The sequence below is a fragment of the Centropristis striata genome, chromosome 17 (assembly GCF_030273125.1).
Source record: "Centropristis striata isolate RG_2023a ecotype Rhode Island chromosome 17, C.striata_1.0, whole genome shotgun sequence".
NCBI lineage: Eukaryota > Metazoa > Chordata > Actinopteri > Perciformes > Serranidae > Centropristis > Centropristis striata.
In genome coordinates this window covers 6,015,810-6,076,757 of record NC_081533.1, presented here as the reverse complement: position 1 = coordinate 6,076,757, position 60,948 = coordinate 6,015,810, and the positions used below count along the sequence as shown (strand labels likewise).

Here is a 60,948-nt window from a genome sequence, read left to right as displayed (position 1 = left end):
CCGGACGGTTTAAAATCTATGTTTTAGATCTCTAAAGATACACTGTTTATTGCAGAAAGAAAAAAAATAACTTTATTCTACAGGAGAGGTTGTAAAAATGTAAATAGTTCAATATGTATTGCGTGTTGGGACACAACACAATATTCATGACACTTGGGGCTACTTGGAAAAGTGTTGTATCTATAAATTATATTATATTATATATATATATATATATATATATATATATATATATATATATATATATATATATATATATTGAAGAGAAATACAAGACCACAGTGAGTAAAATGTATTTTCTTTAAATAAAAAGCCCTCTGCTTCAGAGGGTTACCCCTCAAAAATAAAATGCTGTGAAATACGTCAGTATGTTTAGGACATTTATTCAGGCATATGATAAAGTACACAGAGTGCATCCACAAGGACATCATTTAAATGCAATGTTTTTTTTGGTCGGATCGTCGTTTAGAGTCTCTGGTGTTTGGAGTTTTTTCTGCTCCTTCATCTCATCAGACTCTTCCGGGCAGCTTTATAACGACGTGGATGGTGGAAAGGTGTTGGATCCCGTAGAAGATCAGCAGGTCTGACTCCTCCAGCTGCTTGGTCCCGTAGACCAGTCGGATTGCAGCAGCTGTACAAAAAAAAAGAGACTTAACTCAATACCACAGCTAAGGGAGTCCTTTATCACCTCTGTGCTCAAATCAGGGCCGGTTATTCCTACAGGCCACCAAGGCGGCTGCCTAGGGCGCCAAATTGGTAGGGGGCGCCCCCTTGTGGCGCCTTTAAGCATACATCTTTGTTTTAACAACATTGATTAACGAAACATTTTTTAAAAAGCATGGGCAATAAAACCCTCATTGAATTAAATGAACATGCCCCAACCCACAACTTTTATTTTACTTTCAGTCATTATGGTTTTCAGAATTGTCTTTGGGCTTCCAATAACAATCAAAATTTTAATACCATATAATAAATGCAAATTTCATGTAGCTTATTTAAATGACTGCTTCAGTTTACAACACAATATTGTTAAAGTGCCCTGATATAACACAAAGCAAATGGTGAGTGTGCGCATTTTTTTTATATTTGTAAAATTACCTGATTAATTTTCCCGTAATTGTTTCAGGGAGTTTCTCAATTTCCATGTGCACCCAGACAATATTTGTCTCGCAGAAAGGTGTGTGTGTGTGTGTGTGTGTGTGTGTGTGTGTGTGTGTGTGTGTGTGTGTGTGTGTGAAGAAATGAAAATAAGAAAATGAAAGAAAACACAGGGAGACAATCAGCACTGATGTTCTGAGACCATTACCTTGCTTGTAGTTCATGTATCAAATATTAGTGTACAGCATAATACATATAACATAGTGTACCTATATCAGAATGAATACATGGAATGGATGTGGAAATTGAAGAGCTGATGAACGTTTTGGCACTTGAAGCTTTGATACGCCTACGTATACATAGGACCAGAGCTTTAATTGAACAGATGAGGACCAGAGCTTTAATTGAACAGATGAGGAGGGATTCTCAACAGCAGCGCAACAATGTGACACCTGAGCAGAGGGTTAGTGATGCTGGACAACAGAGCAACAATGCAGCAACTGGACCGGAGAAGCTTTATGACCCCGAAGACACCACACTGGTTTTTGTTGATGGAGATGATGACATGGATTGTAAGTACCCAACAAATCTGAATAAGTATTTCAAATTTATCAAGATTATCTTAAAGAATATTATTACCTCATCCTGTGATTTGACTTTGAGCAACTGACGATACACTGATGATATGATAATTTCCGGTAAATTTCGAGAAACTTTACGTTGGGAAATGTTGGAAATATAAAAATAAAAAACAACAACATGATATTTCAACTGATCTATTTGTGAGTAGAACAAATCAATCAAATAAAACAATCAATTCTTTCATTGAACAACAAAAACATGAATGTTGAGTTGAATATTACTCATCCCCATAACCCCACCCATTCAAAAAAGTCCACCTTCATTTTGTAAATTCACCGTTATTTACATAAATTACCATTAATTCCCATGGAAAGTTTCCAACTTTGAATATTCCTGGAATTTTGCAACCCTAATCCAGTAACACTCGTTTGTGTGTGTCTCATAGTTGAGTGCAATGAATTTAAGTCTCTCAGAGCCAAGATGTCCTGCGGTCACACTGTCACTCCAATGTCTCTCACCATCTGGTGTCGCAAACAGCTGGACCAGGTAAGGTATCAGTGAATTTTCATAACTAAATTCAAATACTTGGCAAAAACAAGATCTAAAAAGTAACTATGTTCTTTTTTTTTTATTAAAATGAAAGTTCAACTTATTTTCTTTTCTATCCCAAAGGGTGAGGGCAGATTTGTGTGTGGTGTCTGTAAAGCTGAGTGGCCGCATGAGGAGGTCCGTAAAATGGCTCTTCTGACCCCTGAAGAAATAAAGTACTTTGAAAAGAAAATGTATGATTACGCTGCCAAGAATTACTTGGATGTCAAATCAGTAAGTATTACACTATTGATAAACTGTTCTCTTTATATTGTTGTAAATCAAATAGAATAAAATCTTTTTTTCAACCAACCCTTCCCAGTGTCCTGGCTGCAGGTCTGCTGTGATGAGAACTGACCAGAATGATCTACAGGTCTTCTGCATGTCGTGCACGGCCAAAAAACGTACGATCTTTACATTCTGCTGGCAGTGTTTGAAGGAATGGAAAGGTCCAGCGCCACGTTCTGACCGCTGTGGAAACGAGGGGTGCCAAAACCCGCTGGAAATACTGAGAACCTGCCCTGAAATCAGATTTGATGATGTGACTGGGGTCACTGGCTGTCCCTCCACCCGAGCCTGTCCCACCTGTGGTTTGCTGGTGGAGCATGACGGAACTAGATGTAAAAATGTCACGTCCTCGATGTAAAGTGGAGTTCTGTTTAGTGTGTCTGAAGCGCACTACAGTTTGCCAGATGCTAGAATCAGGCTCACATTTCAGACCTTGCGCCACTAGTCTAGCACCAAGACAGACCTCCATACCTGTATGGAACAGGAAGTAGGCGGTGTGCAATAACTTCTGTTGATTTAACACTCTGCTCTCAGAAAAAGAAAAACCCACACCTTTACTGCATTTCTTTATATTTACTTTATTTTACTTTTCTGTTTTTTGGAGATATTTAACAGACCCTTTTATAGTGACTGTTTAGTTGTGAGTTTAATCAAATGTATAGCTCTTATAAGCACATTAGGCCATATTTTTCCAATCTTTTTATAAAACATAAACTACTGCAGTTACTGATCCTTCAATAATGATTAAACAATACACAGGGTAGCAGATATACTTTCTTTCTTTCTTTGTCTTGTAACATTAAATCATTATACAACAGTGATACTCAGCTATATACCAACTTAAACTTAATTATCTTAAAAGATAATTTCTCTGTACAAATGTTAAAATGTGCACAAAAATGCATTAATTTCACTACCTAGTTTCCAGAGCAATTGTTAACAGATCTTTTAACATCTATAATGTAAATGTATATAATGTTTTCTTTGTCACAGTCATTATTTACTATCATATTTAATCATGTTAATGTTTTATTTACTGTTTATTTTGCCATGTTTTTCCTCATTATGCTATTGTATCATCATTTGTTATCATTATGTGTTTGGCAGGAAACAAGTCATTCAATAAAAAATGAAGTTATTGGAATTCATTATTTTTCTTTCATTAAATGATCACAGAGACAGAAAATAATGCAAGTAATCAAAGCCAATGTTGTTTTAGACTTGTGGAAAGAAAAACTTCCAAATACTCATTTTGGTGTTAATTTGACTAAACTTTGTCTATTTGTGTCAGAAGATTTCTCCTAAATTTACCAAAATAAAAATTAACATTCAAACAAACCTCAGAAAACGTGTCTTAATGTTAATAATCAACTGGGGAATTTTCATGGCAATAACTATTAGTTATAAATTGTTCCCTATTTATCTGTAATATATGAAAACCTGAAAATGTATGAGGTTTACAATATATATCTTATAAAGACCAGAAATCTCCACCTTTCAAACTTTCAAGTTTAATTCTTTTTTTTAAAATAAATTATACCACATAACAGTATATAAAGTAGTTAAAATGATCCCTACATTGTAGGTAAAACACTACTTACATAAATGCATTAAAAATAATAATCCAATAATATATTTTTTAATATATAAAACAATCTAAGTGGGCCCATTCTGCATAACAAGTACTTTAACTTTTGATACTTTAAGTTCATTTTCTGATACTTTTGTACTTTAACTTCAGTAAGTTTTGAAAGCAGGACTTTTACTGTAGTGGAGTCATTTCACAGTGTGGTATTAGTACTTTTACTGAAGTAAAGGATCTGAATACTTCTTCCATCACTGATTAAAAATTGCACATGACAAATTGATCTGATATTTTATTAGACTGTAAACAGAAATTACTGTATTGAGCTACTGATGTTACTAATCATGAATTATATATCTACAAAGTGAGACTCCTGATACAATTTTACTTTCATATCAGAATTTCTCAAGAAACCTCTTTCAATAAAATCAGTAAAATGTTTAAATTGATGCTTTTTTATTATTCTTATTTTATTTTCTTCATTTATGTTTATACAGTCTGATTATTACACCCAAACAAGCTTGAAGTTTCAGTTTGCAGCAACATTTAGCTGATAAAATGACAGAATGATGGAACATACAGGTTTCTATTATCAAAATAAAAACAACGATGTCATGTGTATTCATGTATTTAAAATGAGAATCAGTCAAACAAAATGACTAATCATTTCTGATTAATGTTAGCATGCTTTAAATATAGCTTTTTTAATTAGCTTTTAAATATGAGATTGATACTATATGGATTTCTGAGTTAAAGTGTTTCATTTGTTTTAAATGTGATACTATGAAAATCATACAACTATAAAGGCAGTCTATTGTCAAACACATTGAAATGGGCCACAATAATTATAAAGCAAAGTCGATTCATAATTAAAATAATTTTACTCCTGATTACTATGATTTCAGGTTGTTGATTAGATTAGTTGTTTGTATTTCTGAACTCACAACAGAAACCTCTCCTCCTCTTTAGAGGCAGAACAAGCAGGATTTTCGTAAAAACAGGGCCTCACACAAAAATAATCCCTCAATCCTCTCAACTTTGAAAGATATTTACAAACCACAGATCATTTTGCTCTTAGATCCATTCATTTAGGATATAATATAAGTTAAGCATAAGTTTAGGTATAACAAGATTGTAACAACAAAGCAACAACCAAGCAACAACAAAAAAACATTATGTATTATGTATTTGATCCAGAATTCTCTGAATCTGGTGGAAAAAAATATTCAAAAATGAGTTTCTCTTGGCAAACATGTATAATAACAGCAACGGAAAAATACAAACAAAGTGGAATAAGGGAGTTAAAGTCTCATATTTAACAATGTTGAATAAAACCTATGCATATAATTCAATCATTACTAATATAATCATAACATCATGAGAATAATAAGCAGAACTTTAAAAAAAAAGATTTATTAAAAGGATAGTACATCTTTTTTGAGGTGGGGTCGTATGACGTATTGATCCACAGTCAATAAGATTATGTAGTTTGCAATGCTACATTAACATAAATTATATATTTATATGTATTTATATATTTATATACGTTTGTAACCTCTGTAGATGAGAATATATGCAGGCTGGGAGCTGGTGAAGAATAATTTTGAAGGTATTGCTGATATAGAACAAAAATCAGGAATATCTCAGAATATTATTGATACATTTCCGCCAAAAAATGAACCTCCTATTTCTTTTCCCACGCTCTTTTCCTTGACCTTGATGAAAAGCGTTAAACATGCTAATGGACTCCGACTGCACTCACACTGGCTACGACATAATTATGCACCAGAGTTGGTCGTTGGTGGTTTGGTTTGAGATGTGGACGTAAAGATTCATAATTAATGTTGTTACTACTGTACATTCTTTCTGAGACCAAGAAAATTGTTGGATGGAAAGTTGGATGGAAATGCGTAAATGGAACAAAAAAACATTTTTCCCCCTGCTTTTTCTTTATGTAGATAAGGTAAATTTTATTAGTTATAGTTACATACATTTCTTATAATCTAAAAATCTTATTTTTATTTGATTTAATAACATAAATGGTTCTTTTTGGTTAATGTTAGAACTTCTTGACTCAATTGGATGAGAGTTTTATATGTATTTGACATGAGTAACTGCCAAAAATGTATTTGATTGTAATATTTAATAAGAAACTGCAACCCATCTTTTAATTATTAACTGTATAAATACTTAATTGTGTCCCTTGATCATCCACATGGTTTTCATACTGTTTAATAAATGTTATACAGGAAGATTAAAAAGCACAGCTAATAACATTATCCATTACTGCCTCTGAAGAGTAAATATTTCATTTTTATCTTGCTACAAAGTTGTTGGGTGACATTTCTGAACCCATGTTGAGACTGACATAAACCCTCCCCTAGTTAGTTGTTAATATAACAGGAATAATCACCAACAGCACAAGAACGATGAGAGAAACCATAACACCAATAGCAATTTTTTTGTTGCGAGATGACCTCCAGCAGGTCTTGGGACACTGTGCACCTGGTGGTAAAGTAACAAAGAAGTTGATTTACTTCCACAAAAACCTGAACTAAAGTGCATGTTTGAAAAAGCAGGAAACGTTTGTACCCTTTGTAACCTCACAGGTCTGGATGTCCTGGCCTTCTGTGACTGGTTGTTTTTGTTTCAGGTGCATGTTTTCTTGATCCTCATAAGCATCCTCTCTCTTTCTTTTGAGTTGCTTTTCTCGTTCTCCTTTTTTATCCACAGAATGTTGTTCTTTCACCTTATGTTTCAGACAACCTGAGGCTTTAAAGGAGAGAAGAGTAATATGTTAACTAGAAAATCAAGCAGGAATTTTGATGGTGTGCAGACAGTTTTATAACACAGTCACATCCTTTACTTCCTATTAAGATTTAATTACTTTACTTTGCAACAAGTACTCATACCCTTGGATTTCCTGTTAAGAGACAGTTACCCCTCAGGCTTTAATTCTACTAAAATATAAAGATACAGTTATTTTGTGGGGGGTTTATTTTGAAAAACAGTCTTTTCCTGGGTTTCCTGTTGAAACAGTTACCTCTGACTTTTATTCTCCTCAAATACAAAGATAAAGTTACTTTGCAAGGTTTTTATTTTGAAAAAACATCATTTTCCTGGGTTTCCTATTGGAACAATTACCTCTGACTTTTATTCTTGTGAAATACAAAGATTTATAGTTACTTTGTGATGCTTTTATTTTTGAAAAAACAGCCTTGTCCTGGGTTTCCTGTTGGAACAGTTACCTCTGACTTTTATTCTCCTAAAATACAAACATATAGTTACTTTGTTGGGCTTTTATTTTGAAAAACAACCTTGTCCTGGGGTTCCTGTTCAACTGGAATATAACTCTAACTGCACAACAAGATCCAAGTTCTTCATTAAAAAAATAGTCCCAAGTTGAGAAATAAAGTGTAAGAGTAGACAGAATAGACAGTGCAAACCGAATTATTTGTCTTTTTAATAATACAGGCTTAAATTATTTATCTTGTGCTTTAGGGATCTTACCTCTGTACACGAGCAGATATGCAGAGCGGGAACTAGTTGTTTAAACAGAAAAACAAAAAATGAAGTATACAGTAAATGAGATATTAGATATAAGCTTGAATGTTCATAGTTGACCAAACAATCCCATCATAAGGTCAGTTCAGCAATCTGTTCTGAGGCTTTTGATTGTCGAAGCAACTTTACAGTAGTTCTTAAACTGCTCCAAAAAAGGGAAATTTGACCTTTTGTGTGATACCATTGAAAGCTCACCTAAATTGACCTTGTGGTATCACTGTTTTGTCAACTATGTCAGATATGATGGAGTAGAATTAATGAAACATACTAGTAAGTGCTGCCTTTTGCAAATGGTTCAACCTGCACCATTAAACAAAAATAAGAACATTAGAATTCAGTATTCAAATATTATAATAGACATTTAAAGTTTCAATGTTAATTGTCAATTTAATTTGATCACCTTGCTGACCCGATTGTCATTAAACTCATACCAGGCTTGGTCCTCATCAGACAGGATGGTGGCTGTGTAATGTCCACCACTGAGACTGCCCATGTGATTCACCATCCCATACAGACTGTACCCCTTTTTCTGGAAGGAAGACAATAAACCACAGTTAGGTGCATACTTTAAAAGTGAACATAAATAGAATGCCTTTATTGTCACTATACAATGAGATTTGAGAGCTGACTCCAAAAAGCAGTGCGACTATAAATAAAATATATATAAAATATAAAAATATACAATATAAATATAAACATACATAGGCAAGTAAATGTAAAGAAAAATGTATACGATATAATGTAAACAAGAAAGTATTATAAAATCACATCCTCTTGCCTTTGTCTGTATTGTGAGTGGTACATTCACACCACAGTCTGATTTGACATATGACATAGTGTTGTAGTCAATCTCAATTCTGTTGAGGAGCAGAGCCAAAATCTGAGGATATTTCACCATCTCACATTCCTAAACAGAACAAGAAAGAGTATTAAGCCTCTACAAGTGTTGTTCAACAGACATTTGTCAACAAATTATTAATGTTATCGAATGTGATATTTGTTAAACAGCAGCTGATCTTTGAAAACTCACACTGGATGCGTCTGTATCCGTTTTGCATGTGTTGCAGTACACCATGTTGTCTCCACTGAAAGATTTTGTCTGGAAAATCCTTTCAAAGCTTCTTTCCTTTAAAAAACATACAATGCAATAAACTCCACTGTCCTAAAAACCCACTGCATGTCTGTTTATTTATTCATCGACAAATAAGTGAGTTCCATAACACCATGCATCATACAACTTTCTGCAGCCTCTCTGTTATCGTATGATCAATACTTGATGCAGACTATCTGATAAATATTATCTGCCCCCTGGTGGATTATCCATGCACTCCACACAGTAGAGGCCCACTGAAGGGACCATTTAATTTAGCGCAATAGTGTGTCATAAGTATATCTGTTTACAAATGACAAGTCAGTATAATTCCTGTCCAGTATACAGTAAATACTTTTTCACAGTTAGCTTTACACAAATTGTGTTTGACGTTAATAAAATATATTTTTAGCACTTCTGATCATTTTTGTGAGCTAATGTTCTAGCATGCTGGCTAACTATTGCTTCAGTTGGACGGATCACCGCACAAAATCATTTTTTATTGTAGTGTTTCCCAAAACAGACACCGTTGGGCTAACATTCTATCAAATTTCACATAAAATACTAACAAAATAATCATGTTATGCTTTCAATTAATTAAATGGTGTGAATCTAAAGTCTAACTTCTTATCTTTTGAACTGTATATGGTCTTATCTGTGTACGTTAGCCTCGGGTTTACCAGGGTCAGCTAAAGGACGCTAATGCTGGTGAATTAGCCGTGTGCTAACTGTATCCCACTTCGAACACTTGGATCTCCTCACTGTGAAACAATAAAACAATGGTGGCTGCTGAGTTTTTCGGGGGAAATTGGATGTTTCTGGGTAAGCCAAATAAATATCATCGTTATCAATACACCCAGACCGTACTTCTGTCCTTCACAATAAAATACAGTACAGTAAAAATACAGATGACTTGTATAAATGTATACATTTATAATGTTATTAATATTATTTAATGTATTTAGCAAACTTACGCTTACTTTATATTTTGTACCTTTTTATTGACAACCTACTGCAGGTGTAAATGGCAACTTGTCTGGGAATGCATTGCATTTTATGATGCAATATGCATTATTTCCTTGTGCCTACCATAATTCAAAATGGCATTGGGGAAATTTAGATATTTGAATGTTTATGGTTCATCATTATCTTATAACTGATCCTTTATACACCAGCGGCTGCTTACCACGCTGTAGGTTTTGCCTCTGGTGTCTTTCAGTGACAGTGGAAGAGTCCAGAATGGATTCGTCTCTTCAATGATGATGTGGCCTTGGGAGCATTTTGTTGTGTATCTCAGCCTTCCTTCAAAAACCTTCAAATGGAAATATAATTTACAACACAGCTTTCTGATTCATTCATCTGTAAATAACATTATATAATTCATAAGTTCTCACCTCAGAGGCCTTTGGGCTGATTTTACGTAAAATCATCTCCAGGCATTCTGGTGCGTCACGCTGCTGATAAACTGAAAATGACAAGAATATTTTAACCCAGGAGGCTTCATTCACTCCACCAAAGCATTTCAGCTAACTCACAGCTGCTATATCACTTTCTGTCCTGCTGCTCTTAAATGTCTTTTCTTTTGTTCACAGTTTACCATTAGTTATCTCCAAACTCCTTGTGATGTTTTCTGTTCCACATGTTCTGTCTTCCAGTTTTTCAAAGAATTCTTTCAGCTCTTGATCCTTTTGTTCCAACCTGTAGAAAGAGGATATTTTATTGGTAACTATTTATTGTCTGTGTTAACAATATGATATTAAAACTGATACTAAATTCAGTCACAAGCCAAAAAGGACAACTTTTGAACACATTATATCCAAACCAAAGAGCACCATCTATGGGATAGACTCTGCTGTATCTATAAAGTTTTTCCTGTAAATATTTGACATATTTGCCTTGCTACTTATGTGTTACAGATAAAAAACATTTGTCTCAAACCTCTCATGGATCTCTGATGTCTGGTAAAGGATTTGGAGGACACTGTTAAGGTAACATGTAGCTCCTTGATTTTTTAAACCATATTGAAGTCTCCGTGGCTGAGGAACTTCTTGAAAAAAGAAACACAGTCCATTAACTTGTAGATGTCAGATTTGACAGGAATATGCAGAATGGGGAAAATATCCCAAAACTTATAGAGCAATAGAAAACCACAGTCAACAATATTAGAGATATTCCGAAAACCTAAATAAATAATACAAAGATCGAGTTCACCATAATACAAACTTTCCTCAAGCCCAATACTTCTTCACAGTTAGTCACTGTGTACCCTCTTTTACTTTTATTTTTTTTTGCCTATCCACCAAGTGGCCTGCAATAATCTGTTGTAATACATCTTCATATTTCTTACTTTTTGGTTTCTTGTTCTTTGCTGCTTCTTGTAGCTCTTCCGGAGATGTTTTTTTGTAGTCCACCTCATTCTGAGATCGTTTTCTGGAACTGCTCATCTGTCCTCTAGAATCTCCTTCTGGACATAAGAAAGGGGTTTTTTTTTCTCACTTTATTTTATTTATGCAAACAACTCAGCTCCATTTCAGTCTTTCAACTTGGAAACTGTCAATACTACAGTTCTCAGCCTGGTGGCCCTCAGCTGGTCCAGTAGGTGGCGCTATATACCTTCACTTGACTCAAACAACAAAGGAAGTCAGTCACAGTCGACAATATTCTTCTAGACCATTCAAAACCCATATAAATAATATAATAAACTATTTAACTAAAATACAACCCTGATTATAAAAAGCTGCTTGAAATGTGATAATTTGCAAATCATCTGTGACATATTTCAGCTGAAATTTGTACAAAGGGGGTATATTTAATTTCCAAACTGATTAACTTTTATTTTTGTAAATATACACGCTGAATTCTGAAGTTGATGCATTATGTTTTTAATTACATTTTACAGTGTCCCAACTTTTTTGGAACCATAGTTGTATAACAATAACCAGTTAAAAGCACATACTACAGGAGAAGCCAATAAAAATCCTAATTTTAGAATGCTTTTTCATGAAATTAGCCTATAGTTTCTTCCCTGTTTAGTGCTGACAACAAGGTATACATTTTTTTAGAATAATAAATACTTTGCTCAAGACCAGTAGCTCTTCACAGTTAGTCACTGTGGAGCACTCTTTTATTTTTATTTTTGTTGCCTATCCACTTAGTGGCCTGCAATAATATGTTGTACTACATCTACATGTTTCTTACCTTTTGGTTTCTTGTTCATTGCTGCTTTGAGTAGTTCTTCCAGAGAAGGTTTTCTTTGGTCCACCTCATTCAGAGATCGTTTTCTGGATCTGCTTATCTTTGCTCTTGAATCTCCTCCTAAACATAAGAAAGGGTTATTTTTTATTTCTCATTTTTTTCTAAATGTATACTTTAATATACATATATATATATATATATATATATTGTTGTATATGTGATACTCACAAAATAATTACATTTTATTTTTAATTATATTGAAATAGTATAGTGCAATTGTATTATTTGATTTTATTCTGCCTAATTAAGAATAATAAAAGACAGAGAAGCTGACAGTGACATGTTGTTGCGTAAATCGGACGCTGGGTGGCAGCACTGACCAGCAGCGTCAGGTGCTGCCACCCAGCGACAGACACCAGAGCAACAGGTGTCCTGCTCCGCTGATTTATCTGATATTTACAGGTTAGTTACTCACTTTTTATGTGACTACAGATGTTAATAGACTAATATGAATCCCCGGTGATATGTGGTTCGGAAGCTAAAAGTGCGTTAACTGTATATATTTAAGTGTCATCATGGCAGGTAGCCTACCTGACTATTTTTGAGAAAACTTGTTCAATGTCAACCATTACTGTGTTAGCCTACTTAGCCCTTACTTTCTGTCAAAGACTTTATTATAAAGTTTTTGACAGAAACAAAGAAAAGTCTTTATAAAATAGGTTTATTTCGGCTCCTGGACATTCGTGTGTTATGGCTGAATGTATGAAAATCAGTTGTTGTGGTAAAATGTTTGAAATGTTAAAAGCTAATGCTAATGTGCAGTTAAAATCAGTTAACATCAGTTAAAATCAGCTAACACCCGTTAAAAACAGTTAACATCAGTTAAAAACAGTTAACATCAGTTAAAAACAGTTAAAATCAATTAACATCAGTTAACACCAGTTAAAATCAGCTAACATCAGTTAAAATCAGTTAACACCCGTTAAATACAGTTAAAATCAGTTAACATCAGTTAAAATCAATTAACATCAGTTAACATCAGTTAAAAACAATTAACATCAGTTAACATCAGTTAAAATCAGTAAACATCCGTTAAAAACAGTTAAAGTCAGTTAACATCAGTTAAAAACAGTTAAAATCAGTTAAAAAACCGTTACAAAGTCAGCGTCAGTTAAGGGCGCGCGCGTTAACCGTTATATGGCTCCATGGATTATAACGGCTGTTCTGAGTCAGCCATGTTTATTACTTCAATTTGTGTTGTCATAGTGTAAATGTGAAATAGCTTCACTGCGAGAGAGACTTAATCTGTTATATTTAATGAACACAGTTATCACAAAGAAAATACTCTTTCTATGAGAGGATAAAGATGACGTGTGTTTGAGGGAGAAGTGCATGTAAATGCAGTGCTAAAATCACTATTGGGGATAACAATGTTACCCAGGTGTCCTCTACCAAATTTTTAGGGGTATTATTGATGAGAGGTTGTCATGGTCGGAGCATATTAAACTTGTCAGTAACAAAGTATTGACATCTATTGGTATCATCAGAAAAATGTGTGGTTTCATATCTCAGAATGCTTTAAGTATACTGTATTTAATTCATCCACATCTCAGTTATTGTAATATTGTTTGGCCACATCTTATACATGTTCATACACTCATACACTCAAATACAATTATTTTACGTTCATACACACCCATGTTTTATTTCTGACTTTTTGTATGTGTGCTATAAAATGGCACTTGTATTGCTTTCTTTTTTGTTGTTCTTTGTTGTTGCTTTCTCTCATTTTTGTTGTTGATTTATTTTTTAATTTTTGTATATTTCTTGGGGAGGTGCTTTTTATAAGCCGGGTTTTTTAACCTCTCCCGCACTTACTATTCTTGTTTCATTTCTGTTTTTTGTAATTGTCTTTTCTTATGGTGCAAATAAATAAATACAAATACAAATTACATGACTGATGATAGACAGATGACATGATTAAAAGGGAAAATGTTTATTTTTGGTCTGATAGAAATTCTGATAAAGTTTGTTTTCTTCCTATTTTCGAAATATGTAAAAATAGACTTGTGAATGTTATCCAAATGTGGTTATAACCAATGCTTCAATGCAGACAAAATAACAGAAATAATTAATGATTGCAGTGAAAAAGTTCAAATGAATATGAAAATAAATATAATCCAGATAAATGGAGAATTAGCAACAGTTGTCCTGCTTTTCTGATTTCTGTGTTATATTTCCAGAGCACTGCTATCTGATGATTATATATATATATATATATATATCTGTCAGCTGAGACATATATCCGGGACCCGCTGTAGGCGACATCTTACCTTTTACTATCTTGTTCTTTGTAGCTTCTAGTAGCTCTTCCAGATATCGGTTTCTGGATCTGCTCATCTGTGCTCTAGCATCTCCTCCTGAACATAAGACAGTGTTACTTTTTTCTCATTTTATTTTATTTATCAGCTTCATTTTAGTCTTTAAACTTGGAGAATGTCAATACACAATTATCAGCCTAGTGGCACTCAGTCAGGTGAGTGGGTGGCGCTATACCTCTCCACTTCCTTAGCTCTGAATAAACTATATTAAATCCACGTGCGTCGGGGACACATTTTTATCATTTCTTCATCACAAACAACAAAATTATATTTCCCATTAAGAAGTTAGGAAGCCACCCCAAAGAAAAATGTTTGCAGATCATTTTGGTTTATTGATTTTTGATTTTATCTTTTACTTTAAGCTCATTAATGATGTGCATGGCCGTGCTCCTTTTGACTACATCTCCGACTAGTTGAGGTCATCAGGTAAAAGTAGTTTAGTGGCATTTTAGCACTGAAGCTTTCCCTGTTCATGCTGTGAATCTGTAGTATGCAGTACTACCGTGATTCTCTGTCTAAAGCATAAGTCTAATAGAGTGGTACCTTATCAGACCACTGTCCGGGACTCGCAGTGAACCAATAAATAATAATAAATAATATTCCAGTCCCATTCAAAACCTCCAAATTAGTGTGTTTTCGAAATTCGTAGTCGGAAAAGAAAATTTTAATGCGAAAAAAATAATCTACAATAGCCGATTGCACATCACAAAGTTTGAGGGTGTGTTGCGTTAAGGTGTTGTGAGATTGTTGTGTACATCGGTGAGAAAAACTACAGCGAAAACTACAATGTGATGATATCTACGGTAAAGTCCGAATTTAAAACGATATAACCCTCTTTGTGGGCTTCATCAGTGGTGATGTATGACCTGTTGTCTATATTTTATGAAAATTTAGACTCATCAGTGTTTTATTAGATTCCTATCCCAGATCTATTTGAAGCAACCTTACTGAGTGTTAAGAGGTAAATGCAAACGCTACCCAGCCTCATGCATCCCCCCTAATATCACTTTACCTTGTTATTATACGTATGTAACTCACACTGTCAATCGAAAATGGCCCAATATATGGGCTGAAAAAAAAGTTATGTGGATGAAATATGCGGAGGTGGGGCTATATTCTATTACCTGTCGAGATCTGCATCGTTCCTTTCTCAAACCAGGTAAGTATTAATGTATGAACTGTCCACTCAAAACAGTCTAAAATATGAGCATTTGACTACCAGATATCCAGAGACACAGTAAGGGGTGCATGCATATCTCGGCTGGAAAATATGAGCATTGCACATTGTAATTTTTTTCAGGACATAATTTGACCGTTTTCGATTGACAGTGCATTACATACATATAATAACAAGGTAAAATGAAATGGGGAGGGGGGGGGGGGGGGGGGTGCATTAGGCTGGGTAGCTGATCACTTTTGGATTTACCTCTTAATTCTCAGTACCGTAGAAATAATAACAATGTAGTTTTCGTTGTGCGCGCTCCCGTGAGGTGCTTGCAGATCTTGGCGGGCAGGCACAACTCGGCACAACACCTGATCAGTGAATTATTTAACAGAAAACAAAGCTCCATGCTTCGGAGCGACACATGCATTGTTTGTTTCGACGCTTGGTATAATATTCAGCACTTTAATCCAAGCTGTGACTGACAGTTCACACCGATGAGGGAATAAGAAAAACATAATAAATGTCTGCACGGATTCAAAGCAAATCGCAGTTTGGAGTCATTTTAAAATAATAAGATGATGTTACTTTAGTTGTGATGAACGAAAAGATCTAGTAATAGCCTACTTACTGACAGCTGTCTTCACATAATGACATCAGCAGGTTTAGTGGAGGATGTCTTATCACTCTGCCTTACCCAGTGGCCCGACCTCCTACCTGTTAAATATTAGGCAACGTTAAGGTAGCACAGTTTGATCTTCATCAGACATCTTGTCATTTTATTTATTTAAATAGTTTTACGTTGTTATAAAATGATCTTTCCATTTTCATCAGTTCATTGGCGTTGTTGATTCAAGTTAAAAATTGTATTGTTTTTCTTTCTTTAAATAGGCTAAAGGACAAATAATAACAGAGAAGAATCAGATGGTATAATTTTACACTTATTTATTGTGTGTATGTGTGTGTGTGTGTGTGTGTGTGTGTATATATATATATATATATATATATATGTATGCATATATATATATGTATGAATGTATACAATACAAATATTTACTGTATATTATCCACAATTTTGAATAAATTATCTGTAAAAAAGAAATAACTCGAGTGTTTGGCAAATTTTGCTGCCAGCCTTTGGGGTGTTTTTTTTTTTTTTTAAACAACGTGTTTTTTTATTATTTTAATTACAGTGTAGTGACAACTGTAATTAAATGGGGTGAACTGCAAAAAGAAAAGAGAAATAGGTGTTATCGTGAACATTTCTTTAAAAATATGCATTTGACATGGTAAAGGAAGCATTTTATAACTTATGCCAATGTTTGGAGAGAAAACAACGAGCCAATGTGAGACAGTCAGAAACAGAGAGCTAGTCTGAAAACATTAACAGAATGTTGGTTTGGAAAAGGACAAGAAAAGGAATCAGGTCATACTACATATTAGTACCATCACAATACAGTGCAATTATTTTGTACTTGGTTTTATTCCAACCATTTACTGAACATATTAACCACTTCCTTGTTTTTTCTACCTGACAGAATGTAGTATAACAGCATTCAGGTAATCATAGGTTCTCCTGCTGATCAAAACACCCTTTTAACATCCAAGGAAACATTATTATTCTTTTGTTTAACTCTTTGTTGATTCTTCCAAAAAGAGAATTTTAGAGTTGTCTGCAATAACTTGTAAATTTAAAAGGATCGACTTCAGAAATAGTGCTATTTTGTTGTGCTCATTAATAATTTGCTTTATGGTAATTGTAGGCTTATTTGATTGCTTAAAGGTACCCTGTTTTCTGGTAGAAAATACACACACACACACACACACACACACACACACACCACCACCACCACCACCACACCACACACCTATGCCAGTTTCACTCAGAGTTTAACTGGCATAGGTACAGGGTAAAACCAAATTCAAGATGCTTCTCTGTCGTCTTAATACAAGTAGCTAATAAACATTGGTGATTGACACACCCAGCAATAAAAGCACCTATACTTGGTATTATGGGAACGAACACAGAGCCTTTGATTTTTCTCACGGAAGAATAGATTAAAAATGTTACCTGCTTGACAGTAATAACGAAGCATGTTCCTGGTATTAAGTCCAACTAATTAACTGGTAAAATAGCAAAACTTTCCTTCAGTCCAAACCGGTTTTTAGTTGTTTTGTTTTGAGAGACTTGCCGAATCTTATTCAGCAAGCTCAAGGAAAAGAAAGAAATTGTAAAATCTGTATGTTTTCAGCCAGCAGTAGTTGAGTGGGCTGATAACGACCTGCTGATAATCATCCATAGTTACGCTCATCTTAATTTAATATTGTCTTTCTGCCATTTGTCCCACCAACTTTATTATCATATTGTGATAATCATATTCTAACTGAGCCTTGCTTCACCATGATTAAGAAAAAAATCTGTGTTCAGCCTGATTAGGTGCTAATAACGTTTAATAAATTCACTGATCAGATAAAGAGGATCTTGGTTTTAGAATATGTCCCAACATATTTTATATGTTTACTCATGTCTTTTTCTAAATGTTTCTGCCACTGAAGTTTTGTGATTTATCGTTGTGTTACTTGTGCAAATAAATGAAGCAAATTAAAAAAAGTAAACACATCTTTGTTCTCATAGTCTTCATCCACCCCCTGACGGCTACAGTATAACTACATTCATGCCATTTCTCTTCCACTGAAATCTTTCCACCTTTATATCACGATATGTGCAAAGCTTTAAAAGTGAATTAACAAATAAACTGCTCATCAAACAAATAAAAGCTCTCTCGTAAAATACAACTAAATTATTTCTCATATAAATAAAATAAAAGGGTATAAAGGACTACCCCTCAAAAATAAAATTCTGTGAAATACGTCAGTATGTTTAGGACATTTATTCAGGCATATGATAAAGTGCATCTACAAGGACAGCATTAAAATGCAATGTTTTATGATTTTTGGTTGGATCGTGGCAGAGTAGTTCAGAATCTCAGATGTTTGGTTTTTTTCTGCTTCTTCATCGCGTCAGACGCCTCCGGGCAGCTTCACCACGGTGTGGATGGTGGAAAGGTGTTGGATCCCGTAGGAGATCAGCAGGGATGACTCCTCCAGCTGCTTGTTTCCGTAGACCATTCGGATGTCCTCATCTGTGCAGAAAAAGACTTAACTCATCAACACAGTTAAGGGAGAAGATAACGCGTCAATGCCTATGCAAAGATATCATGCAGCCTTGCAGCACGAGCCGATTATCACTACTGTGATCGAACTGTCACTCTGTCGTATAAATTGTAAATTAACTTTTTAACTCATGTCGCCAACTGCATTCACAGAAGCTTTCACTTGATAGCTTTATTATTATTATTATTATTATTATTATTATTATTATTAATAATAATAATAATAATAATAATAATAATAATAATAATAATAATAATTTGATTATAAGTTATTATAACTATTACTATTCGGCTGTTAGCTGAAATAGTGACGCAGTCTATCCATTAACAGATTTTGGACATAGCCATACCGTTCATAATACGTTGTTTGATAGGTTTATTTATCATGTTGTTAAGTGTCATTTAAACGATAAAAGCGGTTTTTAATGACTGTTAATTATGATCTATGTAAAGTAAGCTTTCGCGTATATTGGGTTTTATTTAAAAGATAAAAGTGAAATATGTAGGCCTACACATTACCAAGAGAAGAAACATTAGACGTACCGATGTCTAGTTGTTCAGTAATTTCCGTTTTTAGTTGCTCCACAGTGAAAAGCTTCATCTCCTCCTCAGTGTCGCACAGATTGACGATCTTGTCGTTTCCTGTGGGTCCAACTACGTTCAGCTGAAATTTCATTATTCTCAGTGAGGACTGTATGAGGAGTTTGTTTAATTTGGTTCAGGTGCAAACCACCCCGATGCATAAGAAGCGAAAGCTAAAATACAGGGTGTTTGTTATTTCTAATTTTAAAATGATACGTCATCAGTCTGAAAATCACATGACCGCTAATGATCCTTTGATAAAACCTCTGTCTCCTCTTCAGTCTTTGTTGTTGTGTAGCAGAAGGAGAACACACGGAGTCAAGATGGGCTCAAAATCTACAAAGGAGGAAATGAAGACTGAATCAGGACCTTTGAGGAATTCACCAAATGAACAGAAAAAAAACAGCGATTCTCAAAATCTGAGCTATAATTTGGTAACTGAACAGCAGCGAAGGGATTCTGCACATCCAAGCAGTGCGACAACTCAACAAAAGACAGGGTATTATGAGAAATTAAGCAATTTAGCACCTAAATCCAATAATCTGAGTTGCAATTCGGTAGCTGAACAGTTAGGTCAACAGCAGAGCGCCAATTTGAAAAGTGTGCAGAGAAGTGATACTGGACAACTGAGCAACAATGCAGCAACTGTAAAGACAAGTGATACTGGACAACTGAGCAACAATGCAGCAACTGTAAAGAGAACTGATACTGGACAACTGAGCAACAATGCAGCAACTGTAAAGAGAACTGATACTGGACAACTGAGCAACAATGCAGCAACTGTAAAGAGAACTGATACTGGACAACTGAGCAACAATCCAGCAACTGTAGAGGCAAGTGACACCGAACAACCAAGAAACAATCCAGGAACTGTAAAGAGAAGGGTTACCCGACAACCAAGAATCAATCCAGGAACTGTAAAGAGAAGTGTTACCCAACAACCAAGAATCAATCCAGCAACTGTAAAGAGAAGTGTTACCCAACAACCAAGAATCAATCCAGCAACTGTAAAGAGAAGTGTTACCCAACAACCAAGAATCAATCCAGCAACTGTAAAGAGAAGTGTTACCCAACAACCAAGAATCAATCCAGCAACTGTAAAGAGAAGTGTTACCGGACAACCAAACATTGAACCACCGGCAGAGAAGTTTTATGACTTCCAGGACTTCACACTTCATTTTGTCGATGGAGATGATGATATGGATTGTAAGTACCCAGCAAATCTGAGTTTTTTTAATTTATCAAGATGATCTTGAATAATTTATAGTATGTCATTCTGTGACATGAGGAACTTTGCACACTTTTACTTTTAAACTCACAAGGCACTGAGGTTTCCCTCATTTACAGTGATGAGTAAACTTACCAACAGTACAGAAATACAAATTTGAAATACAGACAACAGACAAAATACATAAATAAGTAAAAATGCAATTTAAAAAGATCCAAGTTAAAAACAGCTGCAAACTGTTGCAGGCAGGTCTGCAATCAAGCTACAAAACTGACTAAATGTTCTGGGTACATTGATCCTCAGCCTGAGCTGTGAGTAAACCAATCGTTTGATTGGGTCAAGTAGTGTCCATAATTCCAGTCAAGTATTTAGTTTCTTTCACCTACAGTATATGCCAGAGAGGGCCAGCCCACTTTATCATACAAGTTAAAATGATGAGGATTGTAACCATCACTGGTAATAAATCTAAGAGCAGAATGAGTCCAGAGGTCAAAGGGCTGAGGGAGCTCCTCAGTGCTGAGCACTGATAGAAAATGTGTCAATGTGGTGTTTAAGTGTATTTACATTCTGTAAGCAGTTGTATGTTGGAACCATTATTGGGATGTTTATTTAGACAATGTCATTAATATAAATGGTGAACAAGTTGTGGTCTGCTTTACACGATTAACCACTTCACATTATTAACGTTGTCAGAGGAATCCAGTAACACTCGTTTGTGTGTGTCTCATAGTTGAGTGCAATGAATTTAAGTCTCTCAGAGCCAAGATGTCCTGCGGTCACACTGTCACTCCAATGTCTCTCACCATCTGGTGTCGCCATCAGCTGGACAAGGTAAGGTATCAGTTCATTTAAAAAAAAAAATAATAATAATCAAAATGAAATGAAAGTTTGACTTATTCTATCTCTTTTCTATCCCAAAGGGTAAGGGTAGATTTGTGTGTGGTCACTGTAAAGCTGAGTGGCCGTATGAGGAGGTCCGTAAAATGGCTCTTCTGACCCCTGAAGAGATGGAGTACTTTGAAAAGAAAATGTATGATTACGCTGCCAAGAATTACTTGGATGTCAAATCAGTAAGTATTACACTATTGATCAACGGTTGTCTGTACATTGTACAAAAATCTTTCAAAAACTCGAAAAAACTGAACCCCTTTGTTTTTTCAACCAACTCCACTTCACAGTGTCCTGGCTGCAAGTCTGCTGTGGTGAGAACTGACCTGAATAATCTACAGGTCTACTGCATATCGTGCACGGCCAGACAAAATAAGGCCTTTACATTCTGCTGGCAGTGTTTGAATGAATGGAAAGGTCCAGCACCACGTTCTGGTCACTGTGAAAATGATGAGTGTCACAGCCCACTGGAAATACTGAGAACCTGCCCTGAAATCAGATTCAAAGTTGTGAAGGGGGTCACTGGCTGTCCCTCCACCCGAGCCTGTCCCACCTGTGGTTTGCTGGTGGAGCATGACGGAACCAGATGTAAACACATCACATGTTCTCGATGTAAGGTGAAGTTCTGTTTAGTGTGTCTGAAGCTCACTGTAGAGTGTGAGAAGGTGGGCAATAACTCATTAATTAAAGTTTGCTCCACTGGTGTAGCACCAAGACAGACCTCCATACCTGTATGGAACAGGAAGTAGGCTGTGTGCAATAACTTCTGTTGATTTAAAAAGAAAAAAAAAATATTTACTGTGATTTGAATTTATTTTATAAACCCTTTATAGTGACTGTTTGGTTGTGAGCTTGATAAAAGATTTAGCCTCTGTAAGCACATTTGGCCATATTTCTTCCTAAATTATTTATAATACCTATACTACGACTATTACTAATCCTTTTTTTTTTAAATGTACAGACCACTTCAGTAATGATTAAACAGTAGATAGTGGAGCAGATAAACTTAACATGAAACTTTCTGGGTGAACTGTCTTTGTCTTGTAACAATAAATCAGTATACAACAATGATTCTCAGCTCGATAACAATTTTGAACCTAAAAGATAATTTCTCTGTACAAATGTAAAAATGTGCACAAATATACATTAATTTTACTATTTCCAGTGCAATTGTTAACAGATCGTTTAACATCTATAATGTAAATGTATATAATGTTTTCTGTGTCACAGTCAATATATACTATCACAATTAATTCTGTTAATGTTTTATTTACTGTTTGTTTTGCCATGTTTTTCCTCATTATGCTATTGTATCATCATTTATTATCAGTATGTGTAGGGCAGGAAGCAAGTCATTCAATAAAAAATTTAATTATTGGAATTCATTATTCCTCTTTTAATATAAAAATAATCACAGAGACAGAAAATAAAGCAAGTAATCAAAGCTACTGTTGTTTTAGGCCGGTGGAAAGAAACACTTCCAAATACTCATTTTGGTGTTAATTTGACTACACTTTGTCTATTTGTGTCTGAAGATTTCTCCTAAATTTACCAAAATTAAAATTAATATTTAAACAAACCTCAAACCCATATGAAAACCTGAAAATGTTTGGGGTTTTACAATATATATCATATAAGGCCAGAAATCTCCGCTTCAGTAGTACTTTCAAACATTCAAGTTGAATTCATTTTTATAAATTAAACCACATAACGGTTTATTAAGTAATTAAAATGCCCTACATTGTAGATAAAATGCTGCTTACATAAATGCATCAAAAATAATAATCCAAAATATATTTGGAATATATAACACAATCTGAGTAGCATCATTCTGCATAACAAGTACTTTAACTTTTAATACTTTAAGTCCATTTTGATGCTGATACTTTTGTACTTTAACTTCAGCAACATTTTGAAAGCAGGACTTTTAATGTAGTGGAGTAATTCTGTAGTGTGGTGTTAGTACTTTTACTGAAGTAAAGGATCTGAATACTTCTTCCATCACTGATTATAAATTGCACATGACAAAAAGGTCTAATATTTTAAAAGACTGTAAATAAAATTCACTGTATTGAGCTACTGATGTTACTAATCATGAATTATATATCTACAAAGTGAGACTCTTAAAACAAGTTAATTTTCATATCAGAATTTCTCGAGAAACCTCTTTCAATAAAATCAGTAAAATGCTCAAATTGATGCTTTTTTTTAGTATTTTTTATTTTATTTTCTTCATTTATATTTACACAGTCTGATTATTACACCCAAACAAGCTAGAAATTTCAGTTTGCAGCAACATTTAGCTGGTTAAATGACAGAATGATGGAACATACAGGTTTCTATTATCAAAATAAAAACAATGATGTCATGTGTATTCATGTATTTAAAATGAGTCAGTCAAACAAAATGAGTAAAATAGTAAATAGTAAAAAGTAATCTGTGATTAATATTAGCATGCATTAAATATAGCTATATGAGATTGATTCTGTGAGTATTTCTGAGTTAAAGTGTTTCATTTGTTTTAAATGTAATACTATGAAAATCATACAACTATAAAGGCAGTCTATTGTCAAACACATTGAAATGGGCCACAATAATTATAAAGCAAAGTCGATTCATAATTAAAATCATTTTACTCCTGATTACTATGATTTCAGGTTGTTGATTAGATTAGTTGTTTGTATTTCTGAACTCATATAATACAATAACAGAAACCTCTCCTCCTCTTTAAAGGCAGAACAAGCAGGATTTTCATAAAAACAGGGCCTCACACAAAAATAATCCCTCAATCCTCTCAACTTTGAAATTTATTTACAAACCACAGATCATTTTGTTTCTTAGATCCATTAATTTTAACAAAAACAACCATTGTGTGTTTGTTCCAGAGTGCACTCTGTGAGCCCCTCGAAGAATTCTCATCTGGTGGAAAAATGTATTCAGAAATTAGTTTCTCTTGGCAAACGTATAATATAATAATAACAGCAACTGAAAAATAGAAAACAATTAAAATCTGATGAACAAAAATGGAATAAGGGAGTTAAAGTCTCATATTTAACAGTGTTGAATAAAGCCTACGCATATAATTTAATTATAACTAATATAATCATAACTTCATGAGAATAATAAGCAGAACTATTTACACTAAAAGGATGGTTCAACTTTTTTGAAGTGGGTTGTATGACGTATTGATCAACAGTCAATGAGATTATGTAATTTGTAATGCTCTGTTAATGTTACATTAGCATGATTTATATATTTATATATGTCTGTGATCCTACCTCTGTACATGAGAAGATATGCTGCCTGGGAGCTGGTGAAAAATAATTTTGAAATTATTGTTAATATAGAAAAAAACCCCAAAGGTGACAACAAACACTTCTGGATAAACAATGTAATATATTTCATGTTATTATTGACAAAATTCAACAAAAGGGGGTTTATCGAACATACCAGTTTGTATTTGGTGGGTTTTGAACCTGCATGATTCAACAAAAACAATTTACATTTAATGTTTGTTGGTATATGTTTTGATTTTACACCATCTAAATGGCATAGATTCAGTAATTATGTTATATTTTATATGTATATATTTTATATACATATTTTGATCACTCTGATATCAGGTTGTTGATTAGATTAGTAGTTTGTATTTATGAACTCATATATGTTACAATAAGAGAAACCTCTCCTCCTCTTTAAAAGGTAGAACAAGAAGGATATTCCTAAAAACAGGGCCAAGGCTCACACAAAAGAATCTCCGTAAATCCCCTCAACTTTGAAAAGTTTCTATCAACCACAGAAAATATTGCTCTTAATTTATAATAATCATAACTTCATGAGAATAATAAGCAGAACTAGAAAATTTCCTCTGGGGAAATTCTGAAAGGGCCACGGGGGCTACTGCTGGTGTGTGTACACTATGATGAGATTCTTCAGAGATTTCAAACTATGCCCTTTAACCTCAAAATGTGTGTGTGTGTGTGTGTGTGTGTGTGTGTGTGTGTGTGTGTGTGTGTGTGTGTAATTAAAATCACATAAAGTTACCTGTGTGTGTGTGTGTGTGTGTGTGTGCTTGTGTGTGTTTGAAGCATGTGTATGCATGTGTGAGGAGTGTGTGCGCTTACGCGCATGTGCAATCAACAGAATTTACTGACACCAACTGTCAAATGTTCCGGAACAGTGACAGCAGCCAGAGGTGAACAGACTGGAATTTCTGGCCTCGAACAGAAAGCATTTTTGGCAAAACCATAATACCTATCATTGATCCGACTTCACTTTGAGCGTCCTGAGCTCTTCCTGAACGTCTACATATGATTTTTTTTTTAAGAAAAATGAAAAAATAGCTTTGTTAGAGCGATCTAAAAAAAACTGTTACATCTCCCTTTTTCTGAAATCTTCCTGCGTTTTTAATATGGGAGCCAATGAGGCTGTTGGTGCGTGTTGGTGGCGCATCTGTGCGTCGTACGCCCAAACTATAACTCTGACAGCTTTACCAGAGGATTGTGAGGGAGAAGACTAATTTTCCCACGTTTCTATGTATAAATTATTTCTGTAGAGTGGAATTTGCGGCCTGGAGCGCAGTTTTCAAATTTATTTTTTGACAATTTTTTCTCTCCCTCTACACTCTGGCGATGATGTCACACACTGTGACACGAACATTCCGTGCAATACACACCCATTATAATCTCAGAATTTCTCCAAAAATGATCATGGTCATTGAACAGGGATTGATAAAAAACTATTTTACCTATCAAAACGTGGATTAATACACCGATACACAAGACTTGTGTCTACTGTTTAAAGTTTAAATGGAGTCTCTAGGTGAAATTATGCCGGAGTCGTAGACGTTTAAAAATCTCCAATTATTGTTCTTTTTCGCTTTTTTTTTCTGGCCATCCCATTCACTTCGATGCTAAATTTTGGGCAGTTTTCTGTAGAGAAAAGTAATAGCACACCGATCCCGATCAAACCGCACGTTTTGGTATATAACTTGTCCTGCAACTCTTCAAGTTGTAGGACTAGTAGCGGGACGAAATTGCGTCCGGAACAGGAAGAAGAAAAAATCCACAGTATCCGAGCACTGGTCCCTACAGCTATTGCTGTAGGGACCAGTGCTCGGTGCGATTGCCCCGTGGCCCTAAATATAAATAAATACAAAATATATATTAAAGGGATAGTTCAGCTTTTTTGAAGTGGGGTTGTATGACGTATTGATCCACAGTGAATGATATTATATAATTTGTAATGCTCTGTTAATGTTACATTACCATGATTTATATATCTCTATATGTCTGTAATCCTACCTCTGTACATGAGAAGATATGCAGTCTGGGAGCTGGTGAAAAATAATTTTGAGTTTAAAGTCATTGCTTATTTAGAACAATAAAACAAAGGTGACAACACAAAATGGGTTTTATCAAACATACCTGTTTGGTGGTTCTTGAGCCTGCATGGTTCAACAAAAACAATGTTCATGAATTTCCATTTCATGTTTGATCTCTGTTGGTATGTTTTGAATGTGTAAAATCTAAATGCCATAGATTAAGTAAAGTCTTCATACCTTTCTGACTCGATCGTCATCAAACTCATACCAGTTTTGGTCCTCATCAGACAGGATGGTGGCTGTGTAATGTCCCCCACTGAGACTGCCCATGTGATCCACCACCCCATACAGACTGTATGTCTTCTTCTGCAATGAAGAACAACAATCAACAACAATAAAGGACAAAGTCACACATACAATAAGATTTCAAGCAATTTCAATAGAACACCATAAATCACACATAAAGTCACTTCCTCTTACCTTCGTCTGGAGTTCTCGTGGCACTTTCACAAAGCAGTCTGATTTGACAATTGATGTGGTGTTGTAGTCAAAGTCAAATCTCTTGAGGAGTAAAGTCAAAATCTGAGGATCTTCCACCATCTCACATTCCTAAACAACACAAGAAACATTATTGAACACTATAATCACACTATATGTATGATCTCAGTATCATACAACATAGTTTCTAATGTAAAAAAACTCACTTTTGTTGCATCTGTTTTCTTTTGACATTCTTTGCAGTACACATTGTTTCCTTTCAAGTCTTCTTTCTGGAAAGTCCTTTGGAAGCTACTTTCCTGAGGAATAGAAATGTTGTAATTCATTCCTAATTAAATATGATGATCTTTAAAATCACATAAAACACTAAAGTTGGACTTTTGGTTGCTTACCACGTCGTAGAGTGTACCATCAGTGTCTTTCAGTGACAGTGGAAGAGTCCAGAATGGATTTGTCTCTTCATTGATGATGTGTTTTTTGGATTTGCATTTTGTTGTGTGTCTCAGCTGTCCTTGGAAAACCTTCAAATGGAAATATTACTTATATTTGTTATTTGTTCATCTGTAAATAACATACATTTCATAAGTTCTCACCTCAGAGGCCTTTGGGCTGACTTTACGTAAAATCATCTCCAGGCATTCTGCTGCATTACGCTGCTCCATAACTGAAAAATACATTTTAATTTAATGTATAAATTGAAGCATTTAAAAAGCATATTAGATAACTTGTTATAACTATATGACTTTCTTATGAATTGTCTCTAGCTCTTTGAATGCTGTTTTCATATTTATTACAGTCCAGTTTACCATCTATAATCTCCAGAAGCCTTGTTATGTTTCCTGTTCCACAAGTCTTTTCCTTCAGGCCTTCAAATATTTTTCTCAGTTCAAGATCTGCTTGTGATTCTGTACCCAACCTTCAGGGAGAGAGCAGTTTCTCAGTGAATAGTGACTGTTAACTGTCTGTTAATAAGCTCTCTGAGTGTTGAGGTGTGAGGCCTCCATATAAAACACAAATGGATCACTTGAATAACTTGAGTTTCTTGTACTTATTTTACATAATGTTTTCTTTTCATTGTAAATGCTCTTGTACTTTTATTTCTGCAGATGAAAGCAACTGTTTCAAACCTGCTGTGAAACTCTGGTGTCATGTAGAGAACCTGCAGGATACTGTTGAGGTAACATGTAGCTCCCTGATTATAGAGACCATGATGAGTCACTTAGAGGAAAGAAAACACAATGTCATCACACCATCTCCATTCATCATTTATAGTTCTTTAGTTGGTAACCCATGTTGTAGAAAGCAACCTTTGTATTTCACTGCATCTTTAAATGAGTCATCAAAGTGATTTCTTACAGACACACACTGACTCTGTCCATATTGTAATAATAATAATAATAATAATAATAATAATAATAATAATAATAATACACCTTTGGTTTTTAGTTTTGACTTTGAAACGGTCAGAGACACCTGGGACGGCTCGTATGGAGTTAATAATTCTGTTAAATAACTAGGAGCCAGACCTAAAAGAGCTTTAAAAGTGATCAGTAAAATCTTAAAATCAATCCTAAAACAAACAGGGAGCCAGAACAAAGGATGCTAAAATCAGGGTGATGTGATGTCGTCTGTTAAAACCAGTAAGAAGCCGAGCTGCTGCGTTCTGAACCAGTTGGAGGAGAGAAAGTGATTTCTGGGAGATGCCAGAGAGGAGTTACAGTAATCTAAACGGGAGAATATGAGAGTGTGAGTGACTTTTTCCAGGTCAGAGGGTAACAGCATGGGTTTGATTTTGGAGATGGAGCATAGATGGGAAAAAAACAGGACTGGACAACTTTTCTGATGTTTGGGTCAAAAGTAAGGCTTGAGTCCAATGGGACTCCCAGATTTCTGGCGGAGGACTTTATGTTGGCGGATAGTGGACCGAGATGATTTTGGAATTGACTAATTTTGTTTGGAGGACGGAACAGTATGATTTCAGTTTTGGAGTTATTGAGGTGAAGGAAGTTTTGGGCCATCCAACAGTTGATATCCTTAAGACAATCGAAAACACAACAGCTAGGCTTCCAGGATCAGATGGTCTCAGGGGAAGGTATATCTGTGTGTCGTGTGCGTAGCAATGGAATTTTTGTGACAATTTTTGAGGGGCGGCTGTGGCTCAGTTGGTAGAGTTGGTTGTCCCCCAACCGAAGGGTTGGTGGTTCGATCCCTGACCATGGCAGCCTACATGTCGAAGTATCCTTGACCTACTGAACCCCAAATTGCTCCTGATGCTGTGTTCATCGGTGTGTGAATGAATTCCCAATGGTGGCAGGTGGCACCGTTTAGGGTAGCCTCTATGAATGTGTGTGTGAAAGGGTGAATGAGCGCAGTCTGTAGTGTAAAGCGCTTTGAGTGGTCGCAAAGCGACTAGAAAAGCTATATAAGTGCAGGTCCATTTACCATCCATCTACCATTATGGCGTGGATAATGTGTCCTAGAGGGAGCATATAAATTGACCTTCACCTAAAATTGAACCTTGCGGTACACCACAGGTAATGCAAGTTTAAAAAGAGGTAATTGGCTACTTTCAGGAGGGCAGTTTCTGTGCTCTAAAACCAGATTTAAATTTCTCAAAGATGTTATTTTGACACAAAAATACTAAAAGTTGGGTAGTTTTCTAAAACTTAAGATGAAAAAAGGAGTTTAGAAATAGGCCTAAAATAGTTTAAAAAAAAGGTTTCATCAAGGTTTGGTCAAGGTTAAAAGAGGTTGGACCACAGCATGTTTAAAGGCAGACGGAACAATGCCTTCTTTGAGGGAACTATTTACAATTGTTAAAATACTGGGTCCAAGTGTGTCAATAACTCCTTTAACAAATTTGGTTGGGATAAAATTAAGGTTGTATGTGGTTGGCTTCATGTAGGATATAATATAATTTAAAACGGATAGTGAAACATGTTCAAAACTATTAAAGTAATTATTGATATCTAAAATAGAGTACACTGTCAGAGGGGGTGATTTGTTTCCTGATATCAGTGACTTTATTATTAAAACGGTTTAAAAACCTCTCACATGTCTCTTGTGATGGATCAGTAAAATTACAAGAAGGGGGGTGATGATTGAATTAAGAACCTTAAATAGTTGTTAAAAGTAATAAAATGACAAAAAAGATTTGTATTGACAGTAGGTCACATCATGACATAAACTTTCACACATAGGTCTCAAAATGTGGTTATTGAAGCTGAATAAATAACTAGCACCATACTCTGATTTCATTAGTGTGCTTGACCTTCACTCAGAGTTTCTCATGACCCGTTACTTCTCAGAGAATAGAGTAATACTTACTTGATTGCCCCATGAATCCTGTCCTTTGTGCAGCAGATGCAGTGCCTGATAATCAACAAAAATGAAATCAGAATCAGATTTATTGGCCAAGTATGCATACACAGACATGGGATTTGGTTGAGTTCTAGAGTTGAGAAAAAGTAGTGCCAAATGAAACAACTGCTCAGACCGCACAGACCCAGAAGTTGCCGCCTGGTTTGAGGACAGGCTCCTGCTGCGGAGAGCCACCTCGATCACAAACTCACTCAGAGACATACAGACATGTGTAGGGCTTACCTGAGGTGGACAAATGTATTATGATGGTGTTATTTGATAGACCTATGAAATAACAAAACAATTATGTGTCAATGTATCCACATCACAGCACTGAGCTCATATGTCAGAACAAACAACATCCCTCTTCTTGCCAAAAGCATTTTGCAGCCTGTGCATACAAATGATTATGAAGAGACCAAAACTCCCAAAAATTTACAAAAATGACAGACAGCACAGACAAAATGAGCTATGACAGAATAAACAGTAGAATAAACCATCACCAGGTCAGACATGAGATGTAAAAACAATTTAAGTTACACAGCTGCTGAAGCTACAAACAGACGTTCAAAAAAGTCTTTGCACAACTTGCAGTGCAGACACAGGCACACTGTAGGTTAAATAGCCTTTCTTCTTTTTTTACATTAAATGTAAAGTTTTACTTTAAAAAAATAGCGGAGACTTTCTTCGTGTACTTACCTGTGTGGACGGCTTTAAATGAGCACTGAGCAGAGCGATGTCCTCCTTAATCCAATCCGAACTCGTTCAGTATCAGAACTTTAACCAGTCGACTAAACCTGGATTAAGATCCTTAAAGCTTTCAAACATTTAGAGATGAATGAAGCTCTGGTTTCAACTGTGAAAGTGGCTGCAGTCAGATACTCCAAAAACAAAACAGTACCTCTTGTGTCTTTTCCTCTTTTCTTCTCCCTGACCTTGATGAAAACCGCCACGACATTAAGGAAATATGCGAAAAGAGATTAAAGTAAAAACAAGTGTTAAAGCAATCAGACTGCACTCACACTGCCTTAAGACATAACGAGGCGGAGACGGTGTGTGTGTGTGTGTGTGTGTGTGTGTGTGTGTGTGTGTGTGTGTGAAATGGGCTGTGCCTCGCAAATTTTAACTGTTCTAGTTTATTTTTATCCTGACAGAATGTAGTCTAACAACATTGAGGCACTCAGAGCCGCTCCTGCTGATCAAAACACTTTTAATATTTTGTTAAAGATTTTCCACTCGCAGCAACAGTCTGTAGGAGTGATATCTTGTGATGCATGGGCGGGGCTTTCATATTTCTCAACTGGAGGAGAGATGTCTTTGCACTTCCGTACAATCTGAGAAATGTACGCAAAGCAAGCTAGATACATCTCGATTTTCCAAAGCCAGACGAGAAACCTGAACCTCCAGCGCAGAGAGATCTTGTCAGTACAGAGAGCAAAAACACATTGAACATCATAGGAGATATTATTCGTTTTACAACAGTTGACACTGGGCCAGATCCAGAATTTATTTTGATGTAAGAAAACCATGAAATATTAAACATAGCAGAATATTTTCACGTACTTTAAGATATGCCTGGAGGGAGACTCTAAGGTTTTTATTAAACAATTTTACCTCCTAAAATAATAGGGAGAAAAAAACAAGAGCAAAAAAAGAACAAGAACAGCAATTATAGCCGTTAGTGATACATTCCACTCTGGATGCTCTCTGGTCGGCTCCAAAGGAATAATCACCTGGTGGAAAGGAAAACCAGGAAGGAATTTATTTAGACTAACATGCTATAATACAGTAACTAAAAGACACAGAAACGAGCTCAATTTGAGCAGCAGCCAAGACAGCACTTGAATATTAACAAAACTAAGAATTGTTTGAAATAATGCAGTTCTCTTACATCTCTTGTCTTTGACTTGGTCTGGGAGGACATCTGACACTCTGAGGTTTAGAAGTGAAAGAACAAGATATATTTAGTGATAATCTGTATCAATATCAAAATATCTCCCTTTCCATGATTTACACTCTGGATCAAGTGCAAATGTCAACATATACAGAAAATGTGCCTTTGGAAAAAGATGCTTTAATGAATGAATGAATATCAGTATATTAAGTAATTATGAAATTAAGTAAAATGAGCCCTACCTCGAGAAAATGTAAATGCTACATATACATAAATGCATCAGTAATGATAATCCAATAATATATTTAGAACATTTAAAACAGTCTGAGTGCGCCCATTTTGCATAACGAGTACTTTTATTTTTTATACTTTAAGTACATTTTGTTGCTGAAACGTTTGTACTTTTACTTCAGTAAGTTTTCACTTGTAGTGGAGTAATTTCACAGTATGGTGTTAGTACTTTTAATTAAGAGATCTGAATACTTTTTCCACCACTGATAGTTTCACATTATAACGTGAAATGAATCGAATCAAAACAAAATGAGAGGCAGAGAGAGAGAGAGGGAGAGAGAGAGAGAGACAGAGAGAGAGAGAGAGACAGAGAGAGAGAGACAGAGACAGAGAGAGAGAGCATGCGTGACAGGCCATCAAAATCATAAATTATAATAAAATATATTGTTATTATACCATGTATTACCAGTAAAAAAAACAACAACATGCAGGTCACAACAGTATAGAAAAAAGCCATTAGAGCTCAACTAACATTGAAATCAATCTGTCTTGAGCTCATAGCACTCATAAAAAACAAGTTCAGATATACAAAACAACAGCAGAACAACCCCATACATATACAGGTCTTGAGCGTATTGTTATAGAAATAGATTTGAGCTCAACTAAAATTGAAATCAGTCACACAAAAAAGTGATCAGGTCTTACACGCAACGGACTCTGGAACTTATCAACATGTTAAAAGTAACAGGCTTATTTTGCACAAACTTGGCAGAATATAAAATGCTCTGAACATTATGTGCACCTCCATCTCTCAAACACATTATGCATAATAGTGCTAATATTACAGGTAAAACATCCCACAGTATGCCGCAAAACAAAAGACAGATAAGTGCTGATATAACTGATTATTTTCACCTCATTTCACCCCAGGCGCTTTAATGATGTCAAATAAAGCGAATATAGTTCAGGATAGGAAGCATATGTCCATGCAACCCGTTCTCATTCCCAAAGCGTAATATACCGACGATTTATCACACCCCTAGACGTATCATACTGACGCAAAGGGTACCCTTCCACGTCTGTGTGAAACGCTCTGGGTTCTCAATTGACTCCAATATAAACCCACTCGCGGCGCTGAGAAATGCTTAGAGCAGAGGCTATAGCCGTCTATTCACTCCAATAATATCCCGACCACGGCCCTACATGACGCTGCGAGCGGCAATCTGATTGGAGAACCAAGGACCCTGTGCACGGAAGTATTTTTCTCCCTATTTTAAGGATTTCTTTTAATGACATCGTCAACATTTCTCAACACAAACACATCAAAGTCTCAGTGATAATTCAACAATAAAATAGCTTCATGTTGTGGCTCTCAGTATCATTTTTTTCTCCTTCGATTCTAAGAAATAAACTTTTATTCGTTTGTTTTGGATAGCGGAAAGGCCTACATTACCCACAATCCTCAACAACAGTTGCTACGTCACTCCGCTGGCGGACATTTCTCTCATTTTTAGTGAAAAAAAATCTATATTTTGACTTTGTTTCTGCATAAAAATGGATTTTGATTACATTTCTAGCGAGAAATATATGTTTTATTTTCTTAATATTCACTCAGTGAACGTACATAATCACTTTGTGGCGAAGATCTCGCCAGAAAAAGACGATCCGCTGTGTTTTATTTTGAAATCTGTTTTATTTTGTAATCTACCGTATGTGCTGAGCGATCCTACCGGATGTGGTACGATCTCATTGAATCGCGCTTCACTGTAAATGGCCCCGACTCTGCTCTCCTGTTTTAGTTAAAATATCTTCATTAAACAAACATTGTTGTCTTTTTTTAGCATAGATAATATACATACAGTATAATTATTTATTAGACAGTGTGTGATATTCAATATATTGGGTAGAAATAGGTTTTCACAACCCTAATACGGAAGAACTACAAAACGTTTTTTCTAATGTCGACATAAGTACTGAAGAGAGGTCTAGGGAGTTGTAGTTTTTTTAATAAAACAGGGTTTTCCCTAAAATTGGAAGTTGGAAATACTTAATTAGTGGCTTTCCAGGGGTTTGAGGGGATGTCAATCACATTTTTGGCATCAGAATTTAAATATTGTCTTGTTCAATGGGGGATTTTTTATTTTTTCAGCATATCCTAAAACCACCCCACCCCCACCCCTTAGTGACTATGCTCACATTATAGTCCATGTCAACACCTTTCTATAACAGTAGGTCTCATGTCTGTAACCCTTTTTGTCTCTTAGTTATAATCATTTAAATATGCCCCAGGGTTAAGGTTCAAAGGTCAATATCTCAAAGCAAGAATATTATAGAACCTTGAAATTGATATATGTTACTCTCCAGGCCAAGACCTTTCCGGTGATGTATTTGGTTTAGCTCTATGACAAAGTTTTATTTTTTCACATCTCGCACTCAGAGCACTCAAAGGGCTGTGGGAATCTAAGTCTGTTAGGGCAGATTTCCAAGATTTTATTGTTGAATTATCAGTGAGACTTTGATGTGTTTGTGTTGAGAAATGTTGACGATGTAATTAAAAGAAATCCTTAAAATAGGGAGAAAAATACTTCCGTGCACAGGGTCCTTGGTTCTCCAATCAGATTGCTGCTCGCATCGTCATGGAGGGCCGTGGTCGGGATATCATTGGAGTGAATAGACGGCTGTAGCCTCTGCTCTAAGCGTTTCTCAGCGCCGCGAGCGGGTTTATATTGGAGTCAATTGAGAACCCAGAGCGTTTCACACAGACGTGGAAGGGTACCCTTTGCGTCAGTATGATACGTCTAGGGGTGTGATAAATCGTCGGTATATTAGTTCCAAAACTGGACCACATGTATGCACTACAGGTCGTCATGCCAGTCCATTGTTAACACAGATTACATCTGACCCTGTGACAAATCTTAGCATCCTTCTGAGACCTGCATCATCCAATCCTCTGATGTACTGTTGCAGATTTTAGTTTTAGCTTTTTGTTCTCATACATGTGCAAGACATCTTGTGGGCTTGCAAAAGCATCTTTAAGGAAGGAACCAGCAATTAAGGACATCTTTTCGGATGTATATCTTGGCTTTTGGATTGACTGTTTGTGTGCAACTTTTAGAAGGATGCTTTTTAAATTTGTTGACAACAACTAGGATGCCTCATCAAGAGAAACACAAACCTTTTTAATAAAATTGTGCAAATTGGCCTAATTCCAAAAAGAAGTTGTTGTCAATGGAAAATAGATGTCATAGTTAGGTGAACACGATACGTCAAGAATAACAATACGGGGGTTACAGTCCCGCCTTAAACAGGGGATACGGTCCCGCTGTATTGATTTAAATAAGAAATAAGGATAAGCGTAATAAATGACGGGTGGTTGTGTGGGCTGGGTCTCTTCTCATTGAGGAATTTTAAAAAACATACGTTGTGTGTCTCCTCTGAGAAGTGTCTGTGGGGAAGTTGTGGGTGGGTTGTATTAACCTGTTGGTGTCTCTGTCAAGGTTGTATTTAAAAGTGTGTACCGAGCTGAGAATGAACTCCTAGTGATCAGGCGCAACATTCCTTAGGAATGTTGTAGAAGCTTCCTGACCAAGCGAGGACACAGGGCATTGCATCCAATAAAAGACTCAGTACGTGTGGCAAAGTGATGAGATAAAGTCAACATATTTTTGATAATAATGGCAACACCACTGTTGGAGCTATTTAGTTCTTGTTAGTATTTAGTACCCAAACACGTGGGTGGAATTCTGTTGAAGTCTGATGCTCCAGTTCAAGTAAAACAAACTGTTATTGAAAATCAAGCAGGACTGGGGCATTCCCAATCCCACTCTGTAACTGAAAATGATCAGAATGACATTGTGAACATCATGCAAAGACAAAATGACATTGCTTCTCTGTTGGTCCAGCAAAATCTGAGCTCTGTCCTTCCAACAAGAAATATCCCTGTGTTCGATGGAGACCCACTTCAATATAGGTCTTTCATCAGAGCTTTTGAGAATGGAGTGGAGGAGAAGACAGATAATTGGAGTGACTGTTTGCACTTCCTTGAACAGTACACCAGGGGGCAGCCAAGAGATCTGGTGCACAGCTGTCAACATCTGCCTTCAGATCTGGGATACCACAGAGCCAAAAGTCTTCTAGCAGAGCACTTTGGAAATGAATACAAAATTGCTTCTGCATACATGGAAAAGATTCTCAACTGGACGCCTGTTAAAAGTGAGGATACTAAAGCATTACAATCATTCTCCCTGTTTCTTCGTGGATGCTCAAATCTAACAGAGCAAATGCTGCACATGAAGGAATTGGACTTACCTTCTAACATGAGAAGCATCATCTTGAAACTCCCCTACAAATTAAGGGAAAGATGGAGAACTGTTGCTTGTGATCTGCAAGAGCGAAATGGTCGGAGAGCATTGTTTAATGATGTGGTTGTTTTCATTGAAAAGCAAGTCAAAATTGCCTCAGATCCCCTTTTTGGCAACATTCAGGACCCACAACCCACCAACTACAAGGCATCCACCACAAGTCATTTAAAGCAAAGGAAAAAGGAAAGCAGTTTTGCTACTAATGTCACTGCAGTAGAGGAAGGAGTCATATCTCAGTATGGAGGAAATAAGATCAAGCCCTCTTCTACCCCAAGCTGTCTGTTTTGTTCACAAAGAAGTCACTTGTTGGATAAATGCTCTCAGTTCAAAATGAAGTTACATCGAGATAAGATTTATTTCATCAAGGAAAAAGGAGTTTGTTTTGGTTGCCTGAAAACAGGCCACATAAGCAAAGACTGCAGGAGTCGTTTGGATTGCAATGTGTGTCACCAAAAGCACCCGGGAGTCCTCCACATAGATCGGCAGGATAGAGGCACATCCTCCGAACACTCCCAACCCACCGTGAGCTCTCCAAGTGTTTCCACTGTAACATCTCAAGCTTGCGAGCAAACTTGAACTGATGCCCCAAAAGTAATGGAGCCTTGGGAGCTGATAAACAGCCAGGATGAAGGACCTTATGCAGCAAGAACCAGGGTCGGTTGGGTCATTAATGGTCCACTTCGTGGGGGAAGCAGTAGGAGTAAGAGTGGCTGCCCTGCTGTAACAGCTAACCGAATCTCTGTCGAACACCTTCAAGAGATGCTGGTTAAACAGTATAACCAAGACTTTAACGAAAGATCATCAGAGGAGAAGATTGAAATGTCCAGAGAAGACATCAAGTTCATGAATGTTGTGAGTAGCTCAACAGAATTAATCGGAGACCATTACTGTATTGACTTACCTTTCAGACAGAGCAATCCCATCTTGCCAAACAACCGCTGTGTTGCAGAACAGCGCCTCCAGAGCTTGAAAAGAAAATTTGACAAGAATAGTCAATTTAAGGAGGAATATGTTGCATCTGTAAATGACATGTTAACTCAAGGATATGCTGAGATGGTGCCTGCTGACCAACTAAAACAAAGTGATGGAAAGGTGTGGTATATCCCCCATCATGGAGTTTACCATCCAAGAAAAGGCAAGCTGAGAGTTGTTTTTGATTGTGGATCAACATATAAAGGGACATCGCTGAACTGCCATCTCTTGCAGGGACCGGATCTTACCAACTCTCTTATTGGAGTCCTCATTCGATTTAGGCAGGAGCCTGTTGCTGTAATGGACGACATCAAAGCCATGTTCCATCAAGTCCATGTTGCAAAAAGGCACACAGACTTTCTTCGTTTCCTCTGGTGGCCTGATGGCGACACTACACAGTCTCCAATGGAATGTCGTATGAAAGTTCACCTGTTTGGAGCTGTATCATCACCAAGTTGTGCAAATTATGCTTTGAGGAGAACAGCAGAAGATAATGCCCAGCATTTCCCTCTCGAAGTGGTGAATACAGTGAAACAAAATTTTTATGTGGATGATTGCCTGAAATCCATGGCTTCAGAGGAGGAAGCTATACAAATGATCAAGGATTTGACGGCTCTTGTCACAAGGGAGGATTTCATCTTTCAAAGTGGACCAGCAACAGCAGCAAAGTGTTGCAGTCTACTGCTGAGGAAAAGAGAGCAAAGGAAATGCAGGAACGGGATTTGGACACAGACCAACTTCCAATGGAGCATGCATTAGGACTACAGTGGTGCACTAAAGCTGATAAGTTCAACTTCAGGACCTCAGTGCGAGAACAGCCGCAGACCAGAAGAGGCATCCTGTCAGTGGTCAGCTCACTTTATGACCCATTGGGATTTCTAGCCCCATTCACTATGCCAGCCAAGCTGTTGTTACAGGAGCTTTGTAGAAGAAACTTGGGGTGGGATGAAGCTATTTCCCCTTCCTTCTCTAAACAGTGGTCTGATTGGCTGGAGGACCTCCAAAGGGTGGCAGAGTTCAAAGTGGAACGCTGTATTAGGCCCAGAGACTTTGGAGACCCTGTTACAGCACAGCTTCACCATTTTTCAGATGCCAGTCAAGTTGGATATGGAACTGTGTCTTACTTAAGACTGGAAAAAGACCTTAGAGTTAATGTTGCCTTTCTCTTTGGAAAGGCCAGAGTTGCACCCCTCAAGCAGACCACAATCCCACGACTGGAACTCACAGCAGCAGTTCTGGCTGTTCGAGTGGATAAAGTGCTGCAGAAGGAGTTGCAGCTTAAGCTGGAGAAGTCAGTTTTCTGGACGGACAGCACAACAGTCCTTAAATATATCTCTAATGAAACTAAGAGATTTCACACTTTTGTTGCCAACAGAGTTTCTGTCATCAGAGAAGCAGTAGATATTGATCAGTGGAGATATGTGTGTTCCAAGGAGAATCCCGCAGATGAGGCCTCAAGAGGAATGAAAACTCAGGATTTTCTGAAAGGCAGAAGATGGATAAATGGACCTGAGTTTCTCTCCAAGACCAAGGAGGATTGGCCTGAAATGAATGTGGATCTTGATGTGATTTCTGTAGATGACCCAGAGATCAAAAGGGACTTGATGGTGAACACTATTGTCAAGGATGTGGAAAATCCCACCAGCCACCTTATCTGCTACTTTTCTTCTTGGACTAAGTTGAAAACATCTGTGGCTTGGTTTCTGAAGATCAGGGACGTTCTCATAATGTTGGCTCAGAGGAGAAAGGAGTTTCTTGCTTCTGCAGGCCTGAAAAAGGACCATCTGAAGATTCAAGTACATGAAGTGGAAAGAAGAGTTCAGAGCTTTAAAGTCATGCTCAAAGGTCAAAGTCTGACTCCTGAAGATCTGGTCAATCATTCTGTATGTTCAAAAACACAAGTTCAAAGCTGAAATTGCCTCACTCAAATGTAGCTTTAAAAACATTCCCAAAGACAGTCCATTGTACAAACTGGACCCAGTAATGGATGATGAAATCCTCAGAGAGGGTGGTCGACTCAGTAAAGCAGCACTGCCATCAGAATCCAAACATCCAGTCATTTTGACCAAAGACATGCATGTATCTTCATTGATCTTGCGCCATATCCACCATCAACTAGGACATGCAGGAAGAAATCATATGCTGTCCAGGTTACGGCAGAAGTACTGGATCATTAATGCAAACTCAGCTGCCAGGAAGGTCATATCAGACTGTGTTGTTTGCAGACGCAACAGAGGAAAGCTTGTCGAACAGAAGATGGCAGACTTGCCTGAAGAGAGAGTGCTGCCTGACAAAGGTCCTTTTACAAATGTTGGAGTTGACTATTTTGGCCCCATTGATGTTAAAAGAGGCAGAAGTCTTCTCAAGAGATACGGAGTGCTGTTCACATGTTTCACCAGCCGTGCTGTGCACTTAGAAGGGGCACATACACTGGATACAGACTCTTGTATAAATGCAGTTCGGAGGTTCATCTGTAGACGTAGTCCAGTCTCAGCTATCAGGTCTAACAATGCCGCAAATTTCGTTGGAGCCAGCCGAGAGCTAAAAAGAAATCTGACTGTTTTGAATCATGATAAAATTCAAAGGGCTTTGGTCCAGGATGGCATAAAATGGAACTTCAGTGTACATGTACAGACCATTTCAATAATGATTAAACAGTAGACAGTGGAGCAGATAAACTTTACATGAAACTTTCTGGGGGAGCTGTGTGTAGCAAATGTCCTCTTTCTTTGTCTTGTAATATTTTTTCATCATACAGCAATGATACTCAGCTATATACCAACTTTGAGCCTAAAACATGATTTCTCTGTACAAATTTTAAAATGTGCACAAAATACATTAATTTTACTACATATTTTCCAGAGCAATTGTTAACAGATCTTTTAAAATCTATAATGTAAATGTATATAATGTTTTCTGTGTCACAGTCATTATATACTATGATAATTAATCATGTTAATGTTGTATTTACTGTTTATTTTGCCATGTTTTTCCTCATTATGCTATTGTATCATCATTTATTATCAGTATGTGTTTGGCAGGAAGCAAGTCATTCAATAAAAAATGAAGTTATTGGAATTCATTATTTTTCTTTTAATAAATGATCACAGAGACAGAAAATAAAGCAAGTAATCAAAGCCACTGGTGTTTTAGACCGGTGGAAAGAAAAACTTCCAAATGCACATTTTGGTGTTAATTTGACTAAACTTTGTCAATTTGTGTCAAAATTAGAATTAATATTTAAACAAACCCCAGAAAACGTGTCTTAATGTTAATAATAAACTGGGGAATTTCCATGGTGATAACTAGTAGTTATAAATTGTTCCCTGTTCATCTGTAATATATGAAAACCTGAAAATGTTTGGGGTTTTACAATATATATCTTATAAAGACCAGAAATCTCCACCTTTCAAACTTTCAAGTTTAATTCATTTTTATAAATTAAACCACATAACAGTACATAAAGTAGTTAAAATGCCCTACATTGTAGGTAAAACACTGCTTACAAAAATGCATCAAAAATAATAATCCAATAATATATTTTTTAATATATAAAACAATCTAAGTGAGCCCATTCTGCATAACAACTACTTTTGATACTTTAAGTTAATTTTCTGATACTTTTGTACTTTTACTGAAGTAAAGGATCTGAATACTTCTTCCATCACTGATTAAAAATTGCACATGACAAAAAGATCTGATATTTTATAAGACTGTAAACAGAAATTACTGTATTGAGCTACTGATGTTACTAATCATGAATTATATATCTTCAAAGTGAGACTCCTGATACAATTTTACTTTCATATCAAAATTTCTCGAGAAACCTCTTTCAATAAAATCAGTAAAATGTTCAAATTGATGCTTTTTTATTATTCTTATTTTATTTTCTTCATTTATGTTTATACAGTCTGATTATTACACCCAAACAAGCTTGAAATTTTAGTTTGCAGCAACATTTAGCTGGTAAAATGACAGAATGATGGAACATACAGGTTTCTATTATCACAATAAAAACAATGGTGTCATGTGTATCCATGTCTTTAAAATGAGAATCAGTCAAACAAAATGAGTAAAACTTTCTGTGATTAATATTAGCATGCATTTAATATAGCTACATTAGATTGATACTGTAAGTATTTCTGGGATTTCTGAGTTAAAGTGTTTCATTTGTTTTAAATGTAATATTATGAAGTCGATTCATAATTAAAATCATTTTACTCCTGATTACTATGATTTCCGGTTGTCAGGGCCTCACACAAAAATAATCCCTCAATCCTCTCAACTTTAAAAGATATTTACAAACCACAGATCATTTTGCTCTTAGATCCATTCATTTAGGATATAATATAAATTAAGCATAAGTTTAGGTATAACAAGATTGTAACAACAAAGCAACAACCAAGCAACAACAAAAAAAAACATTGTGTATTTGATCCAGAATTATCTGAATCTGGTGGGAAAAAAATTATTCAAAAATTAGTTTCTCTTGGCAAACATGTATAATATGATAATAACAACAACTGAAAAAAAATGAAAACCTGTCAAACAAAAATGGAGCAAGGCAGTTAAAGTCTCATATTTAACAGTGTTGAATAAAGCCTATGCATATAATTTATTTGTATGACGTATTGATCCACAGTCAATGAGATTATGTAATTTGCAATGCTCTGTTCATGTTACATGAACATAAATTATATATTTATATGTATTTATATATTTATATACGTTTGTAACCTCTGTAGATGAGAAGATATGCAACCTGGGAGCTGGTGAAGAATAATTTTGAAGGTATTGCCGTAATATAGAACAAAAATCTCAGAATATTATTGATACATTTTTCACCAAAAAATTAACCTCCTATTTCTTTTCCCAGACTCTTTTCCTTGACCTTGATTAAAAGCGTTAATGATTCATAATTAGGGCCTCGGGGCAATCGCGCCGAGCACTGGTCCCATACAGCAATAGCTGTAGGGACCAGTGCTACACTACTGTTATACTGTGGATTTTTTCTTATTCCTCTTCCGGAGGCAATTTCGTCCCGCCACTAGTCCTACAACTTGAAGAGTTGCAGGACAAATTATATATCAAAACGTGCGGTGAGGTTTTGAGGTTAAAGGGCATAGGTTGCTGTATTCATGTCAGCTCGCTCTGAGCAGTCTCAATGAATTTACTATAAATATTACAATACGGGCGCACTAAATTATATAGGGGCGGCTGGTTTGACTACGGAGAAGCGAATGACCTCTCACTTGACCGCAGTTAAATAAACATTAAAAAATACAATCAAGCAGAAAACAGAAGGCTCGCTCTGTACCAGTTCCGATTTGACATTATAGGCTATTGTTCTGCATTTTAACTGTTACTGTATTTTTATTAGTTTATCTTTGACTCTTGAATATGCTTAACAGTGTTCTGTCTGTCTGTCTGTCTGTCCGTCCGTCCATCCATCAATCCCTGTAAATGAAAAAGATGGATGGATGTCGGAAAGTACCTGATCCAGCAGGCTCCACCCAGTGAGAGACTCTGGGGTGACGGCTTGACCACAGGATTGAAAAAAATAAAAAAATAACACACTTTAGTAGCCTACAATTTTCTGATTTATGATACTTAATTCGAATTCTCCATGACAGAATGAATAGGGTGGATTCAGGTAATGTGGGACACTTAAGGTTTGGCTGGTTTATTTCCTGCATAAAGTAAATATAGTAATCAAAACATTTACTATTGGTCTACCATGGGTGTCATGTGACTGAAATCACATACAATATTTTTAAATTAAGAAAAATATAACAAAGTCAAAATTGCAAAAAGTGTCCCACATTACCTGAATTCACCCTATTGTGGCCTTAATGTGATGATGAAGACTTCAATAGCCTAATAATATATTTAAGACGACAGTTTTTTTTCTAATTTACTTTAAGACGAAAGTGAAAGCATCCTCAGCACCCTCAGCACCCTCTGACGTCACACCAAGCTCTGGAATGTAAACAACACCCTGAGTCTAAAAAAATAAAATAAAAAACACCTTGCGTCTCCATTACATGACTTCTGAGCGGCGGAGCTGAGAGCAGCGCGGAGCGGAGCAGAAAACTGCACAAAGATGTACCAGGTGGTGGTGAACGGACCCTGGGGGATGTTTGCTGTAATTTGATAAAAAAAAAAAAAAAAAAACTAATTTTGCATTGATAATGTGATTTAAATTAAATTGTTTTGTGCTGATCAATCCTTCAAAACCTTCACTGGCAGCCTGCTGTTTTCAGACTTCAGTTGAAAATCCTCCTTTTGTTTTACAAAGCACATGTGGGACATGCTGTCAGTCTATATCCCCAGCAGGTCTCTCCAGTCACAAGGTGGAAATCAGTATTTATGCTCCTGTTCTTTTAAAACCAAACTAAATACCGTTCTTTTCACTGGAGCATTTTCTTTATGAACACACTGTACTTTTACAGCATGCTCATTTGTATGTGTGTATGTGTTTTTATGTGTCTGTGTGCATGGATGTCTCTATTAACTCATTTTTTTTCTTTTATTTTGTTAATTTTCTTTTGTACGATACGGTGTGACGCAGATGAAACTAGATTGCTGCATGTGTGTGCTGCACAGAGAAAATAGATGGGTGTGCCTTGAACCTTGAACCTTGAACCAGCTGGAACAGGCTGACAGATATTTGCATAAACATTGACACAGCAAAATATGTTCAGGTGAAGACAAAATGTCTCTGCGTGGTGCAGAGCAGTGCCTTGAATTTCACCATACATTGATAAAAAGTATACTTCCTTATAAAAAAATAAAAATTATGGCAATAATTTGCACTATTTTCTTTTGAAATAAGAGCAACATCTGTATATTTTTTAATTGAAATTAATTTAAACAAATTATTTTCATATATTTACTCAATGTAAGTACTGTTTGATTAAAGTGGTAATGCAGCTGAATAACTTCAATTTAAATGTATTGAGTAAATCCTCTTAATTTTGTTAATTAAATCATCACATTTATGTTTTGTATTAAGTTAATTTCATCATTAGGCTTACATATAAAATCAAAGATCAGGGAGGAATCAGTTTCATTTTACTAAAAAATGGTTTGCATTTATTTATTATTTTACTTAAATCAACTGGATTTTGTGTTCTTTGATATATGCCTTTACATCAACGCTGATGATGGATTTTATTTTTGTGAAACTCACCAGCAGCATTACATTAAAAACTTGAATGTAATTTTTCATTAAAAACACTAATGTAATATATCTTAACATATCTTTGTGGAACCAGCTTTAGGGTTCCAGGTGGACGAACCAAAAGCACGAAATCATCTGTTGTGTTCTTTCAGCTGCACCTGAGATATTATCAAGATTTGAATGTTACATAATCATATTTTTTATGTTTGACCTTCCAGTTTCTGTAATGGATAACTAACTTACTGCAGCTCTATGGAAAAACATGTTGAAAACTAAAATATGACTCTAAAACTGTTTTAAATAATGTTTCTGTTGAGGAATGTGGGTAAAACATTTTCTTATTTCGTCTCATTTCAGTGTCATTAAATACACTCTGCTCTGTTATTAATATTTTTATTTGCATAATGAATGTAGATCAAATAGTTTGTTTTAATTGTAACTTTAAAATACATATTTTTGAAAATATATGTATTTTCTGACTTTGCTGGATATAAATCATTTTTCCAGTATTAACATCTTACGACTCTTATTGTTCCAAATATTACTTTGTCACGTTTTCTCCATTTAAGTTCATAGTCTACTTTATAGTTCTTTATCTACCATGGGGCATTCAAGAGTACTTTTACAGCATTTTATTGGGAACATTGGGGTACCCTTCCCTCCGTTCCCTGAGTCCACCAGTGACTGTGGGATTATTAATGGATTTACTTCAGTAAACAATATAAATACTTCTTTACCCTGGTAGTGTCTATTCCACTTTAAAGCCACAGTTCAGTGGTCATTTTACAGCAACCATGACGTTTGAAAGGCTGGTGTAACTATATCTCTTTAAATTTAACATAGAAAGTAAACATATTTTTTCCAGCTCATGGGCTTAACTTTGTTGTCGCGGATTGCAACCGAGGGAAGAGCGAAACAGAAACTCCCAGATAAACTCCACAGAAATGGCGATAAAATTCGTTGTGAAAGACAGCTTGAGTGATGCGGAGATGACCACCGACCATTGACCAGTGCGCCAGCTGGAGGAGAAGATAAGGGAAAGAGAATAATGTTGAAAATTTAAATGGGAAAATTCAAATGGGTATCTTATACATTTTCAGGCTTTTATAGCCTCTTGTATTGTATTGACACCTACCTGTTAACATGCATAAACTATGGTGGTTCTGAAGTGCAAACCACACCAGCAATTCACCACAACGGAAAAGGTACATATTGGAAACTGATCCTCCTCCTGATTGGTTGCACTGACTGCCATTAACAATGCTTAACCCTTAATAGAGCACTCATTGAAATACTTGCAAATTTCAACCCTAGAGAACATTGGAGGATATTACATACTGCAAGAATGTGTAAAAACACATATGGACCCGGGGGAGGGGGGTAATATTTTGAGAAAAAAAGTTTACATGATTAAGGTGTCAAATCTACGAGAAAAAATGTGCAGATTTATGAGATTTAAAGTGGTGAATCTGCGAGAAAAAAGTCGCAGATTTACGAGACATAAGTGGGGAAAAAACTTTTTTTGTGTTTTTTCCCCACTTTTGTCTCGTAAATCTGCAACTTTTTTGAGCAGATTTGCCACTTTAAATACAAATCCCCGCCGGTTTGTATTTTTATTTTTATTCATACTTGGCCTTAATATGCCGTCATAGTCAAGTTCTCCTCGTACAAGTCCGTGTGGTTCTTCGACCAAACAGAGAGACATGGGGACCCCATTTTTATATCCACTGAAGTTACCAAATATAGTTCTTCGCCGGATAAAGGGTTAATATAACGTTGGGCAGCAGTAGTGAAGGGGAAAGGTAGGCTTCAGAAACTTACTGCTGCTACACTAAAAAAAAAAAAAGGCTCAGTATCACGTCATCACGTGAAAAGTTTATAGTTATGACAATATATTTATCACGTTATAACATAATAGTTTCACGTTATTTCATGATAACGAAACAAGAGGCAAGAATGGGCTATGGCTCATTTACAGGACTTAATTAAATTCTACTTTAAGCTTGGTTTGAGTCATGTTGAGATTCTACAGTTATTGAGCACAGTGGATGATATATTTTTTATACGTATGCATACTCTGAAAATGATTTTGAAATGCAACGCTCCTATGCCCTGTCAGCTTGTGGAATGCGCAGGGACCGTCTGCAAAGTGCATGTTACCATGGAAAGGTGTAGTGTATCATGGGTCTCAAACTCACGGCCCGCGGGCCAATTGCGGCCCTCGTAATGATATTTTGTGGCCCCCACCTTGATATGTGAGTTTTATATGAATGGCACATTACCGTGTTGTGTGTGGAAGGTCCCTATAATTACTTTTTTTTGGTAATTATGTCTTTTTTTGGTAATTTTGTGTCTTTTTAAAATTATTTTGTATTTTTAAAAATAATTTTGTGTCTTTTTTTGTAATTTTGTGGTTTTTTTTTAAATAATTCTGTCTTTTTTTGGTAATTTTGTGTCTTTTAAATAATTTTGTCTTTTTTAAAATAGCTTTGTGTCTTATTTTTGGTAATTTTGTGTCTTTTTGTAATAATTCTGTGTCTTTTTTAATAATTTTCTGTCATTTTTTTAAAGTAATTTTGTCTTTTTGTACTAATTCTGTGTCTTTTTTGATAATTTTCTGTCATTTTTTTTATAATTTTGTGTCTTTTTGTACTAATTTTGTGTCTTTTTGTACTAATTTTGTGTCTTTTAGTCATTTTGTGTCTTTTTTGGTCATTTTGTGTCTTTTTAAAGTAATTTTGTGTATTTCTTTTGGTCATTTTGTGTCTTTTTTGGTCAATTTTGTGTCTTTTAGTATTTTTGTGTCTTTTTTGGTCATTTTGTGTCTTTTTTTAGTACTTTTGTGTCTTTTTTTGGTCATTTTGATACTGCCTCCAGCGGCCCCCAGGTAATTTGAGTTTGAGACCCCTGGTGTAGTGTAACAAAAAAAAATCCATCCACGCAATAATCCATCCCAGCTGGTAATACTAGAACTATTGTTTTGGGAAAATATGCTTTTATGTAACATGTGAATATTTTAGACAGAAAATATTCAATAACTACACTATTGAAGCTTATTCAAGTTATTCTTGCCTCTCGTTTCGTTTTGTTATCATGAAATAATGTGAAACTATCACGTTTAACGTGAAAAGATTAATTTTACTACCTATTTTTCGGTGCAATCTTTCAACATCTGTATTGTTAATTTATATAATGTTTTTGTCTCAGTTATTATATTTCTATCATAATTAATCTTGTTAATGTTTTATCTACCATTTCTTTTGCCATTTTTACCATTATGCTATTTAATTATCATTATGTATGGGGCAAGAAGCAAGCCATTAAATAAAATATACAATAATTTGAATTCATTATTTCTCTTTCACATTAAAGTAATCACAGAGACAGGAAATAAGACAAATAATCAAAGCAGTTGTTATTTTAGACTGGTGGAAAGAAAACTTTTTTTATTTTTTGTTTTTTTACTTAACTCAATTTGTGTCTGAAGATTTATTCTAAATTTAACAAAAGTAAAACTAATATATAAACATAAAACCTCAGAAAACTTGTTTTAATGTTAATAATCAACTGGGGAACTTTCATGGTGATAACCTTTATTTATACATTGTACCCAATTCCCCTGTAATATATGAAAATCTGAAAATGTATGGGGTTTTACAATATATACCTTATAAGGCCAGAAATCTCCACCACAGTAGCACTTTCAAGTTTAAATCCTTTTTGTATTCTGAAGGTTAAGCAGAGGGGTTTGTTCATGTATAATTCATAGCCTGATTTATAGAACACATTATTCCTAAAATAAAAGAGGTATCCAAAATTCCCTCAGTAAAAACTCTACTATGTTAATAAAATTAAACAAGGCTATATTTAATGTTAGGATTTTCATTCTGGAAATGTATTCAAATGAGCACATATTTAATAAGGGAATGCTTCATTTGCATATTTAAACATGACATTTCTAAAAACTTGTGATAAAAATGAACCATAATGTTAAGTAATCAACTGGTGTAGTTTCATGGTGGGAGAGTTTCCCCCTGACTGTCTCCTGCAGCGTCTCTCCTAACAGACACTGTGTGCTACAGGTCCATGTGGTCCTGGGGGGCGGCGTGGATCCGGACCCTGCAGGAGCAACGTGTCCTGACAGACGCCACGGCTGCAGCCAGGAGACACACGGCTGCAGAGACGCAGAGCGCTGGGACCGCCGTGAGCTCTGCAGGAGGTCTGAGGGACGACCAGGTCTCCTTCTGGCTCACACTGACAAAAAAACAGCAATAAAAGAAAGAGAAGTATGAGTTACAGGTTTACTTTAGAACAAGAAGGTACTCGTTTAACCCTCTGAACCCCAACAAGCTGTTTCAGGGTTCTTTTTGCTCTTTTTACATTTTACTCACTGTGGCCTTGTATTTCACTGCAATATATATTAAAAAAATCTATATAAGATATAAAAGTCCTGCAGCTCTATAGAATCAGCATAATCATGGCTAGAAGTGAGAACAACTCAAAAATGTCTTTTGTGCAGAAAAACATAGTTATAATGACATAAATCATAAAAAAAAAAAAGAAAAATGGGAGTTGAATTTCTTGGATAAATCATTTTTTAAATGAAATAAAATAGAATTTATACATACAACACTTTTCCAAGTGCTCAAAAATTTCATAAATATTGGAGGGAAAAAATTGTGTCTCCAAATGCTATACATAATGAACTATTATCATTTTTACAGCCTCTCCTGTCCTGTCCTGTCCTCTCCTCTCAGCTCTGTGTAAACATATTTTCAGTGAATATTTGTCACGTGACCGTTGGTCTCAGCAGAATCAATCATGGCTTCACAGTGTCTCTGAGGAGCAGAATTTAATGTTTTTAACAGGATCTAGTTATTACAAGCGCTTCATTTTTCTGCGACGTTTTAAATGAGGCATGTAGAATAAAGTGATTTAAGCTTTGTTTTGGTCAATTTTTCTAATAGAAACGTAACCCATTCATCAGTGCAGTTTCTTTCTATGATAAATTCTGTATTTTTGCAGATTAATTGAAGAAAACTTAAGGGTTATACTTGCCTTGTGATAGAAGCAGGAAATGTAGTGACTTGGTGTTCAGGAGGAGAAACGTCAGCGTACACACATAACCTCCTGTCAGGGCAGTGAACTAAACCCTGGAATCCTTCGATCTGACGGTTAGAAACACCAAAGACAGAATAGAAACAGGATTCAAAACAAGGACATTTCTTTACAGCACTCTGGTTTACAATTATAACATACAAGTCAACCACAATTTAATCCGGGCAGCTCTTTTTATGTTGCACACTGTGACATATCTCTGGTTATATATGACACATAAATTAATATATTTATTTATAATTTATTTATTGCACTACATCACCATAAAACAATATTAAATTATTGTTACAATGTCATTTTTCGGAAATAGCAAATTAATGTATAAAGCACTGTGTTCTACATATGCTTTAACCCTCCTGTTATGTCGCAAGTCAAATCTAAAAATAAAAAAATAGTTTAAAGTATTTTTTCATAAAAGGAAAACATTTAAAATATATATATATATATATTTTTAAAAATCAATGTCATGGAAAAAACATTGCATTTTATATGAAGGTATTTCCAATGTACATTAAAAAAGGTTTTAACATGCATTTTTTTTAATGAAAAATGAGAATTATCCTTATTAAACCTGATCTCTGAGGAAAAGAAAACTATTGCACTAAATATTGATTGAAATGGTTAGTAATGGAGTTATTAAAAATGATTTTTTAAGAGCAAACTTAGGACTTATGTTTGTAATTTGGCTTTCATTTGAACCATTTTAAAAATATTTTTCTGCTCATGCATCTTAATGTTACAACATATTCATTTATTTATTAGTCTATTTTTATACATATATATGTTATCATGCTCTACTTTTTGATTATTTATTTATTATTGTCATCTTTTTTTATCTAACTTTTTATTGTTATTATTATTATTATTATTGTTTTTTATTTTATTTTATCTTGCCTTACTTTATTTTTATTTATTTTATCTAATTAATTTGTAAGCTGCCTCCAGTGTTTCCTCACTGCTCCACGTTGAGATGGAGCTTCCTCAGTTTGTGCTTTGTTGATAATGGGATGGAGGGTGTTTGCTTGTTTCTATGTTCGATTTATTTATTTATTTATCCTTTTTTATGTGAAGCACTTTGTGTTTCATTTCTCTTATAAGAAAAGTGCTATACAAATATAGTCTGATTGATTGATTGATTGATTGATTGATTGATTGATTGATTGATTGATTGATTGATTGATTGATTGATTGATTGATTGATTGATTGATTGATTGATTGATTGATTGATTGATTGATTGATTGATTAAATATAAACAATGTTTATTGGGATTTTTTAGTTTCTGACACTATAATTGGATAATTAAACATGCTCCGGGTCAAATTAAAACGAACAGAACAGGAGGGTTAAAGTGAAAGAGGGATGTGTCATGTTACCTGAACGGCGCCACCTGCTGGACAGTCCAGCCAATCAGAGCCAGACACCTGGAGCTGGTAGCGGTTCGTCCCAGTACACCTGAGTCTGTAACAGCGTCCCTCCACAGAGCTGCTGGACCCAAAGAACCCAGACAGACAGACAGACAGACACAGACACACACACACACACACACACACACACACACACACACAGACAGACACAGACACAGACACAGACACAGACACAGACACACACACACACACACACACACACACACACACACAGACACACACACACAGACACACACAGACAAACACAGACAAACACACACACACACACACACACACACACACACACACAAATAGACAGACACACACACACACACACACACACAAATAGACAGACACACACACAGACACACAGACACACACACACACATACAGATAGACAGACACACACACAGACACAGACAGACAGAGACACACACACACACACACACACACACACACACACACACACACACAAACACACGCGCACACACACACACACACAAACACACGCACACACACACACACACACACACACACACACAGACACACACACATACACAGACACACACAGACAAACACACAGACACACACACACACACACACACACACAGACACACACACACACACACACACACACACACACACACAGACACACACAAACACACACACACGTACCTGTCTGGTCAGGTTGGAGAAGAAGCAGCGGCTGTGGAAACCAAAGATCTCTCCGCTCCGGTTCTCTTCTCTGCTGTTTTCCTCTTTCCAACATTCACTCTGAAGATCGAGCAGAAGGAAAAAGAGTGAATATGTGGTGCAAAAATGGCAATAAAATGCCACAGATTAGAAATGTTTGCATCAAAAATAGGGCGAACTGTAAATTCCTGTTTTACAGAACTAGAAACATTGAAAAGTCCAGAGCAATGAGGTGAAGAATGGGCATAATTGTATATGTTTTTATATGTGTTCATGTGTGTAAAATAAACATTTTTAAGAAAAAAAATCAAAAGGCAGTGATGGAAAAAGTATCTGGATCCCTTACTTCAGTAAAAGTACAAATAACCACACACTTAAATTACTCCACTACAAGTAAAAGCCCTGCATTCAAAACTTTTATATATATATATAAATATAATATGAGAAACCATGAAAACTAATATAATTTCCTCAAGGTCTGGTTAATTGAAACTATTTAATATACTGTTATGAGGTTTAATTTATAAAAATAAAAAAACATTAAAAAAAAGTAAAATCACTTGAAATGTATTATGTTTTTATGTTACCTGTAATATTATACCAATATTTGCAGATAAAAAATAGTGAAGTAAAAGTAAAAAGTTACATAAAATGGAAATACTCAAGAATCAAAAATGTACTTAAGTACTTCAGTAAATGTACTTAGTTACTTTCCACCACTGCAGTCACATAAATATAGAATAGAAAAGAGTCATCAAAAATATTCTAACAAATATGTACAATATGTCATTTCTGTTTGAGTCTATGGAATCTGTAATGTTTTCATTTATTAGAGGATGTTCAAAAATAACAGTAAAGAGAAAATAATACTTCTGCAAGTGCAAAATAAGAGAAAAATAATTAATTTTATTCAATAATCTACAGGATCTTGTTAGAAATAAAGCCTACTCCGTTCTTTAGGGGTTTATAAACTCGACATCCCTCCAGGTATTCATCGGTCTGGCACTCCCCCTTGTGGAGGTGAAGATAATGACACCCAAACCCACTAAAGAGGAAAAATGACACAAACATTAATGCAGGAAATGTGAGAAAAGGAAAAAACTGACCCACAAGTTAATGTGTGGAAAATTAATACATAATTATGAATCTACCTGCCGGTGCAGAAAAAGGATGAAGATTTGTTCTGGCAGGTTGATAAAGAACCAAACATGGCTCCTTCACCTAATACAAAAACAATTAAAAAACACATTAACTGATCTTATCAAGCTGTTTTAATGCATTTGCATCTGTAAGGATTGTGTGTCTATTTTCCTGTGTGCTTACTTTGTTTTTACCATACGATGATCATGCAGATTTTGCATGTTTTTATAAGGTTATTACATTTAATACATTACATTTTTCCAGCTTCTCCCTGCCTTGCTGAGCCTGAAGCCCATGTGATCGACATGACCTATATATTTATTTCTTATTAATCATGCTACACATGTCTGTCCTGTCAATCAAAGGTAGCCCCGGCCCAAATCATACGATTCTTTATCTTCTGATTTCTTCTAAATGGGGCCATTATTTACACTATTAACATCAGATTGTCTTGAAGAAGATTTTTTACTAGTGATTGAGACCATAATTTTGTCCTAAAAAACATTTCTGAGGTAATAAATCAAGTGAGAAGTTTTCTCATTAGGGACAGAGCACTAACAGTGGGAGGACCCTATTGTTATTGGTCTGTCCTTCCGAAAAATGAATCGCAAATTTATAAGCTTTGTCATATTCCAAAACTCACCATCTTTGGAATATACATCAATCTCCCGTGAAATGTACATATTCTAGTATTCGCGGGAATGGGCGTGGCAAAATGACTCTCTAGCGCCCCCAAAATTTAATTCCCTCACACAGGTTTGCACAGGAATTTGCAAGTATTTCAATGAGTGCTCTATTAAGGGTTAAAATGAATTACTACCACAGTGAACTTGGTCTTGTGTCTTCAGTCATTTATTCAGGATGATTGTCATGGGTATTGGAATTTAGAAAACATAGTAAATGTTGCCATTACATGAATATACTGTAGATATGGCCAACATGCAACAAGGCACCAAATGCTATAAAAAAAAAAGAAAAGGAAAACTCTTCCAAACGCTAGTCATTGCATACTACATCACTTATTACAGCATTCAAATGTACCTCTAGGGAACGTTCACATCGACTGTTGTCTTTTCAGGTGTCTATATTTCTGATGGAGAACTCGTTCACCAGGACCCTCTGATGCACTCAAATGTTGAAGACAATATTGACTACATGTCCTCAGATATTTAGTGTATGAACTTGTTCCCAGTATGCCAGCATTATTTTAGAAATGATTGTGAAATGTAGTGCTTGCATGTGTGGTTGTGTATGTGTGTACATGCGTGCAAATAGACAATATATGCTTTTTAATTGCCATTACACACTGGCTATGATTTTGTCAGTGCTTGGCTACCACCCTATGCTGCACGAACCAACCAGGCTCTTGTTAAACTCCTCACTTAACGATATCATGATCTAGAGTCCCGAAAAATTTAAAGCAAAAAAACAACAACAGAGAAATAAAAACTGTGGTCTGAAAGCGGTCAAACAGCCCTGCAGGGTGGCGGCTGCAGGAGATCTCAGAGGTCTTTTCTCTCTAAAAGCCCCGTCTAACGGCTCAGGTTTTCTTTCAAATCCAGTTCCTGCTCCTCATCTGTGGCTCCCGTTCAAGCCGATGTGGTTGGATCCTTCTGTGAATTGTTCAGGGCTAGCTGCATGGCCCAGACGCTCAGAGGCCTCATGTAGGCCAGGGAGCGGTAGATGCCCTTCTCGCAGTAGGCTTCAGGCGTCTGGAAGGCCATGCCCAGCCTCTCCCACACAGTTCGGTAGCAACCTTCCGCCGTGCGCATCCCCTCCTCCTGCATACCCTGAGGACCAAGACAAGCGTTAGGACTGGGCTCATTATTTGCAAACTGCGTTTGTATCTGTGCCCTGTGTTTTTGTTTTCCTCTTTTAACCCTACGGAGTCTTATAGGGCTATTTTGTCCATTTTTGAATCCTTTTCATGTCATTTTGTGTCTTTTTTGGTCATTTTGTGTCTTTTTTGTGTCTTTTTAGTTGTTTTGTGTCTTTTTTTTGGTCATTTTGTGTCTTTTTGATGCTGATACTTTTGTACTTTTACTTTTACTAGTAAGTTTTGAATGCAGGGCTTTTACTTGTAGTGGAGTAATTTCACAGTGTGGTATTAGTACTTTTATCTGAATACTTCTTCCACCACTGCATACAGTCAACACAACCAGCTGTACGGTACAACTTAAATATTCTAAATAAAAGGCGTCTTTACATTTTTTATTTATTTTATTTATTGTATTTATTTTATTTATTGTATTTATTTTATTTATTTCATGTATTTTATTTTTTTTATTTATATTTCATTAATATTATTTAATTTTATTTATTTATTATAATTATTATAATTATTATTATTATTTATTGGTTAGTACATTTTATTTTATTTTAATTTTTTATTAACTCAAGTATTTGTTTTCCTCCGAGATGACTGTTTGTTATGAGAGGGAGGGATGGGGTTTTATGACTGTCTGACTATGTCTGTCTGTTGTTGTGTTCATTGTGTATTACTTTTTGAAAAAAAACTCAGTAAACAAACAAACAGGCTCCCAGCATGCTTGCTGGCATACATGTGGAGAAAGGGAAGCGAATCATACACATATTTTCTGGGGATGTCAGAAACTTAATTATGTACACAACATAATTAAAGATATCCTGGGTTATGCAATACCTAAAGAATGTAGTGTTATGTACCTTGGGAATTTGAATCATTATGTCCTAGTCAAAGACAGATATTTAATAAAAATACTACTGGTCACATGTAAAAAAAACAATAACAAGAAGGTGGTATAAGGTGGAGCCACCAGCTGTGAATGAAGGTTAGAAATCATTAGAGAAGTCCAGAACATGGAGAGAATGACACAAAGACTTAGAATGAAAGAAAATGTCTGTTTGACTTAATGGGAGAAGTGGACGTGATGGGACACAGTTGGGAATACTTGGAATGTATCTTATTCATATTCTTTCCTCTTATATCTGTATACAGTGTAATTTACAGTCGCTATATGCACTTTATGTGTTTTTTATGCACACTGTTCATTGCACCTTATTTGTTTCACGGCACCAACATTTTTAAACTGCATATTCATATTTATTCTACTCCTTAATACATACTCCTTCTTTAGACACTTTATTTTTACATTACATGTTATTGTATTTTTATATTTTATTGCTTGAAGTATGCCTAGGTTGTTCTTTTTATTTAATTGTGTTGTTATTGTCTCTGTGTGTAATGCTGCTGCTACACTGTAATCTATCTATCTATCTATCTATCTATCTATCTATCTATCTAATAATGGACGCATGTAGCCATGACTGTTGTACTTTCTTTCTTTTTGTTGTTCTCTTTTCAGTTGTATCTGATTTTTTCTACCACTTCACCCATACGATGTAATACATGCATCTATATGTTTACTTTGATGTTTACATGTGGAGCTGAACATTTTCAGTTTAAGTTTAAGTTTAAAAAAAGAGAAAAAAAACTCAATAAATCAAGTTTTGAAGAAAAAAAAAGGCCTATTTACTCTTTGAATGGAATGCAGATATTAAAACTACACACACACACACACACACACACACACACACACACACACTTACCTCATGGATCATGGTGGCTGCCAGTCCATACACTACTCCAATCCAGACCTCATCTGACTGGACACTGGAGCGGTCAGGGACTCCCTCAGGACGCATGCCGTTCACCGCCCCCATCTGGCCTCCAGCGAAGCTCATCACGTTCAAGTCAAAGACACATTTCAGTGCGCTCTGGATTTTTTCTTTTGGAAAAGCCTGGAGGGAGAGAATAAGTGATGCTGGGACCACACAGCCTATATGCATGTCCTTATCTGAAAATATTGATGGAAGTTTGAACATTCAACAAAAAACAAAATACTGTGAACAACTGGATATATAGACTAGTTCAGGGATGGGCAACTTAAATGCTGCAGGGGGCCACAGTTGTTCGTGTTCACTACCACAGGGCCACATATAGGACCGTGCACTTAACCAGATATGATGAAACTGCAATTTTAAATATGTTTACAGTGCAGTAACTTAACATATTTCATGCTCAAATGAACCTATAACAGTATAAATAGGAATACAAAAGGTTTGAAGCAAATAAAAAATAACCACTTACTGTGATTTCTTTTTTTTTCAGTACAAGAACAGCAGACCAACATTAATAGCAAGAAGTAATTTTGTGCATTTTACACTGCACTTTTAAGATTTCATGTTTTTGGTCGTTTTGTGTCTTTTTTGGGTGATCTGAACTGTTTGATTCTGTTTAGTGAGCGGGGGTCGTGGACAACATGCATGTTAAATTGGGGGTCGTGACTCAGAAAGGTTGAGAACTACTGGTGTAAACAGTGTCTGGATTTCCTGGACTTTGGATTAAACTTCCACTATCTCTGCGGCCTGCTGGGATGTAGGTGTGGACTTCCTCGTCTCTGTTGGACGTAATAAAAGTTAAGTGTCCTTTCCTGTAACTGTCCAGGCTTCTGCTACACTCCTGCTGCAGGTTGATGTGCATTATCAGCTGGTTTTGTTCCACAGAACAGTTTGAGAAGGCGTCACTGAAACCCATTTGGATAAGAGCAGCTTTCAGAAAACACTTGGCAGGTGATTGGATGAAACTTGTCCATCACAGGCTTCAAAAGCCATTTAGGAGAAGAGTGAACAAACATATTTTCCATTGATAAAAGCCTTTTTTAATCTTTTCTCATCTCCAATTCTGATAATAATAACTGATGCTTTTGCAGCATCTACGCTCACATCTTTCAGCTGTTGTTTTGAACAGACTTTGGCCTCTCTGTAACTGTCAGTAGCTCCTCACAGGACGCTGATGCCTTTTCTTGAAGCTCTACAAAATGGATTTTTTCTTAATTTTGTGACCTGTCGATTCTTGCGTGATTCAGTGATATTGCACTTATAACTTCACCGAAATTGTATTTACACGGTCGCCCCATAAAGTTGGAATAATTTTGTTTTCAAACATACAATCCTGTTAATTTGTGGTTTAATTTTCATTGTGATATGTTTGGAAAAACAGAAATAAAAGAATACATCAACAAACAGCCCCAGGATTAAATAACAATAGGTGCAAATCTCTATACTGTTTTGTCTTATTAAAAAAATTAACAACAAACAGAACAAGCATCAAACAAACAACACCAACTTAGCGAACTCTGTTTGTTTACAACAAGCACTAGACACTCTGTGCACAGTTAGCGATGCCGGTTAATTCACCATCACGATGCTTATGATCAGCGGAGACACTGTGCATAATTAGCCATGCTGCTTTTATTTTGCAACAGTTGAGTCCCCCGTGTTTAATCCATCGCGTATGTGATCACAAGCGATTACGCTACAATCTAAAACAGGGGTCTCAAACTCGCGGCCAATTGCGGCCCTCGTGATGATATTTTGTGGCCCCCACCTTGGTATGAAAGTTTAATGTGAGTTTTATATGAATGTCTCTTTACCGTGTTGTGTGTGGAAGGTCCCTTTATTGCTTCAGCTGGAGCTTTGTTTCACTTGTTTCTATGACAACGTTAACAACAGCACGGCGGGTAATGAACAGCCCGGTAGCAGTCGTCCTTTAGGCGCTCGCTATCCCGGTACTTTCTATTTCATGTCAGCGTGAAAGACGTGAATATCCAGTGCAAAATGAAAGGCAGCTGCTACCGGACCGTTTATTATTAGGGCCTCGGGGCAATCGCACCGAGCACTACTGTTATACTGTGGATTTCTTCTTCTTCCTCTTCCGGACGTAATTTCATCCCGCTACTAGTCCTACAACTTGAAGAGTTGCAGGACAAATTATATATCAAAACGTGCGGTTTGATCGGGATCGGTGTGCTATTACTTTTCTCTACAGAACACAATTTTTTCGCGACGTCAGTCGCATTGAAATGAATGGGACGGCTGACAAAAAATGAGCGAAAAAGAGCAATAATTGGAGATTTTTAAATGTCTACTTCTCTAGCATAATTTCACCTAGAGACTCCATTTAAACTTTAAACAGTAGACACAAGTCTTGTGTATCGGTGCATTAATCCACGTTTCAATAGGTCATATAGTTTTTTATCAATCCCTGTTCAATGACCATGATCATTTTTGGAGAAATTCTGAGATTATAATGGGTGTGTATTGCACGGAATGTTCGTGTCACAGTGTGTGACATCATCACCAGAGTGTAGAGGGAGAGAAAAAATTGTCAAAAAATAAATTTGAAAACTGCGCTCCAGGCCGCAAATTCCACTCTACAGAAATAATTTATACATAGAAACGTAGGAAAATTTGTCTTCTCACTCACAATCCTCTGGTAAAGCTGTCAGAGTTATGGTTTGGGGCGTAGGACGCAGGAAGATTTCGGAAAAAGTGAGATTTTAAAGTTTTTTTAGATCGCTCTAACAAAGCTATTTTTTCATTTTTCTTAAAAAAAACATATGTAGACATTCAGGAAGAACTCAGGACGCTCAAAGTGAAGTCGGATCAATGATAGGTATTATGGTTTTGCCAAAAATGCTTTCTGTTCGATGCCAGAAATTCGAGTCTGTCCACCTCTGCTGTCACTCTTTCGGAACATTAACAGCTGCAGTTAATTCTGTTGATTGCTTTGATCTGATTGCCTTTGATTTTTGATGTGATTACAGTTACAGATACTCACACACACACATGCACTAAAGTGCGCACACTCCTCACACATGCATGAACATGCTTTATACACGCACACACAGGTAACTTTATGTGATTTTAATTACATACACACACACACACACACACACACACTTTGAGGTTAAAGGGCATAGTTTAAAATCTCTGAAGAATCTCATCATAGTGTACACACACCGGCAGTAGCCCCCGTGGCCCTTTCAAAATTTCCCCAGAGGAAATTTTCTAGTATATATATACTATATATGTAATTTTGTGTCTTTTTTTTTGGTCATTTTGTGTCTTTTTTTCATAATTTTGTGTCTTTTTTTAGTCATTTTGTGTCTTTTTTTTTGTCATTTTGTGTCTTTTTTGGTCATTTTGTGTCTTTTTTGGTCATTTTGTGTCTTTTTTTAAATAATTTTGTGTCTTTTTTCAGTCATTTTGATACTGCCTCCAGTGGCCCCCAGGTAATTTTTAGTGTGAGAACCCTGATCTAAAACCAAACGTCACCTCCAGAGTCTCTAAATCCCTCTGGGGACCTTATTTTGTAATGGAGACACGCAGAGTGAGCGGACTTTAAAGAGGGCGTGGCCTGAGACTTTCCCAGCGGACACTCTTCCCCCTAAAGGAAACACGGCTACTGATCTCATAAGTGGCCTCTGTGAACTCCAAATGACGGAAATCTGTCGTAGCGTCAGAGAACTTTAATCGATGTGTT

General features: G+C 35.9%; 5 protein-coding genes, 3 long non-coding RNA genes and 1 pseudogene across 8 annotated transcripts in view; 2 read left to right on the top strand and 7 right to left on the bottom strand.

The window, feature by feature from the left end:
* The first annotated feature begins 1,483 nt into the window (after positions 1-1,483).
* On the top strand, positions 1,484-3,047 carry LOC131990144 (uncharacterized; annotated as a pseudogene).
* A 4,300-nt stretch (positions 3,048-7,347) lies between these two features.
* Positions 7,348-8,780, bottom strand: LOC131990142 (putative ubiquitin carboxyl-terminal hydrolase 50). Its single transcript, XM_059355542.1, has 6 exons — positions 8,736-8,780; positions 8,484-8,612; positions 8,106-8,234; positions 7,974-8,005; positions 7,652-7,683; positions 7,348-7,406 (listed from the first exon to the last, which is right to left on the bottom strand). The coding sequence occupies exons 1-6, from the start codon at positions 8,778-8,780 to the stop codon at positions 7,399-7,401; spliced, it is 375 nt and encodes a 124-aa protein (XP_059211525.1). The 3' UTR covers positions 7,348-7,398.
* Positions 8,781-9,932: 1,152 nt separating this feature from the next.
* LOC131989051 (uncharacterized) lies at positions 9,933-10,485 on the bottom strand. Its single transcript, XR_009395920.1, has 3 exons — positions 10,393-10,485; positions 10,190-10,260; positions 9,933-10,107 (listed from the first exon to the last, which is right to left on the bottom strand). It is a non-coding gene; the product is annotated as an uncharacterized LOC131989051 (long non-coding RNA).
* A 7,860-nt stretch (positions 10,486-18,345) lies between these two features.
* On the bottom strand, positions 18,346-19,489 carry LOC131989916 (ubiquitin-ribosomal protein eL40 fusion protein-like). Its single transcript, XM_059355276.1, has 2 exons — positions 19,250-19,489; positions 18,346-18,676 (listed from the first exon to the last, which is right to left on the bottom strand). The coding sequence occupies exons 1-2, from the start codon at positions 19,380-19,382 to the stop codon at positions 18,555-18,557; spliced, it is 255 nt and encodes an 84-aa protein (XP_059211259.1). The 5' UTR covers positions 19,383-19,489; the 3' UTR covers positions 18,346-18,554.
* Positions 19,490-19,611: 122 nt separating this feature from the next.
* On the top strand, positions 19,612-22,758 carry LOC131990141 (E3 ubiquitin-protein ligase RNF19B-like). The gene is made up of 4 exons (XM_059355541.1): positions 19,612-20,494; positions 21,247-21,347; positions 21,437-21,586; positions 21,695-22,758. Exons 1-4 carry the CDS (start codon positions 19,612-19,614, stop codon positions 22,151-22,153), a joined length of 1,593 nt encoding a protein of 530 aa, XP_059211524.1. The 3' UTR covers positions 22,154-22,758.
* An 870-nt stretch (positions 22,759-23,628) lies between these two features.
* Positions 23,629-26,734, bottom strand: LOC131989960 (uncharacterized). Its single transcript, XR_009396010.1, has 4 exons — positions 26,708-26,734; positions 24,855-24,880; positions 24,683-24,714; positions 23,629-24,323 (listed from the first exon to the last, which is right to left on the bottom strand). It is a non-coding gene; the product is annotated as an uncharacterized LOC131989960 (long non-coding RNA).
* On the bottom strand, positions 26,688-28,092 carry LOC131990140 (ubiquitin carboxyl-terminal hydrolase 47-like). The gene is made up of 8 exons (XM_059355540.1): positions 28,032-28,092; positions 27,819-27,889; positions 27,618-27,746; positions 27,432-27,524; positions 27,208-27,336; positions 26,965-27,093; positions 26,831-26,850; positions 26,688-26,739 (listed from the first exon to the last, which is right to left on the bottom strand). The coding sequence occupies exons 2-8, from the start codon at positions 27,885-27,887 to the stop codon at positions 26,688-26,690; spliced, it is 621 nt and encodes a 206-aa protein (XP_059211523.1). The 5' UTR covers positions 27,888-27,889; positions 28,032-28,092.
* Positions 28,093-28,423: 331 nt separating this feature from the next.
* On the bottom strand, positions 28,424-31,567 carry LOC131989959 (uncharacterized). The gene is made up of 4 exons (XR_009396009.1): positions 31,285-31,567; positions 30,829-30,870; positions 30,553-30,597; positions 28,424-28,443 (listed from the first exon to the last, which is right to left on the bottom strand). It is a non-coding gene; the product is annotated as an uncharacterized LOC131989959 (long non-coding RNA).
* A 22,845-nt stretch (positions 31,568-54,412) lies between these two features.
* gba2 (glucosidase, beta (bile acid) 2) overlaps positions 54,413-60,948 on the bottom strand; it is a 35,858-nt gene continuing 29,322 nt past the window's right edge. Inside the window, exons 17-18 of the mRNA XM_059355177.1 lie at positions 57,171-57,362; positions 54,413-55,372 (exon numbers count right to left, since the gene is read on the bottom strand). Of these exons, the coding sequence (XP_059211160.1) occupies positions 55,172-55,372; positions 57,171-57,362 (393 nt within the window). The 3' untranslated portion in view covers positions 54,413-55,171. The remainder of the gene's footprint in view (positions 55,373-57,170; positions 57,363-60,948) is intronic.

Excerpts from the sequence above, each read along its gene's own strand:
- LOC131989916 (XM_059355276.1), bottom strand. The coding sequence starts at position 19,382 with ATGAAATTTCAGCTGAACGTAGTTGGACCCACAGGAAACGACAAGATC. Across the intron at positions 18,677-19,249 it reads TACTGAACAACTAGACATCG|ATGAGGACATCCGAATGGTC; the intron begins GTACGTCTAATG and ends TTTTCTGCACAG.
- LOC131990142 (XM_059355542.1), bottom strand. The coding sequence starts at position 8,780 with ATGGTGTACTGCAACACATGCAAAACGGATACAGACGCATCCAGT. Across the intron at positions 8,235-8,483 it reads CACTCACAATACAGACAAAG|AAAAAGGGGTACAGTCTGTA; the intron begins GCAAGAGGATGT and ends TCTTCCTTCCAG. Across the intron at positions 8,006-8,105 it reads ATGACAATCGGGTCAGCAAG|GTTGAACCATTTGCAAAAGG; the intron begins GTGATCAAATTA and ends TTAATGGTGCAG.
- LOC131990140 (XM_059355540.1), bottom strand. The coding sequence starts at position 27,887 with ATGGAGCAGCGTAATGCAGCAGAATGCCTGGAGATGATTTTACGTAAA. Across the intron at positions 27,094-27,207 it reads CACGAGAACTCCAGACGAAG|AAGAAGACATACAGTCTGTA; the intron begins GTAAGAGGAAGT and ends TCTTCATTGCAG. Across the intron at positions 26,851-26,964 it reads ATGACGATCGAGTCAGAAAG|GCTCAAGAACCACCAAACAG; the intron begins GTATGAAGACTT and ends TGAACCATGCAG.
- LOC131990141 (XM_059355541.1), top strand. The coding sequence starts at position 19,612 with ATGGGCTCAAAATCTACAAAGGAGGAAATGAAGACTGAATCAGGACCT. Across the intron at positions 21,348-21,436 it reads GTCGCCATCAGCTGGACAAG|GGTAAGGGTAGATTTGTGTG; the intron begins GTAAGGTATCAG and ends TCTATCCCAAAG. Across the intron at positions 21,587-21,694 it reads ATTACTTGGATGTCAAATCA|TGTCCTGGCTGCAAGTCTGC; the intron begins GTAAGTATTACA and ends TCCACTTCACAG.